At 41.2% G+C, this 72,089-nt stretch overlaps 1 protein-coding gene and 2 pseudogenes across 1 annotated transcript; 2 read left to right on the top strand and 1 right to left on the bottom strand.

Annotated features, from left to right (window-relative positions):
- Positions 1-25,993: 25,993 nt before the first annotated feature.
- LOC101405267 (transmembrane and coiled-coil domains protein 1 pseudogene) lies at positions 25,994-27,550 on the top strand (annotated as a pseudogene).
- An 11,226-nt stretch (positions 27,551-38,776) lies between these two features.
- PROKR1 (prokineticin receptor 1) lies at positions 38,777-52,294 on the top strand. Its single transcript, XM_004435599.3, has 3 exons — positions 38,777-39,022; positions 41,019-41,646; positions 48,979-52,294. Exons 2-3 carry the CDS (start codon positions 41,162-41,164, stop codon positions 49,673-49,675), a joined length of 1,182 nt encoding a protein of 393 aa, XP_004435656.1. The 5' UTR covers positions 38,777-39,022; positions 41,019-41,161; the 3' UTR covers positions 49,676-52,294.
- A 15,486-nt stretch (positions 52,295-67,780) lies between these two features.
- LOC147915933 (U2 spliceosomal RNA) lies at positions 67,781-67,861 on the bottom strand (annotated as a pseudogene).
- Positions 67,862-72,089: the final 4,228 nt, after the last annotated feature.

Here is a 72,089-nt window from a genome sequence, read left to right as displayed (position 1 = left end):
TTTCACTGTCTGGGATTCCGTTGTTGGTCTGTGACTGTTGCTTTTGTTGTATCTTGTCGGGGGAAGAGTTCACGGGAAAGCTCACTCCGCCATGATGCTGACGTCACTCGGCCCCTGGGGTTTTGCCAAAACATAATTAAAAATTGTTTAGCTGGTAGAAATTTAGGAGATTTTATGGATTCAAGGCATACCTCATGCCATGAGAGTTAAGCAATGAATGCCCTAGTCCAAATCTGATGGAGAGAGGCCTCAGAAAAATATTTAATAGCTGAACTTCCCACTATCCTCCACATTCCAGGCACTTAGCAATATAACCCTGTAAGGCAATGTCAGGTAGAGAGTTTGGGGAAGCTGGAGATGGAGGAACATTATAAAGTAAGACAGGATGAACCAGCTCAGTGCTGCATCTTCACCTTTCATCCCGGAGGGATCTTCTCACCTTCTCCTGGCCATCTCTTGGCATTCTATGGTGTTCAGCATCTGTCGTAAACACTGAATGATCTGGGTTCTCCTAGATATCTTGATGCTTGGATTCCTCCACTGTCAGCATCATTAGGTCAGCAGGTGAACCCCTGGGATCATTGACATTCTGTGTATTATGGCAGGGCAAAGTGAAAAGCCAAGTTTTCACCTAATGGTACTGCCCACTGGGTAAGGAAATGGAGGTAGAAGGTCATGAGCTAATTATGACTCCAAACAACCCTCACCTCACCCCATTGTTTAAGTGGGAGGTCCAGAATATTCCCTAATCGTGTTAATGCTAGCTAAATGGCAGTATAGCGTTGGAATTCATCCCCTTTGTTTCGAAAGAGAAAGATATTGTTCTAAAACTGAGATTAAGCAAACTGTGTGCCCAGCACTCTCACTCAGCAAAATGCTGGAGAACTTTACCTTCCTTTGACGGTGTTGATAACTAAGCGCTAATTGACAGGAGATAAAATCGAGATGCTTGGTGTGTCTAATTAATAGCCACAGATCAATCTGCCTGTTGTTTTCTTCTTGGATACAGCACTTGTTATTTCTGATTCATGGTTGACATCTCCAGATGGTGCTAAGCACCCACGCCTAAATATTAACCATGTCACCTGATAAAGAGATGAGCCTTTTATGACTTAGTGGGTTTACTGGCCTGTGAAATAAACAAGTGTGTGGAATTAGCAGTCTGGATATTTACGTAGACATTACCTAATCAAGAATATATGTCTGTTTCCCCCAAACTATTTTTTTCAAACTGGCACCCTATCTATAGTCCCCCTAAACCAGTAAAAATCATAAGTACATCATCTAAGACGTTTTGTTTTAACAAAACAGAAATGTCACTCCTATCAGAATGACAGTGTAAAGTCAGTACAATTCCCCCGCATCTCCACTTGACACACCGTCATGCCAATGACAGCTACCCTCAGTTCATTTTAAAGAACTTTTGAAGTTTCCTTAGTGGAGGCTGTCTCTGAGAACGTGCCCAGGAGTGGGCCACGGGGGCACTGTCCCGACTCCATGATCCCACCTCCGACCTCAGCCACTGATCCAGGGTGAGCCCAGCCCCCAGCCAGGACCTCAGGTGCTCCTTCCAGAGAATGTGCACTGGATAAGGACAGGGAGGAGGAGTCGGGGCCAGGGCACTTGCACTGCAGCGCTCCAGAGAGCAGGTCCCCAAACCTCCATTGCTGAGGCTTCCGAGGGGTCTTGGTTCCTTGACGAGTCAACCTTTCCTTTGATGGAACTACCCCAGGGTCTTTTTTTTTTTTTCCTTAAGCTGGGCAGAACTGACGTCTGCTGCATCCAGCAAAAAGAAAAAAAAAGCTTTTAATTATTACACTAAAGGGTAAATTATGATTAAGCTATGTAATCAACACTACAGTTTTCATTAAATTAAGGAAATTTTAGTCGTTAATTATGATCTTTCTTCTCTGTTTTCTCCAAAAGTCGGTAATTAAGGAAGCAGACTGAAGTAGAAATGTTGAAAAGTTAGTGTTTGTCTTTTAAAATATCTGACATAACGCTGTAACATGAACTTCTGGCATTTTGCCGAGTAGGGAACCTCAGGTTATTCTGTTGTACAGGTGCTATTTCAATGCTTCCTAAGCTCAAGTATGTGGAGGGACTTCTTAAAGGAAAAAGCTCTTGTGGATCTTTAGACCCCAGTGTATGGAGTGCTGCACCAGCATTTATTTAGCTTATTATTAGAGATTTAAGTACAGTAGTCCCACCTTATCTGCAGGGATACTATCCAGGATCCCCAGTGGATGCTTGAAACCAAGGATAGTGCCAAACCGTATATATACTACGGTATTTTTGTATACATACATATCTGAGGTGCAATAGCAAAACTAGCACAAATTTCTTTTTCCTTCTTACAATTTCACGGATAGAAAATCCATTCTTACCGTAGATCTTAGCAGCCTCAGCATACAATTCTTTTTCTTTCCTTATTAAGTTGAGAACGTGCACCTTTCACTTAAAGGAAGCACTTTACTGCTTCTCTGTGGCATATCCAAATTACCAGCATCACTACTCTTGGGCTTTGGGGCCATTTTTAAGTAAAACAATGGTCACTTCAACACAAGCACTGTGATACCGTGACAGTCATCTGATAACCGAGATGGCTACTAACTGACTAACGGACAGGTAGCGTATATAGCGTGGATACTGGCACAAAGGGGTGATTCATGTCCTGGGTAGGATGGAGCGGGAGGTCGAGAGATTTCATCACACTACTCAGAATGGTGTGCAATTTAAAACTTATAAATTATTTCTGGAACTTTCCATTTCATATTTTCAGACTGTAGTTGACCGCAGGTAACTGAAACCCTGGAAAGCAAAAGCCTGGATATGGGGGGACGACTGTATAGCTTTAAACTACTGCAGTTGGGAGTGAAAAAAAAAAACAACTAGTGGTTCTAATTCATTATAAAATGCTAAATAAATACAAATCTATGAGTACACCTAATACTTAGCCCCATACTGTATACAGAGCTGGTTTTCAGAAAATGTTTGTTCCTGTGAATTCAATTTAGATCTTGTGACTTTGAGAAAATGAATACTCTAAAATAGAAAGTGACTTACACTGTAGCCAACAGAATCCCAGTCCACATCAGCTGAGAGAAAGATAAATTCATAACACAAGAAACCTTATAAATACTTCTATCTTAACCATTAATAACACCCAAATTATTAAAAGCTAGAAAATGTCAAATGAAAATAATGAAGACCTTGTAAGCATATTAATGAAATATGTGTTATTATGTATGTGCTGATATGTGTATGAGATAATAACTTAAAAATAAGACCTTCTTTGGTGTTACACAGGCATTTGAACTTTGTTTCCCTTTTTACAGTTAAGTCATTTTTATCTAATTCAATCTAACTCAAAAAAGTCATTTATTCTCTGTGGCCATCATTATGCTGAAAAAAAAAATTAAAAGCTATTGAAAATGTGATTAATCATGCCCTTTAAGTAAAGTAGTTTTTCAAGTTCATGACAGGTTGGCTAATATTCCTAAACTTTCCTATATAACTTATTAACTTCCCATCAGACATTAACTTCAGAAAGCATTTCTGTTTCATCATGATGACTGGAAAATATGTATTGGATTAAAGTAGTGATAAATAAATGGCAAGCAGTAGGATATATTGGAGCATATGAGGAAGCCATGTGGGGTAAAACTAATTTGGCCTGTTTGTTTTTCCAAAAGGGCCTGTCGCCTTTAAACATGCATTGTGTGTCTGCTTTAACATGTCCCAAACAGAAGAGTAAATGCCTTTAAGATAAGGATGCAGGGCCAGCCCCATGGCTTAGCGGTTAAGTGCACGTGCTCCGCTGCTGGCGGCCCCGGGTTCGGATCCCTGGCGTGCACCGACGCACCGCTTCTCCGGCCATGCTGAGGCCGTGTCCCACATACAGCAACTAGAAGGATGTGCATCTATGACATGCAACTATCTACTGGGGCTTTGGGGGGGAAAAAAAATAAATAAATAAAATCTTTAAAAAAAAAAGATAAGGATGCAACTTCCCCCACATTGGCATTTCCTTAAGGATAAGCATTTCTTCCTAGGCTAGGATTTGATTGCTGTGCTCATCCTGTGACCACCCAGCTCAAGACAACAGATCTGACACCAGCCACGCCCATGGAGACTGCAGACCTGCTCCCGCTGTGTCCATCAATAGCTATTCTGACAGGGCAATCTGGCAGAGCGATCTTGTGGCTATTGTAAAAGGGACATTGCAATCATATGTGATACGTGCTCTTTGACAGTATATAACCGCTCTGTACATTCCACTTCTTTGGTGCCCTTCGTTCCTTAGGGAGGGAAGACCCTGGGCTATGGTCCTCAAAAGTTGGCTCATAATAAACTCACCCCAATTTTGATTTATAGATTGATTATAGATTATTTATGTTGGCATTTCTAAAGGTATCATTATCATTTAGTTTTATTGCTGGAAGAAGCTTTAGAATTTATTAAGAAGCAATGCGGGCTGTGGAAGAATGTTGACTGTAATTTGGGTCAATAATGATTGCTCCCTCTGTTATGACCCCATGTGTAAAGGACCACCAAAAAATACAGAAGAACATTCACCAATAGCTAGGCAATACCTTAATCTTAAGGAAATTTTGGTATATAAAGACCAAAGAATATTGAAATTTTATAACATACTTAAAATTTCATTTCCAAAATATCAGAGAAAACAGACAAACAGAAAGAGCATAAAAATCACCCATAACCGCCAGCACCTTCAGACCATCACTAGTAACCCCCTTTCTGAGCATCCTATTCCCATTTTCCAACTGGTAAATGAAAGATTAGAGAGTTTAAGTGAATTCTCCAAAGTTGCAGAGGAAAAATTAGTAGCAATGGCGGTTCTAAGAGGAGATGGCAGGTGATTTAGGCCTTCTCCTCGTACACTCTATGTGAATAGTTCGAGTACTCTCTTCCAACCTATCCCAAGTCCCTTCCACCTTTTGAAGCTGCCCCTAGGTAAGAGTGGTGGGTTCAGGGGTGGATCCGGTTCACCTGATGCTTGGACCAACTCTCTCACACCTAAACTTGTAAACAAACGAAGGCCAGGAGGTCTGATTTTTACCTCATGCTTTGATCTTGCTTCAGGGCACTGCTTTAGAGTGTAGACAATGAGAGACTAATACAATTATCAGCCCTACTGGAATCCATCGTCTCAGCGAACTAAAGTCCTGTTTGCTAGAGTTTCTATTTAAAAGAATGAGATAAATCAGTAACGGAATAAAGTAGATGCCCACCCGGCATCATTCTTTCAGTGATCAACAAAGTATTTCTGAAAGAGGGGTTCTTGATTCAAGACGCAAGGACCCTGTTATGCTAATTTCAGCCCATTTCCTGCCTCGAGATGACTTCCCGCTTCTGTCACTGCCAGTGACTGACAGCCGGCTTAATAATTAAATTCAAGCAATGTTTGCTTTTCTTGACCTTTACTGAGAAATGAATTTTCAAGCTCTGGACACGGATAGAGTGCCTTAATTTGGGGAGAACAATGTGTTTGCATCATTCCCAGCAACCCGTGGATCTGATTATCTGTGTTATTTCTACGTTCCACTTCACAGCAGACGTCTAGAGGACGGCTGGTCGTTGCAGCCGCTCTGTAATTAATTCCCAGCTTTGGCTTTCCGCACAGCGTCACCCAAAGAGAGCATGTTTATTTCTGGTTGAATGAAACTCTAGCTGACCACTGCTCTCAAGAGCCTCCAAAACCTTATTTTCATCCTTTAGATTTTTCATAGGTCTTTGTTCATGTTGGCTCATGGGAACAAATAGTTTTCTCCAGTTGTAGCTTCTTGTTCTCGCCTTGCTTCCACCCGCTCTTTCCTTCTTTCTTTGGTTCCTTGTTGCTCTCCATCCCCCTCTGCTGGGGAAGACTGGGTGGTGCAGCAACAAAGAGCCCTCACCTTGGTGAGCTTCAGGTTTTCATCTTTAAAATAGGAATAACAGTACCCATCTCATAGATGCATTGAAACAAGGCAAGACCATGTATGTAGGGTGCCCAGCAAATGCTTTGCACACGCCATGGTAGGCACTGGATCCACGTAACTGCTGTCGTTATTTTCAGATATATACAAGAAGTCTTCTTTATGATTCTTCTTTCCCCTGCTGTGCCGGCTTTGCAGATTGCCCTCTTTTTTTTTTTAATCTTAGCTTACTTTTCTCAAATCCTTCAAAGAAAATCAGTTTCTTGAGACAAAATTTTTCCTCTTTATCAGCATCAGTTTGGCTGCTCCAGATCATCCTGAGATTCTTTCTTTGTCTGGTTGGCACCTACCTTGGGATTTCTCCAGGCCTCTCCTGTCAGTGGAGGATGCCACCTCCAAGAACTCAGCTACCTCTAAGGAGGCAATCTTCTCTGTAAACAAAAGGTTAGACTCCATCTTTAAGAACTCTTCCAAACTGAGTCTAAGAACAAGTAAAGACAAGCCCATACGCCTCAGAGACCTGTGGTGGGGGCACAGAATGTTCAGACATATTATGCATAGCCAGGGTGACTGTATAGTTTATTGCCACAGTGGGATACTTCTGAAAGTGAAAGAGGACACTGAAATTGTTTTAGAATTAAGTGATTTTTAAAATATTTATTTATTAAGCAACAAATTGGTTTTATTGTATTGGCAGACCCACAAAAGAGTTTCATTCAAAACTATTTTTCAAAACTAAAAATCTTGTAAAAAACTTAAGTACATATATGTATACAATAAATCAAAATTTAAAATTCCACTATAGGTTTTTTAAATATTAAAAAATAGCATAAGGAGAATATTTGTTTTGTTATATATTTCTTCTCCTTTAATTAATTTCTTAGCCATATTACTATCTTATTCTGTGACACTAGTATTCTACTGAAGAATACATTTTTTTAGTATTGTCTTTTTAAAATTTTTTCATAAAATCATCTGCAATCTTCTTCAAAATTGGCATTATGGTTAACCAATTTGAAAATTTTCTATACCTTCATCTGTCTCTTCTCTGTAGAATATAATTTGTTAATGGAGAAAATATTCAATCTATAGATGCTGAGGTACCCAGTAAGCTTAAAGCCAATTCTGCTAAATGGAGGCTATTTCCAAATTTATTTTGTTTTGTATTGAAATGGAACAATATGTTAATCCAAATGTTTTCAGAGGTATTTTATCACTATTCAGAGTACTTTATCACTATTCAGAGTACCTTTCTTTAACAAACGTTTTTACAAGACAAACTCATCAAATATATTTTGTCTTTATTTATGAGTCTTTGGATGCTTTCAGCAAAGTGTCTCAGATTCTGTAAAAAATTGTAGGCTCACTCAATTTCATTCCATTCTGGTACAGGATATAAAGTTATTCAATTAGAAATAGGAGCCCCATCAAAAGATTCTACTTTGAGAAACCAAAGCTATAAGACTTACAGAAAACAACTAAAAAATGGCAATATTTGACTCCTTCCCTATCAATAATCATGTTAAATGTAAATGGGGTAAACTCCCTAATCAAAAGACATAAATTGGCTGAATGGATTAAAAAAAAACAAAAAACTGGATCCAACTATGCTGTCTACAAGATACTCATTTTAGATCTAAGGGTGTGCCTAGTATGAAAATGAAAGGATTGAAAAGATATTCCATTCAAATAATAACCAAAAGAGAGCAGGGGTGGCTATATTAATATCAGGCAAAATAGACTGTAAGTCAAAGACTGTTGCAAGAGACAAAGAAGGACCCTATATAATGATAAGACGGTCAATTCACCAAGAAGATGCAACAATTATAAACATATGAACACCAAATATCAGTGCACCTAAATATATGAAGCAAAACTGATAGATTTGAAGGGAGAAATAGACAAGTTCACAATAATAATAGGAGATTCAATATCACACTTTCAATAATAGATACAACAATTTTATGGAAGATCAACAAGGAAGCAAAGGGCCTGAACAACACTATAGACTGACTGGACCTAACAGACATATACGGAACACTCCACCCTGACAATAGTAGAATACCATTTCTCTCAGGTACGCATGGAACATTCTCCAGAATAGACTGTATGTTAGACCATAAAACAAGTCTTGATAAATTTAAAGAGATTGAAATCATACAAAGTATCTTTTCCAATCACAATGGAAGGAAACTAGAAATTAATAGCAGAAGGAAAACTGAGAAAAATCTACAAATATTTGGAAATTAAACAACACAGTTAAACAACCAATGGGTTAAAGAAGAAATCAAAAGGGAGATTAGAAAATATCTTGAGACAAATAAAAACAAAAACACAACATACTTATGGGATGCAGCAAAAGCAGGGCTAGGAGGGAAATTTATAGCTATTAATACTTACATCAAAAAAGCAGAAAGATCTCAAATCAACAAGCTAACTTTATACCTTAAAGAACTAGAAAAGAGGCATACACTGCACTCAAAGCTAGCAGAAGGAAAGAAATGATAAAATTAGAGCAGAGATATATGAAATAGAGAATAGAAAAGCAATAGAGAAGATCAATAAAACCAAAAATTCGTTTTTTGAAAAGATAACAAAACTGACAAACCTTTAGCTAGATTAATGAAAAAAATAAGAGAGAAAACTCCACTAAGAAAAAAACTAAGACTAACTAAAAAAAAAAAAAAAAAAAAAGAGATAAAGGGAAGATATTACCACTGATTTTACAGAAATAAAAAGGATTATAGGAGAGTACTATGAACAATTGTACACCAACAAACTGGATATCTAAATGAAATGGACAAATTCCTAGAAACACAAAATCTACCAAGAGTGAATCATGAAGAAATAGAAAATCTAAACAGAGCTATAACTAGCAAGGAGATTGAGTCAGTAACAAAAAGCCTCCCAAAAAAAAAAATCCCAGGGTCAGATGGCCTCACTGATAAATTCTACCAAAGAATTAAAGAAGAAAAAACACCAATCTTCCTCAAACTCTTTCAAAAAATTGAAAAGGAGGGAATATTCCCAAATTCATTCCATGAGGCCAGCATTACTCTGACACCAAAGCCAGACAAAGACACTACAAGCAAACAAAACTACAGACCAATATCCCTGATGAAAATTGATGGAGAAAAAACACTTGAAGAAATTCAATACTCTTTCATGAACGAAACACTCAACAAACTAGGAATAGAAGAAAACTATCTCAACATAGTAAAGGACAGATACAAAAAGACCACAGCTGACGTTACACTCAATGGTGAAAGTCTGAAAGCTTTTCCTTTAAGATCAAGAACAAGGCAAGGGTGCCTGCTTTTGCCACTTCTGTTCAACATAGTACTAGAAGTCCTAGACAGAGCAATCAGGAAAGAAAAAGAAATAAAAGAAAAGAAAGAAGTAAAACTTTCTGTTTGCAGATGACATGATCTTGTATGTAAAAAACCTTAAAGATTCACAAAAAACAACTTTTAGAACTAATAAATTAAACAAAGTTTCAGGATACAAAATTAACACACAAAACCCAATTGCATTTCTACATACTATTAATGAACAATCTGAAAAGGAAATTAAAAAACAATTCCATTTACAATACCATCAAAAAGAATAAAATACTTTGAAATAAACTTAACCAAGGAGGAGAAATATTTATACACTAAAAACCACAAAATGTTGCTGAAAGAAATTAAAGAAGACACAAATAAATGGAAAAAATCCCGGGTTCATGGGTTGAAAGATTTAATATTGTTAAGATGTCCATACTACCTAAAGTGATCTATAGATTTAATGCAATCCCTATCAAAATCCTAATGGCATATTTTGCAGCAATAGAAAATTCATATGGACTCTCAAGGAATCCTGACTAGCCAAAACAATCTTGAAAAAGAACAGAGTTGGAGGTCTCAAACTTCCTGATTTCAAAACTTATTACAAAGCTACAGTAATCAAAACAGTGGGGTACTGGCATAAAGACAGACATATAGACCAATGGAATATAATAGAGATCCCCGAAATAAACTCTCACATTTATAGTCAAATGATTTTCAGCAAAGGTGCCAAGAACATTCAATGGGGAAAGGATAGTCTTTTCAACAAATGCTATTGGGAAAACTGAATATCCACATGCAAAAGTATGAAATTGGATCCTTACCTTACATTATATATAAAAATTAATTCAAAATGGACCAAAAACCTAAACATAAGACCTACAACTACAAAACTCTGAGAAGAAAACAGAGGAAAGCATCATGACATTGGATTTGGCAGTGTTTTCTTGGATATGACACCAAAGAACAAGAAACAAAAGTAAAAATAGGTAAATTGGGCTACATTGAAATTAAAAACTTCTGTGCATCAAACAAAACAATCAACAGAGTGAAAAAGCAGCCTATAGAATGGGAGAAAATATTTGACAATCGTATATCTAATAAGGGGTTAATAACCAGAATATATAAAGAACCTCTACAATTCTATTAAAAAAACACAAATAACCCAGAGGCTGGCCCAGAGGCATAGTGGTTAAGTTTGCGCACTCCACTTCGGAGGCCTAGAATTTGCCACTTGGGATCCCAGGCATGAACCTATGCACCACTTATCAAGCCATGCTGTGGCGGCATCCCATATAAAGTAGAGGAAGATGGGCATGGATGTTAGCCCAGGGCCAACCTTCCTCAGCAAAAAGAGGAGGATTGGCAACAGATGTTAGCTCAGGGCTAATCTTCCTCACAAAACAAACAAACAACAACAAAAAAACAACCTGATTAAAAAATGTACAAAGGACTTGAATAGATGTTTCTCTAAAGGAGATGTACAAATGGCCAACAAGCATATGAAAAGATGCTCAACATCACTAATCATTAGGGAAATGCAAATCAAAACTACAATGAAATATCACTTCACACCTATTAGGATGGCTACTTTCAACAAACAAACAAACCACAACAACAAAAACCAGAATATAACAAGTGTTGATGAGGATATGGAGAAATTGGAACCCTTATGCGTTGTTGATGGGAATGTCAAATGATGCAACCACCGTGGAAAACAGTATGGTGGTTCCCCCCAAAATTAAAAATTAAATTACCATATGATCCAGCAATTCCACTTCTGGGTATATATCCAAAAGAATTGAAAGCAGGGTCTCAAAGAGATATTTGTATACCCATGTTCACAGCAGCATTATTCACAATAGCCAAAAGGTGGAAGCAACCCAGATGTCCATCAACAGATGAATGGAAAAACAAGATGTGGTACATACATACAATGGAATATTATTTAACCTTAAAACAGAAGGAAAGTCTCACACATGATACAACGTGGGTGAACCTTGAGGACATTATGCTAAGTGAAATCAACCATTCCCCAAAAAGACAAACACCGTGCAATTCCACTTATGTGAGGTAGCAGAGGAGTCAAATTCATAGAGACAGAAAGTAGAAGGCTGGTTGCCAGGGGCTGGGGAGAGGGGGGGAAGTGGGGAATTGTTGTTTTCTGGGTATAGAGTTTCAGTTTTGCAATATGAAAAGGTTCTGAAGATTGGCTGCAAAACAATGTGAATACACTTAAGATTTCTGAACTGTACACTTAAAAATGGTTAAGATGGCAAATATTATATGTATTTTACCACAATTAAAAAAAAATCTTCTTGGGGCCGGCCCGGTGGTGCAAGCGGTTAAGTGCCCGCACTCCGCTGTGGCAGCCCGGGGTTCGCTGGTTCGGATCCTGGGCGCGTGCCAACGCACCACTTGGCAAGCCATGCTGTGGCAGCATCCTGTATAAAGTGGAGGAAGATGGGCATGGATGTTAGTCCAGGGCCAGTCTTCCTCAGCAAAAAGAGGAGGATTGGCAGATGTTAGCTCAGGGCTGATCTTCCTCACAAAAAATAAAAAAATCTTCTCACAAGTAGAGATATTCCAGTGCACAATTAGAGATTCTCAGTTAAAACTCTCTCATTTAATTTTTTCAGATCCTCTAGCTTTTATAGGGATAAATTTCAATATTTCTTTTCAAGCTTTGTTTTCAATAATTGTAATTTTCTAAAAGCTTTAAAACTTAAGTTGTTTTGCTGTTGTAGGGGAGGAAGACAATTCCTCTACCCTCTATGTCTTTCTGGCTGGTCTAAGAATTAAATTGACATGAGACAGAATAACAGGAGAAAATCAAAGTTTAATAACATGTATACATGGTAGAAACCCAGGAAAACCCAGGAACTTGCCAGAATGGCCAAAGTAGCCATCTTAAATGCCATCTTCAGCTAAAGACAAAGGAGGATGTTGGGGGTGGTGGTTTGGGACTTCAAGGGGAAGGAAGGCAACTCACATGGAGATGGACAAGCAAATGTTTAGTAGACAGAACTTTGGGAAGAAGGTGCTTAGCAAGGACCCTCACAGTCTACCGGTACCCAGAGTTATCTATGGTGATGGCCTGTCCTGGGGACAGACTTTTTATCTTAAATTCTTTTAGTCAGTTAGGGAGAAGATCAAAGCTTCTTCCAGAGTCTCTTGTCCTTAAAAATAATCAAGCCAAAGAGACACATTTTGGTGTGTGCAATTCTGATCCCCTACACTGTTAAAGTCATTGAATACTTTAATTGAAGATTTTAAATTGTTCATGCTCAAAATGCAACCAAAATTTAGAGGACCTATTAAAAAATTTTAATGCAATCATAAGACACTTTAATTTACAAATTTGTTCTTCAAAGACACAATCATTTCCAAAATCTGATTGATAACAGAAGGTAAATAGAGATAACACGTTCTGGCAAGCTAAAGAATTTTTTTTTGTATTTAACCATATCTTAATTTTTAAAAAATGTTTAGTTGTTATTCTACATCTATTTATAATATTTGTAAATGTTGACAACTGCAGCTTCTGTTTGGTTTCATAGACTACTGAAAGCTTGAGTATACTTATGAATTATATCTACAACAAAACATTTTAGATAGGAGTCTGCTCCATAAGTTTCTTAATTTAATAAAAATATAGTTTTTACCACAATACTGTGCTTCCTTGAAATTCAGATTATCAACATACACACACACCAAATAATTTTATCTTCCATATTAAACTTATTACTTGAATTTATAATAGCATTTACTATAATATCAAATGTTTACCTTTGCCAGAATGAACGTCCAGAAGCTTTACTATGATGCTATGAGTGTTGAAAAAAAGTGATCAAACCATTATTGGAATCAGCTCAACTGACTTTCAATTAGAATCATTTGATGACACCAATATAAAATGTTCATGTAAAATTTTTTTATAAACAGAGCCAATACACTAAAAGCTATTGCGTCATTTGCACACACCAAGAAAACTTTGAATTAAAGCAGAGTTAAATGAACTGAGAAGAATGGTCATTTGATCTAAATGAAAAGTCATACTTCATGGAGTAATAAGTAAAAGCACCTTCTGCAGTTGGACATGGAAAATTAGACACAGTCTTCTTAGAATAACTTCTAACTCTTGTAGTAGATGCTGATACTTTTCCAGCAGATCTGTATCTTCTTGTTTTCCTACGGTCAGTGATATCACTACGGCCACTAGAGTGGACATTTATCACCTTCCCTAAAAAAATGAAAATTAGTACTTTCCTTTCCATAAGTTCATGGATATCAAGAGATTTTATTGCAAAAAAAACCAAAAAACCCTACCAAACTGTATTCCTGATGCCTCAGCATCCTCACACAGAGACCAGGTGCACCAGTGTGAGAGGGCTGGCGCCTGCCACAAATTCCCCTTCTTGCTCTCCCCCGACTGTGACCTAGTGGCATTCAATCACACCAGTGAAATTCCTCATAACTTTTGCTTGTGTCCTTCACCCTGACCCCCAATAAAGCCCCTTGCCCATGGGTCCTCACCCTTTCTTGGCTCCTCAGCTCCTTGGTTGAGTCCACTCCCTTGGTCCTCCACCAGCGGGGTCCCCTGTGTGGCATCCTGTGCCTCCCTCTTCTAGGACCTGTGAGTATAACACAACTCTCACTTTCACACACCTCTCCACGGTGTTATACTGGGTCCATGCCAGATTGATCATCAAAAAACCCCCATTTTAAGTAACATAATTATTCCTCACAACACACAAACATTAAAATAAATACATAGTCTTGATTTTTACCATACCAAAGATGATGAAGCCACTGTAGCACAATCATTCAGACCACTCTCTCTACTCTCTATGGCAGGACAGCTCAGCCTCTGTTCCCACACTCCTATCCTGTCATTTCCCATGTTTCCCGGGGACCCTGTCAGCTGGTGGCTGGCAAGCTTGGAGCATCTCGCAGGCCACAGCATATGGGCCATGGCACAACTGCTTGATTTACCAAGCAGCCAGCATGGACAGAAGCACTGAAGCCTTCTACCCCCACTGGAAGACCTGAAGGACTTAGACGACACTCACGTCTAGTTTTATCTGCCCCTTACAGCTTCACTGATTTACATTGCCTTCCACACAGACATTCAAGTTTGCAATCCCTGGTTCTAAAATGTTTTTGCCATCCAGCTTTGTGATGGTGTATTTGTGTTGATAATTCTTGGATTTCTCTAGATGATTTCAAATACCTCTACTATGCATCCACTTACTTTCTCAAGTACCTCTGAGGGAAAGAAAGCGCTGCTCCCCTTCCTGCAGTGGAAGTTGAAACTACGGATAACAAATGGCAGCACAGGAACTTGGACTTGAATTTGTCTGATTCCAAGGCTCATGTTCTGTCCAAGACTCCATGCTGCTCCTCTTGCCCCTAAGCACTGGTGAGGACACAGATGATGGATGAGTACAATAGCCGCCGTTTGCTGAGAGCTGCCAGATCCTATGGTAAGCATTTTAGGTTCTGAAGCACTTTAAAGTTTCAAAGTTGTTGCTTTAAGCTGCCAAGTTTGGGTCATTTTTATGTAGCAATCGATAATTAATTGAATTAATGTTTAATTTGACTCCTTTAACCAACTCCCTAACCTTATTCAGCTTCCATTGCTGACCAAGAAACTTACCCAGAGAGAACAGATGAGTCATGGGGATCTGCGTATTCAAGATCCCATGAGCGTTAGAGTTCTCTTCTCAAATTTGTAAATGGAAATGTGATTTTATTCTTCAGTCTCACATGCTTGACTAATGAGTCCACTCTAAAGAGATTGATCAGTCCTCATTTGGCACAAAAATCAGGTTGCTGAGCCATGAGGCTGAAGGCCACACCCCGGGTGGTTGTGAACACAGGAAGTTAATGATTGCCCTGTGAGGGTAAGACAGCCCTTAAGCCATTCCTTGGGTGAATATATCTGCTTTTCCACACAAAACTCCTCAATTTGGTTACCTGGGAGTAAGAGTAGGAGTCCTGAGGAGACTAACTCCAGTGGGACCTTGAATCCACAGACCCTCATGACTCATCTCTTCTCTGTTTTAAGTTTCAGTGGAAGTTGAATGAGGTTGAGATGGTGGTGGTTAGAGGAATTGAATGTTTATGGGTGTATTAATTATTGATTGCTGCATAAAAATTACACAAAACAACAAACACATTTCTCACTCAATGTCTATGGATCAGAAAACTGAGCATAGCTTAGCTGGGGCATCTGGGTTAGGATCTCTCATAAGACTGCAATCAAAGTGTCATATGGGGCTGTGGTTATCTCAGTGCTCAACTGGGGAGGATTCACTTCCAAGCTCACTCACATAGCTGGTGGCAGGCCTTACGCCCTCACTGGGTATTGGCCAGAGACATCAGTTCCTTGCCACATGAGCCTTCCCATAGGGCAGCACGTTGACTCTAGATCAAATGAGAGAGAAAGAGAGGGTGCCCAAGACAGAGCCACAGTCTTTTTCAACCTACTCTCAGAAGTGACAGATCGTCACTTTTGCCATATCCTATGTACCAGAAGTGAGACACGAGGACTAGCCAATGCTCGAGGGGAGGGGATTGTAAAGGGCATGAATACTAGGAGACAAGGATCATTGGGGGTCATCTTAGAAGCTGCCTACCACAACCTTCCTTGTTCTTTTTCAGAACTGTCATGGCTATTCTTGCAGAAGTCGAGAATCAGTTTGTCAAATTCAATAAGGAATTCTATTCAGATTTTAATTGGAATGCACTCAATTTATAATTTAATTTGGGGACTGCTAACATGTTTACAAAATTCAGGCTCATCCAGAAGCATACCAGCTCCTCCATCTACTTGTTTCTTCTTTTATGTCATTTAGTATTATGGTTTTCTTAATAAGGCCTTGCATATTTCTTGTCAGTTTTATTTTTAAGTACTTCATAATTATTGTTGCCTTTGTGAATGGAATATATTTTTTTCCTTTGCATTTTCTAATTGGTTATTGCTATTGCTGTGAATAAGAAAACAACTTAATTTTCCTGTGCTGATCTTTTATGGGACCAATTTAATGGACTGTCTTAAATTAGTTTTAGTATTTATTTCAATATATTTTAAGAGATTTTCTAGTTAAACAATGATATCATCTGCAAACTACGGCAGCTGTGTTTATTCTTTTCCAATATTTGCATTTCATTTATTTTTCTTCTTGCATTAAATTAGCTAGAACTCCCAGGACAGTGTTGAATGATGGAAGTGACAGCCAGTATCCTCATCTTGTTCCTGATTTTAATGGGGTTGCTTCTAATGTTTCACCATGAATTATGGGACTTGCTGTCATTATAGAAAAAAAAGCCCACAGAGTTAGCATTTTATAAACAAAACTTTTGTCCTTTATCTAAAGAGTTGTGTAGAGGAAGAAATGAAGGAGATAAACACAATAATTCAGTCCTATACACATTAAAATCACAGGGTCTTTTTCATAATGTAAGCATAAACTAAGAGCTCTTTAAGAATTGCTTTGTGGTAAGCAAGGAAGAAAGGGGTCTCATGATATCCAGTAGGGGACATAAGACCCATGGTCCTACAAGGGAAGATCAAAGCGGTGCTTGTGTCATAGTGTAGAAACTTTAAGGTCCATTTAAAAAGGGCGTTGATAACACATGTGATATTTATCCAGGACAGTATTTGAGAAGGCAACACAGCATCTTTTCCAGGGGAGTCAAATACTGAAGACCTATAAAGAGATCTCAAAGTTGGTCCAGAGGACTAAAATATTAAGTAATTCTTTGCTGAGATGCTAATATTTAGAATATATGACATGAAGTTTCATCGATTACTGTGTCTGCTTTCTTCTGTACAATAGATTTCTAGTTAAGTAAGTTTACTTTTATTCATAGCTTATAAAGAGTTAAAAAAAAGGATGGTTTTGAATTTATCAAATGTTTTAGCATCTAGTAAGTATACTTCTTCACCTTTTGTCTATTAGTGTAATGCATTACATAATTATTTCTAATGTTGAACCATGCTTGTATTCCTGGAATAAATCCTGGTCATGATTCTTCTGCTGTATCCAATTTTGCTAATATTTATTAAAGGTTTTTGATCTTTGCTCGTAAGGGTGATGGGAAAATATACGGTGAAATTTCCATCATCTGTTCCTCAACAGTTCAATAGACTTTTTGCGTAAATCTGGGTTTGGTACGTTTTATAGGAGGAGACGTTTAGCTACTTTTTCATTTGTCTGTAATTACTGTGATTTCTACCTCTTCTTGAGTCAATTTTTGTAATTTCCATAAAATGATACACTTTGTCAAGTTTATAAAGCTTTACTTTCATATTTTAAAAAATCTCCCGTACAACCATATTTATGTCCCCTTTTTGACTGCTAAAGCTATCCTCTACCACTGATCTGTTCATTTCTTTTAGAGATTTCATGCCCTTTGACACTTTGCCATGGTAATGATGGGTGAGGTTGATGGGTGATTTTGAATACAGATGATTGTTGTTTATTGTTTTCCTAGCACTAACTGGTTATTTACTTTATTCTGTTTGCTTTGGCTGCCTCCCTGAATCACTGACCATTAAAAAGGCAGAATGGAATAGGGGAAATGTTCTAATATCAAGATACCTGGATTCTCATCTTGATTCTGGAACTTACGAGGTTTGTAGGCTTAAGGCTCAAACACACAACCACACCATGGACAACCCTCTCCTCTCAAAGTGAGAATCAGTACAATAGGGGCCAGTGGCCCAAGGTGGGGAAGGTAAGCCATAATGATGTTTGGTTTCTGGGCTTCCCCTGGTACAAGGAGCACAAGTATAAAAAACACTGTTATGGATTGAACTGCATCCCCCCAAATTCATATGTTGAACTCCTAATTCCCAGTACCTCAGAATGTGCCTTTATTTGGAAATAGAGTCATTACAGATGTAATTAGCTTGGTAAGATGAAGTAATACTGGAGTAGAATGGGCCACTAATCCAATAAGACTGGTGTCCTTTTAAAAGATTTAATGCTTATTAAAAAATTTGGGTACAGACATGCACGCAAGGAGAAAGGCACGTGAAGATGAAGGGAGAAATTGGGATGATGCTTCTACAAGCCAAGGAATGTCAGAGATTGCCAGCACACCACCAGCTTTGGGAAGAGACATGGAACAGATTCTTCCTCACAGGTCTCAGCAGGAACCAACTCCAACTACACTTTGATCTTGGATTTCTAGCCTCCCAAACTGTAAGACAATAAATTTCTGTTTTTTAATCCACAGTTTGTGGTACTTTGTCATAGCAGCCCTGGCAAACTCATACCAGCGCTGAACTAGACAGTATCTCTAGGAGTATCTCTAGATACTCCAGCAGTTCATGATTCTAGTCTTTGTAAACCATTACAGGCTGTATTCGTCAGCCTTTGCTGCAATAATGGTGCATTACTAACAACCTCCAAACTCAGTAGCTGAAACCACCAACATTTACGTTTTCACTCATGGGTCTATGGCTGTGGCTTTGGTTAATGTTGCCGGGCTTTGCTGGACTTGACTCCATCATGTAGGAAAGATCCGGGTCTGCTCTCTCTGTCTACTCATTTTGGGAGCAAGACTAAAGGAGCAGCCACCTCTGGGACACATTCTCAAGTGGAAAGCAGGAGCTCAGAAGGTGGAGCCAAACCATGCAAGTGGTCATACAGAGTACATTCATTCACATTCCATTGGCCAAAGCAAGTCATCTGACCAAGCCCAAGTCAGCTGAGGAGGGGCAGGGCTAGTGGAGTTAGCGAAGCATACTCTACCTATGGACAAGTATGAACAAATAATTACTAACAAATAATGCAATCTACTGCACAGGCCCTGAGGCTTAAAATGAGCTTGGTTTTGGCTTTGTTTTTTCACTGTTAGATAAGCTATTTCCTTTTCCTGAAAAGCCCTCCCTTCCTTTCTCCCCTTTTCTCCTTTAAGACCTGTGTTGCCTGGCATGGGGCTTTGCATACATCAAGCAGTCAATAAATGTTTGTTAAATTTATTGTTGAATTTAACCTTTTCTTCTTGATGTGACTTTTAAAAAATGCAGCCTTTCAAATAGCAGGCATTCAAAAAAAATGAACTGAATTGAGGACAGGAAAAAGAACAGCTCTGAATTCAGCTGTTGATGGAGACCCAGACGACCTTGACTGATTCAAGGATTACAAACGAGAAAACAAAATGGCATCCTACTGAGATTTTCTGATGTCTTTAAGAGCCAATAACTTGGCCCCAAACTAATTAAGGTCTATCTTTTTAATTCAATACATTTCTTTTGAGCTTTATTAATTCTCTCACTATTTTTATTTGGTATCTTTTCTAGGAATTACAAGAAAATATTAACATATTTCATTTTCTTCCTAACCAGAATTTCCAGGGGGTGTATCCCAGGTATGTGTATAGTGAAAATGTTCCTCGGGTGAATCTGATGCACAGCTTATATTTAAAATCATGTTTATAGAGGTAAAAAAAAAAAAAAAAAAAAAAAGCCTCAGGAAGCCTCTTAATCCTCCCAAAGAAACCTTTGGGCTGGGAGCCCATATTCAGTCCTGCCTCTTGCCCTATTCTTCTCCAAATCAGTTTGCCTCACCAGAATGGAAAGGGCATAAATTTCAAGTTCTGGAAACATGAGTTGAATTCTGGCTCTGCTATTTACTACCTGGGTGACTTTAGGATATTACTTCTTTTTTTTTTTCCAGTGTAAAGTGGAACTAATGATAGGACCTACCTTATAAAGTTGTTGTGAGGATTAAATGAATAATGTATATACAGTGTTGACACATAGTAGGTACTCAACGAACATGTGCTCCCTTCTTGGCAAGGCATGGAGTCTGGCCCCAGAGAGTGACCGGGTCATGGAGGAAGAGAACTCTGTGGAAGGACCTGGATTCTCCCCTTGGGAGTTAGTCTCCTCCATTTCCAGAAATAACTTGTGCACCTCAGGCAAAGCCACGGTGTGCAGGTAAAATCTTGACTGTGAATGCTCCCAGCTCACTGAGAACCATTTAATGCTGGTTGTTGTTGTTTTTTTTTTTCTTTTAATCTGAAAAATCTATGGGGCAGGGGTGTGAAACTGAATGAATCAAAGATTACAGGGGATTTTTTAAAAATCTACTAACTACTTTGCTGAAGCTTTTTCCTGTTGATTGCTGACCTTTGAACTGGGTCTCAGTCCTTTCCACAAAGGTTCCACTGTGCAGGTCTTTGTGCCCCATGAAAACACTGGTTATGCCTTGTGACCAAACCCTCAGTCCAGGCTTAGGACAGGACTTGGCATTTGTGATAGAACCTAAGAGTTCATTTTCCTAGAAGTAAGGCTACAAGAAAAACAATAACAAATGGTTAAACAAGTTAATTTCTCCTTTAGCTAGGGAGAGAAGCACTTAAAAACACTTGAACTGAATTAAATGGAATTTGGCCCATAGCCAGAGGACCTTGGTACAATCATTTCCTGTCTTCTCTAAGGCAGTTACTAGAATGGAACATAGCTAAAGATGGAAACCTTTCTTTTTCACAGGAGAAACAAGAGTATGAAGACCCACGAAGATGGTAGGTATAGTGCTGGGGACAGCAACAATATAATGTCACGTAGTGTTGTGCAACCACCAGTTATATCAAGTTCCAAAACATTTTCATCATCTCAAAAGAAAACCTGATAACCATTAAGCAGTCACTCCCCATTTCCCCCCACCCCCAAACTCTGGCAACCACCACTCTGCTTTCTGTCTCTATGGATTTATCTATTTTGAATATTTCAAAAAAATGAAATCATACAATATGTGGCCTTTTGTGCTTGGCCTTTTGTGCCTTCTGTGTCACTTAGCATAATGTTTTCAAGGTTTATTCATGTTTTAGCGTGTTTTGCTCTTTCAGCAAGAGAAATTATTTCATTTCTTTTTTTGGCTGAATAATATTCCATTGTATGGATATACCACATTTTGTGTTATCCTTTCATTGGTTGATGGACCTTTGGATGTTTTTGGCTAGTATGAATAATGCTGTTATGTACATTCATGTACAGTTTTACGAGTGAACATGTATTTTCAGTTCTCTTGGGTACCCGCTGTGTTAGTCAGCCTTTGCTACAATAATGGTGCGTTACTAAAGGCAGTTGGAATTTGATAGGGGTTGCATTGAATCTGTAGACTACCTTGGGGAGTATTGCCATCTTAATAATATTGTCTTCTAATCTATTAACACGGGACATCTTTCCACTTATTTGAGTCTTCTTTAATTTCTTTCAACAGTATTTTGTAGTTTTCAGTGTACAAATATTACACTACCTTGATTAAATTTACTCCTAAGCATTTTATCTTTTTGATGCTATTGCAAATGGAGTTTTTTCTTAATTTTATTTTTGGATTTTTTTTTCTTTCCTAATTGGATTGGCTAAAATCTCCAGTAAAATATTGACTAGAAATATGAGAGTAGACATCTTTGTCTTGTTCCTGGTCTTAGGGTGAAAACTTTAGACTTTTACCTTAAGTGTGATGTTAGCTTTGGGTTTTTCATAGATGTCCTTTATAAAGTTGAGGAGGTTCCCTCTATTCCTAGTTTGTTGAGCATTTTTATTATGAAAGAGCATTGTATTTTTTCAGATTTTTTTCTGCATCGTTTGAGAGGATCATGTGGTTTTTGCCCTTTATTCTATTAATATGATATGTTTTATTTATTGATTTTTATAAATTGAGTTAGCATGTCAGGGGTAAATCCCACTGGGTCATGACATAATCCAAATGATATAATCCTTTGTATATGTTGCTGGATTTGGTTTGATTGCATTTTGCTGAGGATTTTGGCATCTATATTAATCAGGGATATTGGTTTATAGTTTCCTTTTCTTATGATATCTTTGGTTTTTGTATCAGGGCAATACTGGTCTCATAGAATGAGGTAGGATGTTTTCACTCCAATTCTATTTTTTTGAAAGAGTTTGAGAAGAATTCGTGTTCATTCTTCTTTAAACATTTGATATAGACTTCACCAGTGAAGCCAATCTGGTTCTAAGCTTTTCTTTGTTGGAAATTTTTTGATTACTGAATCAATCTTTATACTTGTTTTAAATCTATTCAGATTTTCTGTTTTTTCTTGGGTCAGTTTTGGTAATTGGTATTTTTCTAGGAAATTGTTCGTTTCATGTAGGTTATCTAATTTGTTGACATAAAATTGTACATAGTATTCCTTTACAATCATTTTTTTTTTTTTGTGAGGAAGATTCGCCCTGAGCTAATGTCTGTGCCAGTCTTCCCCTACTTTGTATGTGGGTCACCGCCACAGCATGGGTGGTGAGTGGTATAGGTCCATGCCTGGGATCCAAGCCCATGAACCCAGGCCGCCGAAGCAGAGTGCACCAAACTTAACCACTAGGCCACAGAGCCGTCCCCTACAATCCATTTTGTTTCTGTAAGGTCGGTAGTAATATACCCTCTTTCATTCCTGATTTTAGTAATTTTCATTCCTGACTTTACTAATTTTAGTAATTTCATGTCTGATTTTATTATTTATCTCTTTTTCTTTTCTTGGTCAGTCTAGCTAAAGGTTTATCAATTTTGTTGATCTTTTAAAATAACCAACTTTTCATTTCATTGATTCTCTGTATTGTTTTTCTATTCTCTATTTTGTTTATTTCTATTATAATATTTATTATTTCCTTTTTCTTGCTTTAAATTTAGTTTGTTCTTTTCTGGTTTCTTAAATTGAGAGGTTAGGCTATGGATTTGAAATCTTTATTACTTTTAATGTAGGTACTTACAGCCAAAAATTTCCCTCTAAGCACTACTTTCACTGCATCCCATAAGTTTGGGTATGTTGTGTTCATTTTTGTTCATGTTTTTTTTCTTTCATCACTTAGAATATGTCATCCCACTGCCTTCTGGCTTCCACAGCTTCTGTTGAGAAACCAGCTCTTAATCTTATTGAATATCCTTGTATGAGTTGCTTCTTGGCTGCTGCTTTCAAAATTCTCTCTTTGTCTTTGACTTTTAACAGTTTGATTATAAGGAATCTCCATGTGGATCTCTTTGAATCGATCCTACTTGGAGTTCATTGAGCTTCTTGGATGTGTAGATTAATGTTTTTATATTTTTTTAAATCAAATTTGGGAAGTTTTTGGCCATTGTTTCTTCAAATATTCTTTCTACCCCTTTCTTTCACTCCTCTCCTCTGGGACTTCCCTTATGCGTATGTTGATATGCTTGATGGTGTTCTCACAGGTCTCAGGCTCTGTTGATTTTTCCTTATTCCTTTATTTTTCTGTTCCGCAGACTGGACAACCTCAATAAACTTTTCTTTAAGCCCAATGATTCTTTTTGTGCCTGTTTGAATCTGCTGTTGAGCCAATCTACTGAATTTTTCATTTCAGTTATTGTACATTTCAACTCCAGAATATTCTCTATTTGATGAGATGTTGTTCTGATTTTCTTTAGTTCTTTCTCCATGGCTTCCTTTAGTTCTTTGAACATATTTTAAATAGCTGATTTAAAATCCTTGTCTAGTAAGTTCAACATCTGGACTTCCTCAGGTACTGTTTCAATTGATTGCTTTTGTATTTCCCAGTTTATTGTTTCTTTGTGTCCTTTGTAATTTTTTGTTGAAAACTGCACATTGAATATTAAGTGGGTGACTCTGGAAATCAGATTCTCCTCTCTCCCTAGGATTTATTGTTGTTGTTGCTTGCTGTAGTTTTGGTCTTTGTTTTTTAGTGACTTTTCTAAACTAGTTCTGTAAAGTTTGTATTCTTTGTTACATGTGGCAACTTAAGTTTCTGTTGTGTTAGTTTATTGGTCACCTAATGATTGGACAGAGATTTCTTTAAACACCTGGAACCAAAAATTCTTCTAGCCTTTGCCAATGGGTTCTGTGTGTGTGTTGAGGCATGCCTTCAATGCTTCTTGTGGAGGGGCATAATTTTGGAGTTCCTTACTCTGCCATTTTGCTGAAGTCTCACTTAACTTTGAATAACCATACCAATATTGGGCATTTGAAGATGTTATGCAGTATTTCAAGGAATTTCATATCCATTTTCTCATTTCATTATCATGACAAAATTTGGAGTTGAGAAGTAAATATCCCTTTTATAGATGAGGAATTTGGAATGTTCTGCAGGCAGTTACTCTATCTTCTGTGTCTCCCTAGCTCCTCTGTCACATCATCATAATTGTGATTAATCTGTTTCATAAGCAGACCATGAACTCCAAGACAGAATTGATAATGCTATTTGTGTCTTTGAATCCAGGCACACAGCATAAGTCTTAGAACAAAGTGCATGTTTTTTGGAATTAAAAAAATAAATAATGAATGAAGTTTTAACATGTAAGATCTCTTTCCTGATGAAAGGATTCATGGACTCCTACAGTGTTAGACCTGCAAGTGTCCTCAGGTGCTACACAGGAAGGGAAAAGATGGTGTAGGACTTAGCTTCCTACCCCAATGTTTCAACAAAACCAGCTCCACATTAGTTTAGTTTCCCTCATGTTCATTTAACAAATATTAAATGAGCTCCTACTCTGTGTCAGGCCTAGATAAGGACTTAGAAATTAATAAGACAAACTCCTTGCCATGGAATTTACATTCATGGGATAGAGAATAAGCATATGATTTCTAGAAGTAAATGCTAAAAAAAAAAATTAGAAAAGAAAAAGCAAGATAAGGTACGAGAGCACTGGGGGACACAGAATTATTTTGGGTGGAGTTACCAGAGGTATCTTTTCTGAGGTGACATTTGAGCAAAGATATGAATGAAATGAAGGAACAGGCCATCTGAGGATATGGAGACAGTGTTCCAAGAAGAGGGAGCAGCAAGGGCCAAGGTCCTAAGTTGGGAGTGAGGTTAGCATGATCCGGGAGGAATGAGAAGACCACAGTGGCAGGCACGGGATGATCAAGGGCAGAGCGCCATATGTGAGAAAGGTAGAGGCCACCCCAGTCAGTCATGTAGTGTTCTGCAGGTTATGGGCTGCCATGTTACATTTGCTTTGAATAGATAGAACTATGGCTAATGAAAATGTTTGAAAAATTTTCGTTTTTCTATTACAATTTGTGATTACATATTTACTTGTTTCTCTCATCCTCCCTTCCTTCCTTTTTTTTCCTTCCTTCCTTCCTTCCTTCCTTCCTTCCTTCCTTCCTTCCTTCCTTCCTTCCTTTCCTTTCCTTTCCTTTCCTTTCTTTATCTCTGTTTGTGTTCCTCACCAACAAAGGGGTCTGGACCATGTTTTCTTTACCTATGATTAGCACAGCATTTGCTGTTGGAGGGTACTCAAATGATATTTTTTGAATGAGCAAGGAAATTGACAACCAGAAAGGTAAAGTAGCATTTTCAAGGCCACTCAGCTAGTTAGTAACAAAGCCAGAGCCAAACCTATATTCAGTTCACTTTCCATTACTTTACCACATCAGTAGCATGGAATCAAAAACAGATCCAAAGAATTTTACAATTAGTGTGGCTTGTTGTTTCCTGTTACTGACTCCAAGTATAGTCTAGTCACACAATCACACAGATGAGACATTAGCAGAAGATTACTTGTTGTTTCATTGAGTCAGATCAAAGTTTTCATGGTGATAGTTAGCATCAAAGATACAATCATGTTGTAAAGAACCAAAGGGTGTGTTTGTGGGGGGTGGGGTGGAGGGGCTGGACCATTCGTCCCATGTCCCATGTCAGAGAAGGGTGGCTTAGTTGCAACCCTTCCTTAATGAGGGGAAGAGAGAGAAAGGAAAAATAGTGTCAAGAAAATGATAGTTGTCATTGCAGATGCAGAGGCCACAAATCAGACAGAATCAGAACACCCATTGTTAAAATGATCCATGATGCTTTGGAGAACATTACTGTGATTGGCCAAGGCTCGAAGCATCTCTTTTAGCACCAGCGCAAGAGGTCATCAGTATCTCCACACAATGTGCAGCAAATTCAGGCAGACCCAGAGCCTGAAGTGGATCCAGAAAACAAGAATTCATGTACTGAGATTGATGATGTCTTCACCCACCCCACAGCTCTGAATTGAGTCCTGCAGCAGATCCAACTGCCACCCAAGATGAAGAGAAGGATGAGCTTTAATAGTAGTGTTACCAAAATAAGTGGGCTTGCCTCCTGGTGAGTTAAATAAGACCAGTGGAAGTTGTCTCACAAAGTAAAGTGTATTTGCAGCAAATAGGAGGCCATGAGGAATCGTTTCCAAAGTTGTGGCATCCCTGCACAAAGGGAAGTAGAAACTTTTATTTCAGCTAGGGAATGAATATTCAAAAGGGAGAGGTGGGTATTCGCTTGCACAGGCTCAGTTGGAGAACATGCTTCCACATAATGAGGCCTAAGCTCCTGGAGAAATCTTTGCATTAAAAATAAGGCAAAGGTTGTGGGCATAGCTGTTGTGGTGAGGGTTGGTCAGTTTCAGGATGGCTGGTGGTTACATCTCCTTAACATACAAAAAGAAAAGAAACAACTTGGAAAAACAGTAAATTGCTTCCAAACCCACCTTTGAGTTTCTTGAGGCACCTAGTCGGTGACAGTGGGCGGGGCAAGCCAGAGACCCCAAAGGAAAGTCACCAAATCAAAAAGAAATCTGGCCAAAAGATGGCAGCTCTTATACAAGCAGGCCAGCCCAGGTCTTCCTCTCTGATTGATGCTTCTGCCGGCTCAGCAGTGACGGAAATAGCTTGTGTTGCTGCTCCACGTCAACCAGGAGTGGATGGAGTGGTTGGAAGTAAGCAGCATTGCCCAGACTTCCAGTGCAGTGGCCACTAGCACTGATGGCAGCATCCACACAGACTCCATGGATGGAACGCCAGATGCTCAGTGCACAAAGGCTGCTACTGCTCACCTGCACCAGAAGATCCTGAAGCTTACATAACAGATCAAGGCTGTACAAACAGCCCAGGGGACAACATTGACGAGTGGCTGAAGCTTGCCAACAGGGCAGACGAGCAGTAGGCCACTCACATCAAATAGGTCTTTGAGAAGAAGAACCAGAAATCTACCCAAATCATCTTCCAGCTGCAAAAAAAGTTGAGCACTACCACTGGAAGTTTTGGGAGCTGGAGCAGAATGGGATCCCTTGGCAACCACAGGATATCTTCAGGGACATACACCAGGGTCTGAAGGATGTGGGAGAAAAGGTGACTGGCTTCAGTGAGAGTATTGTTGACATTGTCCAAGGTGAGCTTTTCAGCTTCTCCCGCACCCATTCAATGGTGGGGGCCACGGTCTCAAAGCCCAGAGGGATCATCTCATTTGTTCAGAACAAATTTGACAGTGTAGACAATACCTCTAACTTGATGCCACAAGGAATCATGTAATTTTAGAGCTTGAAGGGACCTTAGAGATTATGACAAAGCTGAATCCCAGAGAAGGTAAGCAAGTTGTACATCATCACATAGGTAACAGCAAGGTAGCAATCTGAACCCAGAACTTTAGGCTTCCAGCATAGTGCTGGAGCCTTTTCACTCAACTGAATGTAGAATGCGAGAATACAAATAATCATCAACTAGCATGCTGAATTGATAAAACAGACGTTTAAGGACCAAGGATTGATCCAGCAGACAGAATCTGGGCCATTGCTAGTGTTTAGTATGTCTTTGTGCAAACTAGAAAAAAGCGCCCCTTCCTCTGGGTGGACTTAGGCCACAGGAGGATCATCAGCTTGGCACAAGGCACATGGGCAGGGCTTCAGCCTCCACGTGCCTTTTTTTCTGGGTGCTTTGTACAGGATATGCCCTTCACAGCCTCACCCAGCAGCCTGGCAGAATGGGGAGACGGTGCAGAGAAGCCCATGAGTTTAGAGGATAGTGCAGGGTGATTCGTACAGCAAGGAGCTGACTCATTTTCTAGTTTTTGGGGTTTGAGGAAGGGTCAGTCTGCACCCCACACACCTCTCCCACTCACTATCGAGTTACTAAGATTTGACTATAGAGGGTCAACCTCGAGGCTCATAGTTTTATCACCATAAGAAATTGAAAGCACTCTTTGTAAAACGACTGGTAATACCTAATGTTAGAGAAGGTGAGGTGTGGAGGCACAGTTTGTAATAGTGGAAAACTGGAAACAATATAAATATCTATTAGTAGGGGATTATATCAAGAAATTGTGGTATATCTGTACAATGGAAGACAGTACAGCAACTAAAAAGGATGAGGTAAATCTATCATATATGTAATGGCGTGGAAAGGATGTCGCATTGATAAGTGAGTAAAGCAAACTGCAGAACAGAACATAAGGTATATATACTTTTGTTTAATGAAAGTATATATGCATAATCTCCCTGATTTGTACAAAATGAGGTCACATTCCTTTTACTATTCAGAGTAAATGTCACTGAGCCTACATGTCAACCCCTTATGAGAATTTCCTTCATGTCTGTACATTACATTTCAGGAATAAATCCAGGAACCCCCAAGATACTTTTGTACCCAAAGCCCAGTTCAGTGTGCCCCTGTCTATCTAATGGAGTCAAAACTCAGATACACCCCCTTGAGGCTGGAAGACTCCCCACTGTTACGGGACCTGGTTCCTCCAGGATGTGTATCTAAGCTCTGTGGCTCTCACTGCTTAAACCATGAAACCCTGAGACTCCCACTAGAAGCCTCTCTTCTCTGCCGTTGCCTCCAATCCCAAAATGCATTTCTCCCCTATATTGGGTGCAAAGGGCCAGTTCTGGTTGCTTTCCTGGCTAGAGGTGGCTCTGAGGCCTGCTGCCTAGACTCTGGGGCTCCAACACACTGCCGAGGCTTTTCTCACAGCTGCCCCGGTCATCAGTCAGAAAAGTGGAGGAAGGATCTGGCCACACAATCGTCTTGCTTCTTTAAGACCAAGGCAGTTCATTTCCACCACTGGATCTTCCATATGGCCTCTCCATGCCTCCCTTCCACGTACCCCAAGAAGTGCCTTCCTCCGGCAGGCCCAAGGCCCACCCATTTCCTCCCTAAGTATGACTGAGATGCAGAATAACTGTGTTATTGTCTTGTCTTCATGGGTTCCAAGAGACAATCTCCTCAGGGAAAATAATCTGAGGTTGAAATTCTACCAAAGCATGAACTGTTTAGTCTTCTACTTAGTTTCTTTGATACATATACACAGAGAGTATTCTAACAAACAATGTACACAATTAGAATGTTAAATTGATGTTCTGGCAGTGAGGTAGGTATTTTGAACATCTGTGACTTTATAGTCTATCCTCTCTATTTGTTAAAAAAATACATTAACATATGCTAATATCACATTAATGAATTCTGTATAAGTTATTTTAAGATACTCTATATTTAGGAAAATATCTATACCAAACTGCTAATAATGGGATTAAGGATAAAGGTAAGTGTGAGAATTTTTGTTTTCTATACTTAATACGGCTTGAAATTTTTTTTTTTACAACACGTTACTTATAGAGACAAAACTTAAAGACCTTGAAACTATATACTTCATGTACTGTGCGTAATTAAACGTTATATGTATATATATCTCCTTGTTCTTGAGAACAGTATTTGATGCGGGGGGTGGGGTGAGAGAAAGAGAGAGAGCGAGCGAGCAAGCAGCTGCAAGTGAGCATGAGCTCTGGACACACACCTGAGCATGGATGAGGTGATATCATCTGGAAAAAGCTGAGGAGAAGACCAAGGAGTCAAAGAGAAGAAGGTGCCATACAACGTGGCATTTCTGCCTGAGCAACTTCAACTCTTCTCAAACCCTCTTACTGAGCGATGGCTTCTCGTCTTCTTCACCTACGTGTCCTTTGTCTCCATATTCCCACTCCTCTCATCCTCCTCCCCCACTTCCTCTTTGGGTTAATTAACATTGAAAGTGGTTTCATTAGGTCAGCTGTATCTCTACAGTCTGGCTTTTTGCCAGTGATTAAAGTGCTTCTGGGGCTTTGCCTTGTGTATCATGTCTCCTTGCACCCCCGTCCCCCCCCCCACAACTTGAAAACTATCTGAATATAAGGCAGTTTTGTAACTTACTCAGTAAACCATGCAAAAGATTAATTACACATTTTAAAGTGTAATATGAGTTTGAAACTGGGGGCCAACTTGCTTTAAGTATACTCAGTGAGTTGCCTGTGAAAGTAGATAACGTATTACTAAAGCCCACCCTACAGATAACATCTCTGACGCTTGGGTTACCATGGTAACGAGTGCTTAAGTTATTTTTCCGGAACTGAGAGATCACTCCTTGTCTCGTTCAGGCCAGTTAAGACCACCAACTCATCAACTGGGCCTGTATGAATGCCTGATAGGTGACCCTTTGACATTAGGGGGCCAAAAACTCCACCCTCACCTCATGCTAATACCACCATTTTGAGACCATATGTCCTATGAAGAGCATGAAGTTTGACTATGCTTGAGAAGATCATCTGTCACCCCACTTATCCTCACCTCCAATCATCTATCCCCACACTTTAGACTACCCTTTATCCTATAAATAACCCTAATTCCCATTTTCAGAGAAGTGGATTTGGGACTTGTTATCCTGTCTCCTTGCTTGGCTGCCTTGTGAATAAACCTTTTCTTTGCTGCAAACTTGTCCTCTCAGTGACCGGTATACTGTGCAGCAGGCAAAATGAGCCTGGTTGGTAACAAGTTCATCCTTCTCCTGTGCATTTCTCTACAAGTGCAGGTAGCACAGAACTCTCACACCTGACTTCCAATGATGTCATCTTCTTGGCCCTGTGCCTATGGCTGTTCTGGCTGAACCTCAAGCAAACGTCAGGCAGACCTAAAATCAGAAGAGGGAAAAATGGTTATGTAGAATCAACTGAAACAACCCATATTTATTACAAAGCACCTCTGGGTAGAATGTAGTAAAGGCTGAAGAATCTGAGAAAGCTGGAGATTCTTCCAAAGTTAGAGTGTTTCTTTGAATTTTTAAATTAAGCTACTGATCCAATTTCAATTTTTACAGTTTGTGATCTCGGCTAATTTGATAGGCAAAATAGTATCTCATTGTTTTTAGATGACATTTCTTTTTGTTAATTGCCTATTTGTGTATTTTGCCATTATTCCTTTGAAGTACTAGTTTTTTCCTTGGTGTGACAGTACTTCAGGCATTAAGGATCTTGACCTTTTGTTTGCAACATTTGTCATAAATATTTTCCTGGTTTGACATTTATCTCTTACTTTTGTTTATGATTTTCCTGACTTTCAGATGTTTTGAATTTTAATGTAGAAAAATCTGTCCATTTTCTCCTTTGGGATATCATCTATTTTTCTGTTGTTTGTTTGTTTGTTTTAAAGCCTTCAACACTCTGAAATCACATAAATTTCTACCAATATTTTCTTTCAGTTTTTAATTTTTTGAATTTAACTCTTTAATTCTTGCATATTGCATTTTAGAATATAGTGTGAGATAAAGATCTAAATTAATGATTTTCCCTAACAGTTGAATCTCCTATTCATCGTTATTAACTCACCCTTTTCTCATTGATGAAGTTTAAAATATTATACAAATAACATAGGTTCATTAAAAAAATCAGAAAATACAAATAATTGAAATGAAGGGAAAAACATTTGTATTTCTTTTCACTCTGAGTTGAGGATTAGCAATTTGCTTTGTCCCTTCAGGCATTTTCTTTTTTAGATATATGCACATGTTTCCCCTCCAAATGGAATCATATTGCAATGTGGTTTTGTAACCTGATGTTTTTCCATTCAGTAATATATCATGACTATCTTTCCATGTCAATCAATATACTTTTACAGCACTGTGTCCTAATTAACTTTCAATTGAAATAGACTATAGATTCAGAGAGGTGCACATTTCATAAGTGTTCAGGTGGATGAATCTTTACCAACTGAACACACCCATGTGACCAGCTACCAGATCAAGAAAAAGAATATTACTAGCACCCCAGAAACCCTCTAAATGGCTCTTTCCAGTGATCTCCCTTCCCCAAGGGTAAACATTGTCCTTCTATCCTGACTTCTAACAGCATAGATTCATTTCACAGCCCCATTTTTGATAATAACATAGTATTCCATCACACATAAATGTATTATAATATACTTTTTATGGGTTAAATTGTGTCCCCCCGAAAAAGATATGCTGAAATCCTAACCCCTGGTACCTGTGAATGTAACCTTATTTGGTAGTAGGGTCTTTGCAGATATAATCGAGTTAAGATGAGGTCATTAGGATGGGTCCTAATCCAATAAGACTAGTGTTCTTACAAGAGGAAAACACAATATGAAGACAGAGACACGAGGAGAACGCCATGTGATGAAAGAGGCGGAGATGAGAGTGGTGCAGCTGCAAGCCAAGGAGCACCAAGGATTGATAACTACCACCAGAAGCTAGGGAGAGGCAAGGAAGGATTCTACTCAGAGACGCAGAGGGAGCATGGCCCTGCTCACACTTTGATTTCAGACTTTAGCCTCCAGAACCGTAAGAGAATAAATTTCTATTGTTTAAAGCCACCTAGTTTGTAGTACTTTGTTATGGCAGCCCTAGGAAACTAATAGATACATAACCCAATTTTGATGGATTTGGGGTTTTTCTAACATTTTATTACTTTTTATAGTGCAATGAATATTTCTTTTTTTAAATTTTTTTCCTTAGAAGAAACTATAAAAGTGGACAATCTGTATCACAGAACACTAGAAGGACAATGGCTATGAATCACGAAATCCCTGTCTTTGAGCATTGAACTCGTGATATAGATGCTGCTTCCCTATGCCTATGGGTACAACAGGCTCACATAATGATATAATTGACTGCTGTCATCATCTGCATAATGCAGAAAACTCCAGCCCCTTCTTTGCGGGAGTCTCTAGGGGATTTATCATTCAGGTTCTTGAATAATCCTCTCTCATTCTTCCCCTTCTGCTCAACCCCTCAAAACATCCTCCCATAAAGGCTTTTGGGGCCCTGGTTATGCTACTTCCTCTGAGAGTGCACTGTGTCAGTGGAAAGGACCCATCTCATGGCTTCAGAAGCTGAGCCTGCAAGGTGCCAGGGCATTGTGACATTCCACGTGGCCCTCACTGTGTTAGAACCAGGTCACGTTTCTCAAACAAGGAGAAAAGGCCTTTCTGCCCCACTCTGTACCAGGAACACCCAAACAGCACTGCCTGTGTTCTCCCATTTTCCAGAGTCCCACTGCCTATAGCCCTGTCACCTGGGGCTTAGTCAGGAATACCAGAACCTGAGGCAGATACCATGCGTCAGCTCCATCTCTGTCCACCTCTCCCCTCCCTCACCCCCATGTAAACTAGTCCAGATTGGTGCTTCCACTGAGTTATCAGACTTCACGCTGAGATATATCCAGATCTCAACAGTGGGCACACTTTATGCTCAAACTCATTCCCTGCTGTCTTCTTAAACCTTCATAATATTTCCATATTAATAGGTCAAATTTCCTCTTATTACACTTCTTTTTCAACAAAATTCTTGTATTTTTCTATTACCTGTTTATTCTTTCAGATAAACATAGGAATAGTTTGGTCAACCATTAAGAATTTGTTAGGGATGGCATTAAATCAATCAAATTAATGCAAGAACTGACATCTTTGAAGTGTTTGGGCTTCCATGAGGAACGAGGGCATGTCTCTGTACCTGTCTGCATCTTCCTTCACATCTCCAGAGGGACTTGGGGAAGTCGAGAGAAATGGCAGAGAGCAGTCCAAATGACCTGCTGAATGGGCTTTGGGAAGCCGATCAAGCATTGCTGGCTTGAGTGCTGGAGAGGTAATTGGAAAAGGAGGCGGGATGGATTCTGAGCCAGCTCTGGGTACCCTCCAGGAATCCTTGATTTTTTTCATGGCACTGGATGAGAGTGTGTGCCAAGAGAACAAATCTGATGAAAGCAGAAAATAAGCTGATTTAGTAAATTTGCCAGACAGGAGGAACTGTGGCTGGGCCCTGGGGCCAAGGAGCACGGAAAGACGGGCACATTGAGAACAAGCAGTAATACGTGCTGTGGGTGTGGCCGGCCAGAGATGGAGGGCTGGGCTAAAAGTCAGGAGAGTTGGATTCCAATCTGGGCTCCGAAATCAGCTCGCTCTGTTCCCTTGGGTTAGTAGCCTTCTCTCTTGAGCATCTGTTCACTCCTTTCTCAACATAAGAGTGCTCACTGAATGATCTCTGAGACGCTTTGAGCTGTTTCTGTGTGGTGTTTGCTAGAGCATCACGGAAATTGCATGGCTGATAAAAGCTCCAAGAGGTTAAAAACTTCCATGTCTAAACCAAAGAACGTAATTATGGAATAAAATGACGAAGAAATGAGAATTCAAAGCGCCTTTGGGGTGATTTCTGCCAGTGGAGTAGGAAAGAAAATATATCTAAAATAGCCCAAGAACATTATTTAGGGGTGAGGGACACCGCCAAAAAAAGTGTTTTCCAACTGAGTTCTTTTGATTTTGTCTGGTGAGGGCTCCCTCGGGTGGCAAATTCTCCCAGATAGAGTGGCTTTCTTGTAGGCAGGATGAGGCAAGGCACCTCTGCCCCTCATGGCAGTAGACGTTAATCACAGAAAACATTTCTAGGCTGTTGATATCCTTGGGGCTACAAGTTTGAAAAAAAATACATCATTGGAGTTCCAGATTTTGTTTTCAATTTATTTCCTTTTTTTTTTTTTTTTAAATAAAACATCTTTTTTAGTTCCAGATTTTAACTCTGTTGCAGAGGTAGGCTATCAAAATTGGGCCCCAGATGCATGTCTGCTTCTCAGATGAAGGAGGGCTCTCCTGAAGCCTTTGGCAGAAACTGACATGAGGGACCAAGTCCTTCAAAGGAGTCCCTAACAGGATCTGCAGTACATAGAACCTGCAGGACTGCATCTATGTCCATTATTCCATTTCCCCCATGGAGGTCCCAGCCAATAGATCATCCCAATTATGGCCTCCTGACTCCAATGCCAGGAGTCATCCAGGACCTCCCTACTCTGAAGGTCAAAAACTTCTTCGTTGTGGCTAACCTCATCGTTAGCCTCAAGTACCATTCATTGCCAGGTCTTTGAAAGGGAAAAAGGAAAATTTTAAGTTCTGCATGGTAGCCAGCCTCCAAGATGGCCTCCAAATCAGTCCTCAATAATTCACACACTTGTGTGGTCCCCTCCCACATTGTACCAGGGTTGCTGCTGTTGTTGTTTTGTGATGAAGTCAGCTACCATGTTGTGAGGTCACTCGGGCAGCTTATAGCTAAGCCTATATGATGCGGAGCTAAAGTCTCCAGCAACAGCCAGTGAAAAGCTAAGACCTGACAACAACCTCGTGAGTGAGCGTGGAGGTAGATCTTCCCCCCAGTTGAGTCTTTAGATGAGACTGCAGCCCTGGCTTACAGCTGGACTCCAATCTCATGACAGACCCTGAACCTGGAACCGTCTAGTTAAGCCACTCCCAGATTCCTGACGCTCAGAAACTCTGTGAGATTATACGCATTTGTTGTTATAAGGTGCTAAGTTTTGGGGTAATTTGTCATGCAACAATAGATAACCAATGCACTCTGTGCTTTGTTTTTGATTTTTGAGTGGAGATAGAGTCAGGAAGACATTTGCTATGTCGAATGAGGACATATGCTATGTGGAATGACAAATCAACATTTGTCTATCTTGTGCCAGGCTCTGTTATAAGTCCCTAGATCCCTAAATTTATTTAATAATAAGAATCAACTGGGGTGCTGTTTAAACATACAGATTTCTAGGACCCTTCCCTGGGTTTAGGGTGGGACCAAGGAATCAGTATGTTTAACTAGCACCCCAGATAATTCTTATCATCAGGCAATTTTGAGAAACGTGCCAGAAAAGGATTCAAAAATGAATGTGACATAGCCCTTCCTCAGGCAACAGTGCAAGATGGGAAGCCGATCTATACACAAAGGTGCATTTAAAGAGAGGCACCAAGTGGTGAGGAAAGATGTGAAAAACATTGAGGGAATCAAGGAATACTTCCTGGAAGAAATGACACAGTAGCAAGCTCTCAAAGGTTAGTTGAAATCTCATGGAGCAAGATATGGAAACAATCACAGAGTGACAGTAACAGCTGGCATTTATCAGGTGCCTGCTAAGCACCAGACATTGTGCCAAGCACTTTATCTGCCTAACTTTATTTAATCCTCACAACAACTGTCTGCAGTAGGCACTATTGTCGTCTGTAATTTACAGATGGGAAAGCTAGGCTTTGGTTACCACACTGCCCAAGGTCACACAGCTAGAAAGGAGGCAGCTGATTTCATATGCCATGCTCCTAACCATTATCGTGTTCCACGTCCCAAAGGACTTGAGACTCAGAGATGTGAAAGGGCTGTGACATTTTTGCAAATGACAGGAGTTTTGTGCAAATGACAGGAGAAGGCGTCCAGGGAGGGATATGGGCCAGGGGAGGATATTGCATGAAGTGTTGGAACCTGGCAGTGACTTCCTAGTGCGAGCTGAACTCATTCATTTTGTAATGAGGAAAGGGAGCCCCAGAAGGGTTATGTGACTTGACTAGAGTCACACAGTTTGATAGTGGCAAAGCAGACTAACGGTCCAGATCCCGGGCAGCCCCTTTCCATTATGGACAGTTGGAGGCCAAACTGGGATTGGCCTCGAATGCCTTGCTAAGGAGGTCTGAACTATTCTACAGCTCATTGTAGCCATTTTAAGTGTACAATTCAGTGACATTAAGCACATTCACAACGTTATGCAACCATTATCACTATCCATGTCCAGAACTTTTTCATCGTTCCAAAGAGAAACTCTGCATCCATTAAACAATAACTCCCCATTCTCCGCACACCCCCCCCCCCCACGGTACACATCATTCTACTTTCTGACTCTATGAATTTGCCTATTCTAGGTACCACATATGTTTGGAATCATATAAATTTGTCCTTTTATGTCTGGCTTATTTCACTTAACATGAAATTTTCAAGATTCACCCATATTGTAGCATGTATAATATGCTGGAATGTATTACTTCATAAATACTTCATTCCTTTTTTCCCCTGTTTTTTATTGTGGCAAAATATAGATAATATTTACGATTTTAACCATTTTTAAGTGTACAGTTCAGTGATTAAGTACATTCATATTGTTGTGCAACCGTCACCACCATCCATCTCCGGGACTCTTTCCATTTTGCAAAACTGAAACTCTGTACCCATTAAACAGTAACTCCCCCTTCCCTTATCTTTCCAGCCCCTGGGGATCACTATTCTACTGTGGGTCTCTATGATTTTGACAACCTAGGTACATCATATAAGCGATATTATACAGTATGCGTCTTTTTTTGTGACTGGCTTATTTCACTTAGCACAATGTCCTCGAGGTTCATCCATATTGCAGAATATGTCAGAATTTCCTTCCTTTTTAAGGCTGAATAATATTCCTTTGTATGTATATACCACATTTTATTTATCCATTTATCTGCCAATGGACATTTGGGTTGCTTCCATCTTTTGGTTATTGTGAATAATGCTGCTATGCACATGGATGTACAAATATCTCTTTGAGACACTGCTTTCAATTATTTTGGGTATACACCCAGAAGTGAAATTCCTGGATCATATGGTAATTCTATTTTTTAATTTTTTGAGGAACTGCCATACTGTTTTCCACAGCGGCTGTATCATTTTGCGTTCCTACTGACAGTGCACGAGTTCCAGTTTCTCCACATCCTCACCAACACTTCTTATAGTTCATTCCTTTTTTTAAAGATAAGACATATTCTAATGTATGTAGGCAACACATTTTTAGAAATCCATCCATCAGTTGATGGACATTTGGGTTGTTTCTGCCTTTTGGCTATTGTGAATAATGCTGCTGTGAACGTTGGTGTACAAGTATCTGAGTACCTGCTTTCAATTTTTTTGAAGCGGAATTGCTGGATCGTAGGGTAATTCTATATTTAACTCCTTGAGAAATCTATGGACTTTTGAAGGACATCTGTGCTCCGTAAGCTGGCTCTGGTCATCCTAGCCTTCTTCTGAACAGATATCCGTGAGGCGGTGCACAGACTCCTTCCTCTCCCCTGCATGCACACTGCCCCCCTGCCCCGACTTCATTGCTTTCCGGAAGGTAGTTCTCTGAGCCTCTTTTACACTGAGGTCCAAGCAGCTGACAGCGAAGCTGGCCCTGGTGTCCAGTTGGGCTCGCCCGAGGGAACCAGGTTTGGGTTGGTCCCGGCGTGTCCTGCGAGGGCGGTGATGTGGGCAGGAGGGGAGGCTCCTCGCTGTTCTTTGAAATCTCACCAGCTAAGCGAGCTGTATCCGCCCACTCTGGCGGTGGCCCTGGGGCTGCCCAGGTGAGCCGGCAGATTAGTCCCGTGCCCTGGGGCGGGCACAGCCGGGCCTGGTGGGTCCCTCTAGCGCGGAGTCCTCACTGAGCTCCGCTCCCGGCGCGAGCGCCCTGCTTCCCGCCCGGGGCGGCCGTTCCGGAGCCTGGCCCGGCTCCCTCTCGGGTGTCCTCGCTGCGAGCTGCCGCCTCTGCGTCCCCGACACTCTGGACCGGGGGCGACTCCGGGTCCCCAACCGCGCCGCGTGCCCGGGAGACCCCGACGTGCCCCGACTTCGAGCCCGGACCCCGGCGCCTCTCCAAGCCAGCAGCCCGAGCCCTGCGCGCCTCGCGGCCCCGGGGGCGGGGACAGCGTGTGCGGGGCGGGCCCGGGCCGGGGGTGGCCTCGCCACGGAGCCGCCGTTCCTCGGATCTGCCGCGGCGGCGCGAGCGCAACTCCCGCCGGAGAGAGCCCCGAGCAGAGGAGAGAGGGGACCTGTCCTCTTCCTGCGGGCCTCTAGGAGAAGCGGCTCGTGTCCCCGGGCCCGGAATCAAGAAACCGGGAGCTGGTCCACTGGGCGCCGGCATTCCGCAGGTACTGAGCGCGCCCTCCCGGGGAGATGCTCCAGGGAACCCACGCGGCACCGGCGGCCGCCGAGGCGCCAGGGCTTTTGAGTGGGGACGGGGGCTTTTCCAGAGTCTCGCACTCGCGCTCGTTTCTTCAGGGGAGCCGGCTACCCCCTCCTTCTGTCCTGAGGCGTAGCCCCGGGGCTCCAAGGAGAAAGTTGGGAGCAAGACAGGGTTTATCAGCAGGGGCTGCAAAGAGATGCTTCTGGCGATCGGCAGGGTCTGGCCAGGGGGCGAGCGCTAAACGGCAGGGGCCCCAGAGGACACTGAGCGGGAATGGGGTTCCCCTTTGAGAGGTGAGAATAAAGTAGAGAAGCTCGCTGGAAAACTTCTCCCCGAATCTAAATCTTCTAATCTCTGCCCCCCAAGAAGTTTTTATTCTCTTTGTTTTTAAGACCTGACTTTGAGCCTTCCAGGTAGCATGCTTGTAGGGTGCCCCTGCAGAGGTGGCATGCCTCTGAGACACACAGGGCCTGCGAGGAGTGTGGACTGTCCCACCCGGACTGGACTGCAGCTATCCCTGCCTGGGTTCCAAGCCTGGCCCCCTCTGACCTTTCAGCTCTGGGCTCTGCTTCTCACACCTGACAGGGGGAAAGGGCAGGGCCTGAAGGGACTGAACTCACGGCTCAGAGGAAGGAAAAAATCAGAGAAAAAGGGTGTGAGGAATTGGGAGAGAGGCAGGAATGGGGCTGAGCCTCATTGGGGTGCAGAGGGACTTTAACCCTGGTCCCCCAAAGACGAGTTCCAGATGTGTCATGTTCTGAGGAACGTGGAAAGCAGGCTTTCCTAGGGGGTCTTACGTGTCTTCCTTGTGTCTCCCTTTCCCAGGAACCTCAGGTTTTCCATACTCCCCTACCCTTTCTGATTTTCCTGAAATTTATGATGCTCGCCAGACCCCAGCTCTCCTCTTACATCCCAGCAACCTGGTGTGATATTTTCAGGCTCTGGGAGGGACTGGTGGGGCAGGGACAGGGCAGGGGATGGGGGACTCTGGCTTCCTCTTGGTTTGTGGTCCTCAGCAGTGCAGCTGACACCCCTCCCCACCCCTCTCTGCAGCCCCATTATGTGATGTGGTGGAGTCATCTGGGTCAGGGTTTCCCTCTCCTTCCTTGTGGCTGACTGAGGAGGCCTGAGCACTCAACAGCAATTCCTTGCAGTTCTAGGGTGTAACACCCTCCCTCTCCAGGGAGCTCCATACTTTACAGACATTATTGATCTCCTGCCTGGGATGTCGAAACTCTGAGTGTTTAAGCTATTTACCTCAGGACACACAACCAGCCAAGGAAGGATTTTGCTCTGGAGCCCCCTTTCCAGGCCACTTAGTGATTGGGTTGTGACTTCAACCCTGCAGCCTCTGCCTGGGGACAGGCCTTGGTAATTACTGTGCCCGGCCTCTGAGGTCGCAGCAGACTTGGATGGGGGGACGGGAAGCCCAAGGAGGAGAGGGGAAGGCAGCTCTCTGTGATTGGCCCTGTGATTCTAGAGCAGTGTATTACCAAGAAGGAAGAAGCCCAGCTCATGGAGAGTAGTCAGGGTTGTCTCAGAGCTCTCCCTCTTTGATGGTATTCAGAATTATTTCTTTTAAGCCACAGAATGGGACAATTCCACAAGGACAAAATTCAGGCTGTTGGGGCAGCAAAGGGAGTTGGAGCAGGTCACTTTCATTCTCTTTGGCCTCCCCACATTCCCAACTTCGGCCCCTGAGAAAAAGTGCAACATTTCAGTCATCAGTGGACCGGAAATAAACTGAGGCTGATTGTCTCTATAGCAATCCAATCTTCCCTGAATGAGTGGGTATGTGGTTTTATTCATTTGTGTTCTCTCACTGGTGCCTTTATTTCCACTCCATCTCCCAATGTTCACTCTGAGCAGGTGGCTAATGGGTCTGCTTAGGTCACAGGATGGTTTTAAATTTGGCCAGGTTCACTCACCTATGTAGCCAACTATTTGTTTGTCTTTTTAAGGCAAGGGAGATCAGACCCTGTACCCTCCGGTTGCTGGCAGGGACTCTGACTCATTAAGGGAGAGCTGAGTGTCAGCAGAGTGGGGAGACATCAGCCTCCTGGAGGAATTCCCAGCAGTGCTGCTCATAGCACCACTTGGCCAGATGGAGATCAGCATGGGGGTCTTGGATGAGAATGCCACCAACACCTCCTCCAACTTCCTTTCCGTGCTCTCTCCCCGTGGAGTGCAAGCTGCTTCCTTCCCATTTAACTTCAGCTATGGCGACTATGATATGCCCTTGGATGAGGATGAGGATGTGACCAATTCCCGGACTTTCTTTGCGGCCAAGATCATCATTGGCATGGCCCTGGTGGGCATCATGCTTGTGTGTGGCATTGGCAACTTCATCTTCATTGCTGCCTTGGCCCGTTACAAGAAGCTGCGTAACCTCACCAACCTGCTCATTGCCAACCTGGCCATCTCTGACTTCCTGGTGGCTGTTGTCTGCTGCCCCTTTGAGATGGACTACTACGTGGTGCGCCAGCTCTCCTGGGAGCATGGTCATGTCCTGTGTGCCTCTGTCAACTACTTGCGTACTGTCTCTCTCTATGTCTCCACCAATGCCCTGTTGGCCATCGCCATCGATAGGTGAGTGAGGGGGCAGTGGGGACAACAAAGAAAGGGGCACTGGAATTGCCCCTTCTTTTACTGCAGGTGTGGATTGATGAGAAATATCCACATTCCTCATAGATGTGGATGCGTGGGGGCTCAAAAGTTGGCCCATTGACTGAACAGTAGGAAGAGTTCTAGGTTTCCAGCTGTGGGCAGGCAGAGGTAGCAGAGCTCCCTCGAGTTGGGCGTTGGGAAGGCTTTTGATCCCTCTGCTATGGACGTGCTCAAAGATGTTGTATCTGTTCAAGGTCTAGAGGTAGAAGGTAGGAGGAGGTGCAGAGGGACAAGTTTAAGTTCTAGGCAGGTACCTCCTGAGTCAACTTGGAAATCTTGGTGGAGGTTTCTATCTCAAGACTTCTTCTACTAAAACATGACCCCCCTAGCACCAGTTGATTTTAAAATAAAATTGAAGGATTTGTTTTGAAAAAAAAAAAGAAAGAAAAAAGAGAACATACACTTACTTAGACTTTTTTGTTGTTGCATTCATCAGTTTGCTCCTTTTCTTACACTTGCATGCAACAGTATAGAAGACCTGTTTTTAGTGATGGTAAATAAAACCAATAAGAGCAGCCTATGCAAATGTTTCTTATGTTATGTTTATTTTTTTTCATTTAGTATAATCACCTGTGCTAATGGGCCAGGGTGGTTTTTTTCCCCTCAGGACAATCTTTGCAAGATCCTCTGCCCAAAGTTGGACTCGTTACAAAGCACCATGTTAAGTCTAGAGACAGTTGCCTTGAGGGTCAAATCCGGCCACCACGTACTGTACTTGCATTGAACAGCCTGTCTCTCTTCCTTAACCCAGAGAGCCTGAAGGACAGATGCTCTCCCTGTTCCATGGCCTCAGGGCTGGGCTGGAGTTCAGCTGCCCCTCACAATCAGGACACCACCCGACAGTGTTCCAGCGGGGAGCACAGTGAATAGGGCCTGCTTTCTGAAGCCACAGGCAGGACAACTAGGGATAGGATAACCCCGAAACAGACCACTACAGAGTAAAGGGGGTTGAGAAGGAGCCTGGCTTTCAAACCACTGAGGGGTGGAAGCTCAGCTTCCTTTCTCCAGGGAAGGGTGTCAGGGAGTTAGCCACTTACACAGCCACCCGCGGAAAGTGCTCAGAGATGTCATCCCTGCAGAGGGCCTCTTCTCCTTGGCCAAGGTCGTTCGCAGGAGTCGTAAAGCCCCATGGCATTTTGTCCCCCCAGGAACAGACGCTGCGTGAATACAGAAGGAACAGGAGGGGACAGTCAAGCAGAGCATCCACCCCCTAAGTGCCCTTCAGAGCCGGCGAGGAAGAGCTGCAGGGACCTTGTCTCTGGCCTCTTCTGAAAGTAGAAGCTGCCTTCATCTCTCTTAGCACATAAACAGGACAAAGCATCTAGGGTCATTTCCTTAAGTTTCGCTTTAGCAAGACATCTTTTCACGGGGGTGCTCCCAGCCACTGAAAGTGGGGTAGGTAGGGGCCTGCTGTGGGGTGGGACTCAGGTCTGTTTTACCTTGTGGGAGTCCACTTGTTGAAAGGGGTAATACCTGCGGTAGGATGTGGCTTCAAGGAGGGTGGGAGCCAGGATAAATTAAGGGGCACTGGGTTAGTTTGAACACGTAAGAGGTAACATCTGTGTCAATTAATCCACCTCGATCTCCTGAACTCCTTCAGGCTCATGTCCTACTTTCATACCAAATTCAGGTTGTCTGAAATACCACAGGCATGTCTAGTGCAGTGTAAGTTTATATAATGCAATTTAAATACAGTAAGAAAGATTAATTGGGGAACATGCTTTGCTTCATGGGGCTGCTATTGTTTATAGTGGGGTTGTGGTTGGAAACTTGCACCCAGGCGCTGGAGGAAAGCACTGTTTCCTGCACAGGGCCGTCCAGTGGCTTGGCCAGCTAGCTGGCTGCTCCAGTGGGGTAAGTTCCGTTATTGATGTTTGTCATCTTTGCTTCAGATTTGTTTTATTTTTATGTGTTTTTACCATCTAATTTCAATTTTGTGGTCTAGGGCCTCATGGATTCTTGTCTGGCCTCGTGTCTTGTTCAGGATTTGATCAGTGATTTCAGACTTGATTTGGTTTGTTTTGGGCAACTAATTTTTATCTTGCTATAACAAATACACCCACAGTTATAAAAATAGCTTTATTTTTGTTTAATGGAATTTCTGTAGGAATAGTGTCAGTAGCTATTCTGCCTAGGTTTAACCTCCTGCTGCACCGATTAGCTGTAGGGCCTTATATTGGTTATTTGACCTCTCTCTGCCTCAGTTTTCTCATGTATAAAATGGGAATAATAAGAAAACCTAATGTATTGGGTTGCTTTGAGGATTAAATGAAATAATATATGTAATTGTTTAGAATAATGCTTAAAACAGAGTAAGCACTAAATAAAGTGTGGGTATTATAATTCTTGAATTAATCCTTACAGGAATAACAACAAAAAAACCCAGAAAAACGGATGAATATTTCTGGTTGACTAACCTCTTTGTTTTCATTGAAGTGATTGTTTTTATGATGTGATTAAAAAAAATAATACAAGGTCTCTGAGAAACACAGCCACCAAGATATGGCAGAACAGAACTATTTATCTTCTACCTGCCTCGACTTCTCTGTTTCCGTTATTGGTTCCATGGTTCTCCCAGGTATCTAAACTAGCAAGTCTCCTCCATCCTGGCCGCCCTCTCCCTTTCTCCAGCATTCATTCAATTTCCAGGTCCTGGCAATACTCCCCGCTATCGCTCACCTGTTCACTCAGGCCTGGACTGTCATAGTCTCCTCTTGGTCTTCTGCCTTCATTGTCTCTTGGTTCTGTCCCTCTGCCAACCCTACTCCCCCACAATCCATCCTAAACATTCATTCATTCAAACAATGCATTTTTATAGAGCAACTAGCACTGGGGATAATGGTGAGTAAGAAGAAAAAGCTCCTTGCCTTCATGGAGCTTATACCCACGGGGTGGAGAGAGCTAGCAGTCAGGCAAACAGACAAGGAGGGTAACTTCCGAGCATGAGAAATGCTCAGAACAAAAACAAACACATGGAAACCATGAGAGTGACAGAGTGGAAATTATTGGGTGTGTAGTCAGGAAAAGTGTCTCTGAGAAGACATTTGAACTGACCTCTGAATGACGTAAAAACATAAAATAAAAGCTGGCCCTGTGAAGATTGGGACAAAGCATTCCAGACAGAGGGAGTTATAAGTGCAAAGGCCCTGAGACAGGAACAAACCCGAAGTATTCTAGGAATAGAGAGAAGGCCCCTGTGACCTGAGGGAAGAAAGCAGGACTGCAACCAGTTTAATCTTCCGTCTTGTACATGTTCCTCTCTCTTTCTCATAAGACCTCTAATGACTCCATTGTCTACAAAATATGGCTCAACCCCCCTCATCTGCCCTTCCAACCTTTTATGATCGAGCCCCAGACTACCTCCCAGTCTCATGCTGGGTTGGGTAAACGCATTTATGTCCTGTTTTCCAAAAACGGTTACAATCTTTTTGAGAACTGTCACCATGGCTCATTACATTTCTATTCATTCAGTGCCAGGCACTTGCTGAGGGTGAAGTTCTACTAAAATCCTAGGTGCCCAGAATTCACAGACAGCAAAAGGTTATAAAAGAAATAAGACTTGATCCCTGCTCTTGGGGAGCTTACCGTCTAGACTGGGGTTGGGGGAGATGGGGAGAACTAACATTTATGGAACAGTTAAAAGATAAAGTAAAGGATAAATTTTAAAGGAAATTTAGAGAAGGGTGAGATCATCATGTACCTGAGAAATCAAAGGCGGTTTCATGGAGGAGGTGAACTTTTAACTGGCCTTCAACCAATGAGGATCAGCAAAAAAGAGGAAAGATTTTCCAAGAGGGCAGAACAGTGTTTGCAAAAGTCAAGAGGTGGGAATGCTTGTGCTATGAGGTCCTTTGCGGAGGTGTGTGGGACAGGGGCAAAGAACATAAGGAGAGTAGAGATCAGAAAGGATAGGGTCATATTCCAGAAGATCTCAAAATCCAGGCACAGGGAGTCAGACCTGATGGTAGCAAGGAACTGAGAAAGATCCTCAGAGGACTCTGTCCCCCAGCTCTGGGTTTTCTCTTTGATGTGGAGACACCTGCACTGTCCTCGAGGTGTATCCTGCAGATCCCAGAGCACGTGGGGCACTGGGGACTCCCCCTTCTTTTACCCAGAATCTAGGGGAAACTGGCCAGTCTGCCTGCCCATTGGCAGCTCTCTTCTGTCTGGATGAGGCCAGCTAAGGCACGAGTAACTGCGCTCAGCCTTAGGGAGCACCAGTGCTCTCCGGTGAGCTTATCGGGCAGCGGTTGTGCATTCCCTGTCCATCCCATGACCAGCCTAGGAGCTGCTCCCGCTGCTATTTCCATGGTTTATCTGAGGCTGGGTCCTGGGTACAGAGAGGGAGCCCAAAGGCTCTTTGCTTAACTACTCAGCCCACTATCATCACACAGTTATTGCCTGGACATTGTTTTGTCCAGCAGCCATTATTCTTCGTTCTCTGGGAAATGTTGGCTCTAAGTGGATCTGGATCTGAGCCACTGTGGTGGTAGACACACAGGGCAAGCCAAGGCCCACTCATCAGCAGAGAAAAGTAGCTGACAGTTGCCCGACTTCTTCTTCGAACATCAATAGGTAGAAACCAACTGTGATGCAGAGAAAAGAGGAGAGGGGTTGCCAGGATGTCAGGAGGGCAGAAGGAAGGGATATTGCTTGCTCTGGATGGGAAGGGAGGGGGCACATGGCGTACTAGAGAGGCCACTGGATTTGGAGCAAGATAGGGGTCCGTGTCATGGTTCTGTCAGTTTCTAGCTATGTGGCTTTTGGCAGGTTATTTAACTTCTCTGAACCTTAGTTTGCTCATCTTGTAAAATGGGCATCTTTGCTCTCTTCAATAGAGTTGGGGTTATCTAACAAGAAAGTGGATTTGAAAATGCTCTGTAAACTATAAGTTGCTTTACAAACATAAGTAAGTATTACTAACACTGGAGTTCTGGAATTCTGTTCCTATCATAGCTAAGGCTTGTGGCAATCCTTGAGGCGGTTTTCTGCAATTTGCCTACTGATAAATGTGTTTGGAAGGCACATTTCACAGCTCCTCATGCTAACCCTGGGGATGGAGTTGGGGTGATGTCGGAGAGACAGGAGGAAACAATTATCTGATGGGTAGCCACAAATTACCCTGAAGATTAGTTCTGATGTGAAGATAAATAGATCCAGCAAAATAGAAAGTAGTAAAGAACTTGCAAATGCAGAGTTTGCCAATAACAGGTAACAGAAAATTGCTGTGTTTACAGAATAGCTCTGAAAAAATACATTTTGGGATACTAACAGTTTCCTGCATATTACTAGCTTGTTGTTTATGTGCAGTGTCCCATTGGAACCTCAGTGTCGCTGTGAGGTTGGCAAGGCAGGTGATAGACCCGTGTCACAGAGGAGGAAGTGGAGCCCACAGGGCTAGGAAAAATGACCCAAAGTCATATAACAAGTTTGTGGCAAAGCTGGAATTAGAGTCTTGGTTTTCTGACTCCTAGATTAGCATTCTCTCCTAATTGTTCCTTGAAAAAACACTCTAAGTTTGAAACATCATGAAGACTTTGGAAGCTACTATTGGGAAAAGAAGGAACAGAATCATATGGTGAAAATTCATATAGTAAACAAGTATGAATATAGAAATATTCTTTGATAGAGTAATCTTCAGCACATTATGGGGTAGATAGAGAGGGAGAGAGCTGGTGAGAGCAAAAGCACTAAACTCTTAGTTTTTATATGAATCAGAGCAGGTTTGGGGCCCTCCTTACAGCAGGAGCACCATGGTCTTTATGAAGGGCCCATCCGTGTGCATTGACAAAAGCATTGCCAACACCCTGCAGACACTCCCATGCCACCCTTCAGCACTCGGGAGATTGGCAAGAGTGCCACGAATTGCTGCCGGTGGTGGAGGGTATCAAGCAGCCAGCCGGGTGTCCAGAGGGCGCACCCAGCCCACCCAACTTCATCTAACCTCTGGGAGCCAGAAAAGAGCGGGAGCCTCACTCCAGTGAACTCTCCAAATGACACTCAATGGAGTTGGCTGCCTGTGTTGTGGGAGGAGGAACAGAAACAGCCAGAACATGATCTGATCAGAAAAAAAATAAGAATGAACCTCCTCTTCCAATCAAAATCTCAAGAAAGATGACCTCAAAGGGATTGGTTTCAAAGGAAGCAGAAATGGTTTGGCTTTCCCTCAGGCCCCTGTCATGTTTGCCCTTGGCTCTACCTGGGATAAGCTGTGGACACGTGAGAATGTGTTTATTTCCAGTGCTGGTTAGTCATTCCCTCCCACTTCACTTCCCATCTTTCTCCTTCTCCAGCTTCTCCCCTCTCCCAGACACGGAAAGTCTTCCAGGAAACCAGAGCTCTCTGCATAAGTATGTACACTCTCTCTGGGAAGGAGGCTTTCATACCGCACAAATGACTCACATCCCCCAGAAAGTGCTCTCTCCTTGTTCCTGGACCACTGTGGTAACAGCAGTGTGGTTTTTTGGGAAAGAACAAAAGCAATATCTTATACTGTCTGGTGCTTTGTGGTTAAAAAAAAAATGTTCATGTATATTCTCAATTGATTTTTACATCAACCATGTGAGATAGGGTTAAATGTTTTCTATCAAAGGTATATGATATGACCTTGGATATGACCTTGAGAAAGTCACTCATCTCTCACCAGCCTCCATTTTTCTACCTGGAAAATAAGATAAATGATCTCATGCTTTTCCTCCACCTTTGCATGCAGAGCAATGTTTTCAAAAATGTGGAATGAAAACAAAACTTTGCCCACTACTTCCAGTGGGAAGGGTAAATTCTCCCAGCAACTTATCAGGCCCTTAGCTCTTAACTGTGGAGTAATGAGGATGAATGGCCCTGAAAACAGGAAGGAGCTGGGAATAGCGCCAGACTAGGAACCAATGGGAGGCATTATTAGTACATTTGATAATCATAGTCACCATGTATTGAGTATATACCATGTTTGAAACTGTGCCAGGAATTATGTATACATCAGCACATTTAATCCTTAAAAACAAACAAACAAAAACCTTTGCAGAGAAGAAAACTGAGATTCAGAGAGATCAAACAAAATTTGCCTGAGGTTGCGACAGCTAGTGAGGGGTGGAGCTGGGGTTTGCATTCAAGTCTGCCTTTCCCAGAAGCCTACATATCATTGCGTTTTTCTTCCACACATACCATTCGGTTGCACCTCCTAATGTTGCAGAAATAATATCGTTATGTAGAACTTTCTCATCACAGTGGTTGACCGTATTTGTGTTCTTGTCCCAGATATCTGGCCATTGTCCACCCGCTGAGACCCCGGATGAAGTATCAAACAGCCACTGGCTTGATTGTCTTGGTGTGGACGGTGTCCATCCTCATCGCCATCCCTTCAGCCTACTTCACAACTGAAACTGTCCTCATTATTGTCAAGAGCCAGGAGAAGATCTTCTGTGGCCAGATCTGGCCTGTGGACCAGCAGATCTACTACAAGTCCTACTTCCTCTTCATCTTTGGCATTGAGTTCGTGGGCCCCGTGGTCACCATGACTCTGTGCTATGCCAGGATCTCCCGGGAGCTCTGGTTCAAGGCGGTCCCTGGTTTCCAGACAGAGCAGATCCGGAAGCGGCTACGCTGCCGCCGGAAGACGGTGCTGGTGCTCATGTGCATCCTCACCGCCTATGTGCTGTGCTGGGCGCCCTTCTACGGCTTCACCATTGTGCGTGACTTCTTCCCCATGGTGTTCGTGAAGGAGAAGCACTACCTCACGGCGTTCTATGTCGTTGAGTGCATTGCCATGAGCAATAGCATGATCAACACCGTGTGCTTCGTGACCGTCAAGAACAACACCATCAAGTACTTCAAGAAGATCATGCTGCTCCACTGGAAGCCTTCTTACAATGGAAGTAAGTCCAGTGCAGACCTTGATCTCAAAACCATCGGGGTGCCTGCCACCGAAGAGGTGGATTGCATCAGACTGAAATAACTCAATGGCCCTTTCAAAGTTTAAACACAGACAGGACCTTTGGGACCCTAACCAGTGTGTTTAGATTCACACTATCAATTAAGAACTCTTGGTTTGCTGCAGAGGGCAGAGAAAATGGACAACTATATGAACACTGTGTTCAAGGAGCTCAGAATTTCTAAAACTGATGTGACTAGATACCATCACCAGTGGCCAACATTCATTGAATGTCTAATTTGTGCAGAGTAGGCACAGATGAAACTTATATATGTCGACTATGTTTAAATGGCAAAAAGAAATAGAGATTAAACCAAGAAAAATGTTGGAGCACAGACAGTCTGGAATAAGGGAGTTTCCAGAAGAGAATGCGAGTTGGCATCTAGGACTGTGGTACATGTGTTTGTAGAATGATGATCTCTCTGGACCCTTTCAGCTATTCATCAGACACTGATGTAGCCCATCTTTAGGATTATTCTTAGGCTTGAGTTGGCTCCTAACATTTGCAGAGTTGAAGCAAGAGAACAAAACAGGTTCCTGGTTCTTTCTGTATCCTTCTCTTCTTATCCCTTGTCCTGACTCTCACTGTGAGAAGCCTTACATGCATGCACATGGACACCTCAGTATGCATGGCCAAGTTCTGTCCAAACCCTCTTCCTGTACCTTGCCCCATGACCACCCCTCGGACCTAGGGCTGTGCCCATACATGGTGAGACCCATCATCAGGAGGATAGACCTGGGGAAGAAATCACACAGACCTTGGAAGCCATTTGCGCATGGAATTATGGGGTTCTGGGTACTCGGAGCAAGTCAAGAGGGCAAAGCCTGGGCTCAGGATGGTTATGTCTTCTTGGCTCCATGGACTTCTTGCCCCAGAGCACAGGTGGACGACCTCTGAAAGTGTGTGGGGCTCAGGGCAGGGGCTCAGGTTCTCTGGGTCTAAAGGGTGATACTGCTTCCACCTCTCAGTTATTCTAGCTTAGACCAATCAGGCTTTCTCTTAAGTCCTTCTCTTCCCTCTAATGTTTCCATGCTTGTGACGCATGGAATTTTTGAAAGTTGACAAAACACGTCATGGATGTGGCTATCAGCCATTTTTCCATTCCCACCAGCTCTCACTCTCGTTCAAATGATTTAAGGGCAAAATGTCTTTGTCACTGGTGCCTGAATCCTATCATAGTCATTATTCCTCTGGATTAAGATTTGATTCTCTTTTAAAATGGAGGTATTCTTGGGAGGGGTAACCCATCACATTTCTACTTCTCAGTGTCAATGAATTTATGCAATCCAGTGGCAAGTGATGAATTTCAGTGGTAGAGCCCTGGGCACCCAGAAAAGAAAAGAACATACAAACTGGGGTGGGGGGCAACAATGAGATTGTGTGACTCTACAGGCTTATTGAGAGCTCATCCCACTTTCTAATCTACCTGCTTTGTTTGGTGTTTTGAATTTTGGAATTTGGAATTTTGGAACCAGAAGATCTGATCCAGTTTTGGCTGTGTCACCTGTGTGGCCCAGGGTAAAGCCTTTGAGAAGGGTCAAAGACAGTATCTGTGTTAGCTACTGATGAGGTGGTTGTGAAGAGCCAGTGAGATAATATGTGGGAAAATTCTTTCAACCACACAAGTAATCAGAAGAATGGACTAATAACTGTGAATAGTGTGCCTGGACAAGGAAAAACTTGTTACTCTGGCGTATGTATCTAGAAGCCTCACCCTCTCCCCCTTTCATTATTCTTTGTGTGAATCATTCCCTTACCCCTCTGAGCAATGCTGTATGCATTATGTTCCTAATAACATGTTGGTACAACAAGGTAGTGACAGTTTGTGGCAGAAGTGTAAAAGGAAATGGTAGATTGGTCCCCAGTCAGAAGATGAGCTCCAGGTTTTCGAAACTTCAGAATCGGAGCATCTTTGTGATCATGGAAGTATTCACCATCTTCCTATGCCTGTTCCCAGCCAGCATGAATCTGGGCAATGCGATATCTGTTTCTCAGTCTATTTTTATTCTCATGAATGTGTACAGCTATAGAGTGGACTTGTCCTTTTTTCTTAAATAAGTCTAGAGCAGCACATTTATAATGCTGTTTAAGTGATGTTTGTATGGACTTTTCCCCCTCCAAATACAGTCAACTCTTTATTTTTGGCAGCAAAGTTTATTTTTTTTATAGTTACTTTATTTCTCTAGAAGATGCATTTCATCTTCTATTTATTTCTTTCCATTAATCATCCAGCAGACTTACCCTACAGTTTAATCAGAATACTCTCAGAGAATAAAAACTAATTAAATTATTAGCCTAAAGCCAACATGCCTTGGAAGGCAATTCTTATTTTTTATAAAATCATATATTGCATTTTAAAATCAGAAAAGTTAGTTTTTGGACTAAAAAATAATAAAATTATATAATTTGTTGTCATTATGTTCATCTTTTCCATTAGGAATGCTAACCAAGAGTTGACTATTAAATAGGAGCTTTTTGTATGTGACAACCAAACCTCTTTCTGCTTTTTAGCCTAGAATGTGTCAATTTTTCATTCGTTTGATTGTCTGTACTGTTTCTAGATATTGTGTCTGCTTGTGATTTTATAGTGAATGAAAGTGTTGTGTTGTTATCAAGTGAAATAAAAAAAATATATATATATAATCATCAACCATGATGTTCCTGTAATTTCTCCCCACATCCTTTTCTTAGTTATAATGTGATGGTTTTTTGATTGAGCACTGAATACATGCTGATTCCGTGATCAGATGAATTGTGAGAACAGTGCTAATTCATACTCTTATTGCCTACAAATTTCTCCTCTCCATCCTAAAGAGGTTTAACTGATATATTTCTTCTTCCTATAAGTCTGTTCTGGTAAAACCATTAATACTTTTTGGCATCTGAGTGCCAAGACTGGAAATCTGAGGACCTGTTTATGCCTGTTACATAAGCTAAGGCTAAACCTTTGAACAGGCTTAGTGTCTGCACACACAGAGTGAACCAGATGAACCTACGATGCCACGCCATGTTCAGATTAGTGGTTAATTCACTGAACTGAGTGGTAGCCTCGCCAGCTGATGGCTTCTCCAAAAACTGCTGGTAAGCCCAACAAGGTGACACCTGTGGTTATGTGTTTCTTTTCTATTCTCTACATACTTTTTATATGCACATTGTCATCTACAAAAAGGTAAAGAAGTGATTTTTATGAAATCAAGCCATTTCCTTAACTAAAGTAAAAAAGAAGGGCATATTTACAGCAAAGCTTTTGGAGATTTTGCCTAATGAGTACACATTTAAAAAATAATTTCTTTAAAGACACTAAAACATGGCAATGTGGCAGTCACCACAGCTAGCCCTTAAGCGTGAAACAATTTCCATTCACCTTGTGGAAAAGAATGCTAAAGAATTCATGAGATGGCCAGAAAACTATAAATATGAGTCCTGTTTCTTGAAAAATATGATAAATTTTGGAATGTATCCACAAAGAATGACTCCAGTTCTCCTTCCTAGAGTGTAAGTGAGAATACTGAATTCAAATCATTCATTTTACGGTTGATGAAACTGAAGCCCAGAGTGGGGAAGAGGTGTTCAAGATCTCACAGGTGGTCGCTGGGAGAGCCAGAGTTAGACCCGTGGGCTCCCAACGCTCAGTCCAGGGCTCTTCTACCACAGCATTTGTGGATGCAGGGAGCATCAATCTTGGAAAGGGAAGGATCGTTCCCAAGAATCCTTAGGGTAACTATTCACCTCCAGTCTGGCCTTCTCTGGAGACCCCTAAGGAGTTTAGCAGAGACATTCCTGGTTCCTTTGCAAGCCAAGTTTAGCTCATCTTACCCCCTGGGAACTCACAGCGCAGACATGGAGACCAGGAGGTTTGGGGGAAGAACTGCTAAAAAATGTTTACGGCTGCTCTTTCTTTACCTTGTGTAGTTGGGGGGTCCCTAAGAATGTAAAAGGAAAAATACCAAGCCCCTGTCCATGAAGACAGCTGCCCAGCCCAAGGAAAGCAGGAGAGGGAGATAAAGAAGCCAAGCTTGGCTGACCGTCGAGACTGGAGGGCAGTCCTATGTGTTCAGAGTTCAGTGGTGTCAGAGGGCTACGTCCTGCCGCTGCCGGCGAGAATGAGAAGGGTAGGGAAGGATTTTTGAATGAGGTGGGACGTGAACTGGACAGTGGGGTGTAGAGAGCAAGAGGGCAAACAGTCCACATGGGAAGAGAAACATTTCTTTTATCTGCTCCTGGAAACGGAAATCGATTTTTCCTGGGGGAAAAGACTTCTCACGCAACGATGGGATTGTCATAGCTGGAAGAGGTGGCCAAAACCTGAAAAACACACGGGGACATAAATAATATTAGAGCTTCATCTGAGAGTGGGTTTCCATAAGAGGCGGAGGAAGAGAGGAGAGACAGAATCTAGCCTTGTGATGCAGGTCTGTACGATGGGGTGAGGGAGGCGTCTCATGAGAAGGGAAATAAATAAGAGAAAGGATTTGGAGGAGGAAGTTGCTGAAAACAAATTTGGCTGACTTGAATACAGCGAGGAGCATCTACCACGTGGCAGGGGCTGAGCTGAGCACATCACAGGAACTGTCTTGCTCAGTCCTCACAACAGCCCTCCAAGGCATGGGCGAGTATCACTCTCATTTTACAGAGGAGGAAATCGAGTCTCAACTCGCAGAGGTTGCTCAGGGTCACACAAGGACTGAACAGTGCGCTGAGATTTGAACTTAAGCAGTTTGACTCCAGACCTCATGCTTTTGATCACACTGTGCTGCAGCCTTTATATGATTTTCCTAGACCTTCCTTGTGCTTTCTAATAAATGCCTCTCTCCTTAAGTCCAAACATTGAGTGCTAAATCGTCTCCTAAGTTAAGTAGATTTTTCTCAAAAACTGAGAATAGTGCAACTCTCACCTTTATTTTTCCTTCTATGAGAAGTTTTGTTCACCCTCAACAGCTGACCCCAATGCAGAGGTCCTTAACCTTTGAGTGTCATGGGCTCTTTTGGCATCTAGCGAAGTTTATAGGCCCTTCTCGAATGAATGTTTTCAAATTTATTAATTAAAATACATAGAAATGCCAAAGAAATCAATTATATTGAAATGCAGTTATCAAAATATTTTAAAAGTTTATGGTATAATTGTATAAATCTTTATATAAATTTATTTATATTAAATCTTTATTTAATGCCTTAGATAAGATTTAGCGTCAGGGCTAATTGCTACCATAATTTTAAAGTAGTGATAAATATGAATGAAGTTTTGAGATCTCTCTCCAAACTGCAATGTGTAAAATATCTGTGATTTCTCTTGGGGACAAGTTCAGGGACTGCTAAGACTAGAGTGGTTTGTTGCCTACATCATAATGGAGGGAAATGCTAAAATTTACTTACAGGTTAGTGAGAAAAACAGTGAATTTTTTTCCATCCATGTTTATGGCCCCTGAACTGGTTAAGAAGACCTGCCTGAGAGGGAGGCCCAGGTAAGCACACCCCAGAGTGGGCACTGGTAGAAATGGAGATGGAAGGAAGGAAGGGCCACATGCATTTAAATGGAATTAAATCAATAGATTGTCATCAGGCACTCTTCTTGAGAAGACACCTCAGTAGACCTCGTGGTTCACCAATTCTCTGCCTTGTGCCTTCTCAGTGGCCCAGTTCTCATCCATGTGGCAAAGATTCACCTGAGAAGCCAGAGAAGGTCTCCATTGATAACCTGGAGATTCAGGACTCTTTCACACAATTATTTAACAAACATGTATTGTCCTAAGCTGTGATGTTACACAAATTTACAAATTAAAATTGAACAAGACACAATTCCAGCTCTTGTCCGTTAATTGGTTTTAAGGAGACAGGGCATTTTGGTTGCCCGGGAAGCACAAGGAAGAATCCTACAAAAGCAGCATTGCAGACTTATCAAGTTGACTGCTTTGCTCTCTTTTGGTTTGTTACTTTCTGTTGTTATATTAATTATTTTGTTTCTGCTTTCTTCATTTTAATTTTGTTGGCCTTTTCATATTTTCTTGAGTTGAATATACACTTCTTTTATTTTTATTCTTTCTTGTGTCCTGTAAGTGATTAAGGGACTGAGTTTCCTTTGAGTAGAGCTTTACTCTTGGTTGGATGTGTAGAATATCTTTAGCTCTGAAATATCTCTTTTCGTTTCATTCTCTTTGATGTATGTATCTCTTGGTTCGCAGTTTCCATATTCTCTTTATGTATTTAAGATTTCCAGTATTTGTTATATTTATTTCCTTTTGTTTCCTGTGATATTTATTTCTTCCGGAGTCAACTATTCATTTTTCTTTTGCAGGCTCTATTCTTTTCTTTTTCCTTCTCCTCCTCTTACTTCCCTCCCTCCCTCCCTCCCTCCCTCCTTCCTTCCTTCCTTCCTTCCTTCTTTCCTTCCCTTTCCTTTCCTTTCCTTTTTGCATAATTGCTAATAGTTTTCTTGTTGCTTCTTTTCATTTTACTCACCTTGAACAACACACTGGGTATTATAGCTGGCTCTGTCCAAGGTGAGTATCTATATAGATATCTATCTATATATACCTTACTGTTGTTTATTTCATTAGATTTTATGATCCTATGTCTCCTTCACCACATTTCCCCAGAAGTCCATTGTGTTTGTATAGAAGAGTGCTACAGGAAGATTAATATGTTGGATGGGTCAGTGACCAGAAGGCCTGGAATCAGAAAGACCAATTAGGAGGGAGTAAAAACACAAAGGAAGAGACGGATGGAGCGAAGGTTTTAGAGCGTTACTAGAGATAAGGAAGGAGACATGGGAAGGGACGCTGCTGCTGTTTGTGGTCGGGTGAATGGAAACTCAGGAGCAGGAACTGATTGAGGGGGCAGATAAGAAGTTTACTACTAGATATGTTGATTTTGAGGTACAGACAAAATGTTTAGGTATATCCAGCAAATAGAAATATCAGTGAAGGATTTAGAAGAAGATTGGAAGTTAGAGAGATGTGGCTACCACCCACGCTGAACTATCACAAAGGATCAGATTAGCAAATTAGACTCACAGTCTAGAGCTCTTATTCAGTATCAAGCATTACTAATAACCTCAAGTTTCAAGCAATCAAGAGGCTCAGGTGAGGCAGGGGTTGGCTAGGACACTCAGTGGCTACGCAGGTCCTTCCTTCCAATGTCGGACATAGTCTTGGCCCTAGAATAAAAGATGAGTCTCTAAATGAGGTTTGCAGATAACCACACTGTGTGGAGAACATTTACGTTATGAAACATCTCCATTTTTTTGTTTTTACACAGATCATCACAGGGATTTTGTAACATTTTTTAGAGGTCATGACTCATAAATCCACAGATTCTAGTTTTATTTAACATAATTAATCCTGAAACAGGAATATGCTGCTACGAGGATTTTATAGATAAAGACTCTTTTCATATAAAATCATTAGTTGATTCCAGGAGATCCAGTGATCAACAGATTTACAAGGAGATTAGACTGGGCCCCCTGCCTTCTCACCTTGGAAGCATCCCTCTGGTATCGGGAGAGAAATAAACCACAGACCAGCTGGATTAACCCCTTCTTCCCCTCACAAAAACTCAGCAATTGAGGTCTTGGGAATGGATGAAAAATTGAAAGGATAGACTCTGTAGAGAAAAGTAGAGTGCTCATTGAGAAACAGGAGAAGGAGGAACCAGGAATGGAAAGTGAGAGAGAGAGATGGAGAATACTCAGAGAAGAAGGATGAATTTAGTGTGGCTAGGAAGTTTAGCTTCCTTCCACTTTCCAGGACCCTCTTTTTTCTTAGTCAGAGAAGCAAATTATTATTTCAAAGTAAAGACTATAGTTTACAGGCTCCCTTGCTGCTAAGAATGATCATGTGACCAAGTACCTACCAGTAAAACCTAAGAGGAAACTTATGAAAGTATAGAACTTACTTTCCTAGAAAGGGGGGAAGTGCCTTTCTCTTTCTAATTCAAAATCCTGTTGTTTAGAATGCAGATGTAGTGGTTCCAACACCCATCTTGGACAATGAAAATAAGGCTTGCACCGTAGGGATGGTGGACCAGATAGCTGGAAGGATCACGGGCTCATGATAACTCTGGGGTGTCCGTACCAACACTGGATTGACTATCTCTACACTTCTCTTAAGAAAGATAAAAATAAACTTCTATCTGATTTAAATCACTGTTGAAGTTCTTTCTCTACCTAACTGGGCATCCAGAATGGCTCAGTATCAGTTAGCTCTGACTACATTTTGTCTTCCACATAATCCCCATCTTTTCAACAATTCTGAGCAATTCTAGTTTAATCTGTACCATATCTATGAGGATTTTTCTTTTTTACCTGACCTCAAAGTACATTGTCTTTATCATAGGCAAGTTCTTCTTTTTATGGATAAGAATTGCTTAAATGTTCTTTTTGGGTATTGTGACATGGAATATAATAATAATATACTACACTATTAATTCTAGTTAGTCAAGTGTCTCTGTGTGCTGTATTAAGCAGTTTACAAGCATGATTTTATTTAATCCTCATAACCCTATGAGATGGGTGGTAGTATTGTTCCTGAGTGTCTCTTGTCTAGTAAGTAGTCAACCTACTATTCAAAACCAGGCTGGTTTGATTTCTGAGCATGAGGTCACCAAGCTACACTATTTTGCAAGCTTCTGGGGTCTCTTTTACCTTTGTATTTAAAGGTACCTCTGGATGATATTGAGATGGAACTTCCCTATCTGGTCTTTCCTTTATCCTCTCTACGTGTACTAATGTACAAAGCGTGTTTGAGGACAACGACTCCACCTTCTAGATCTATTGTAATGAGAATTCTATCTAAGCCCACAAAGTTTCTGGATTTTTGCCCTTGTCCCTAAAGCTAAAAGGCAACAGGTAGGGCAGATGGATCAAATGGAGCTGTCAGCTTCCACACACCACTAACTAGAAAAGACCCCAAACTGGCCACCAAGATGAGAGTTCTGAGGCTGTGGATAGTAGAGAAGTGAGTACCCTTGGTTCTGTTTCAAAAATGGGCTGTCCCAAATGTTTACACCAGAAAGCTAAAATTAATTGATGGTTTGTTGGGAGTAAGCTTGCAGAAACCCAGGGTTAGAACAGTTCTCAGTATGAAGTATTAAAATGTTTTCCTATAGCTCTTTGACCTTTTTATTTAGGAAGTGGGCCAACCAAAGTCTTCCATGAATTTCAAGGAAGAAGAGAGTGGGCATCAGTAAATAGTAAACAACTTAATGAGTACATTTTGCTTTTTAATAGCTTTGAAAAAATATGGTACAAAGAAGATCATCTTCATCTGGACATGAATAGAAACTTATAGAATCCTTGAATCAGAATAGGCATTTGAATTTTAGTGTCATTATTTTTGGAATATACAAAGAAAAAGTGTTTAAAGACTCTTAAAACGGCAGTTTGCAAAACAAACCATACCTCATTCTAGATATACCCCCAGGCATTTGAAAAAACTTTTTGACCCCTGGGGGAGGTCAGGTCTTCAAATAAAATATCCTCAGAGGTCAATCAGTGTATCCATGGCAACATATTGCCAAACCAAGTAAGAATATCCCCCCTCTCCCATAGTTAGAGTGCAGCAACATTACTTTTGCTTAATGTAATTCTCATTTCATTGTCACCTGCCCATAACTTAGCAGGAAGTCTCCGCACATGATCCTCTTTCCAAGTACTATTGAGGCTCCTTGAGGAAGGTCTAAGTTTCACAAATTTCTTCTTGGCTTTTGCTCATCCCTTTAGCCAGGCCTCTCACTCCTATAGGCTGCATCAACTATTGCCCTTCCACAAGGGGACTCCAGCCAGCCTGCATGTTGTAGGGGTTTGTCTACCTCTCCCAAAGTCCCTCAACATAAGACAGAGAGGAAAATTCTCCCGTTTTCGATTTAGGACCAGGCTACATGCATTTCCTCTGCAGAATTCCCTCATCTCTCACCCATTCATAGTAGTTTACTAATATTTCTCAAAGTCTGAGTTTTTTCAGTCTTTAATAGGTGGGGCACCAGTAGCCCACTTCAGATAGACTTGTGCCCAGGAAGCCTAATTCCTTCTTTCATCCACTGAGAGGTAAGGAGCAGTTGGCCTTAACGTATGTGCTCTTGAAAATGTGATCTTCAGTCAGTAAATCTCGGGCAGAAATATACACACATATCTACTAAAAACAAACGCCTATTTTTAGGGATTGTTCATAATCAACACTTTGGGTGTATCTGTTGTAGAGGGAGAGGATTCCTTCTGGCTGCAAGGACATGGTCTCACCAAAGATATATCAAATTCCATTATGAAAACCAAATTAATCTCAGTCAGGTAATGGTGTCTTCTCCACGCACAATGAACAATGAGTGGATATTATATATACTATATATATATATATATACATATGTATGTATATTATATACATATATACACATACATATAATTTATATATTATATATAATTTACATACATACACATATATATAATATACATATATGTTATCATATATATTATATACATATACATAATTTACTTTATATACTGTGCTAGGCTGAACAATGGCTCCAAAGATATCCAGGTCCAAATCCCTGGAACCTGTGAATACTACCTTATATAGTAAAAGGCACTTTGCAGATGTGATTAAGTCAAGGATCTTGAGAGGAGGAGATGATCTTGGGTTATCCACGCGGCCCTAAATGTAATCACAAGTGACCTTGCAAGTGAGAAGCAGAGAGAGAGAAGGTGGTGATGTGACCATCGAAGCCAAGATTGTAGTGATGCACTCTGAAGATGGAGAAAGGGTCACAAACCAAGGTCACTAGAAGATGAAAAAGGCAGGACCCTCAGAGCCTCCTGAGGGAACCAGTCCTGTCGACATTTTGACTTTAGTCCAGTGAGACTGATTTTTGGACTTCTGACCTCCATAGTTATAAGAAGACACCAAACTCTCCTTAGGATTGCTGCCTTGGGTCCACCCTGGAGACTTTACATTTCTGCCCACCCTGCCCTCCCCACACCTCCCCCCGCCCCCACCCCGCCTCAGATCTTCTTCTAGAATCAGCTTGTGGGAGCTCCAGGGTAGGTCTTGCTGCCTTCTCAGATCCAGGCCCTCGACTCTGGACTTTCTTTGGAATTGCAGGCTCCAGTTGCCAACCCTGCACTGTCATGCTGAAGGTGACTGCCAAGTCCTTCCTTGGGGAACACAGCATTTTTGGGGAGTGAGATTATTTGTGGTAAAATGAGATATTTGGATTACCACTGGATTTCTCTTCATTGTTTTCTCTACATCCGTTATTACAATGGAGATGTTGCATAGGAGTTGACAGTCTAAATGCTCTTCTCAGAAAAGTTTCCTTCATGGTCTAAAGAAAGTCCACCCTCCGCATTGTCCTCATGGCTTGGAGCTGAGAGAAACCTGCCCCGCTATGAAAAGGGCGATTGACACTGCTGACCGCTTCTTCTTCCAAAGAATTCTCTCTGAGCCATGGGTCAAGAATCACTTTTCAGGAGAATTTAGCTCCTTTGGAACTGAGAACACTTCTCCCTTGGCATGTCCTAGTGGAGGCATTTTATTCATGTAGATAATAAGCAGAAGCAGCCGCTGGCTGGCGTGTTTACATACTTAGCTAATAGAAGTGCTATGTTGCTCCCCTTCAGTGCCTGAGGCTCTGCCAGAAGGGAGACACCTCTGGGGCTCACAGAAGAAATGTCAGAGCACGCTGTTCAGCCCAGATATTATGTTTGCAGCTACCCCCTCCAGGGCTTATGAGCGTTAACAAAAATGAAACCAATTTCCTTTGCTTTGTACAGACTTTTACTTTATTATTTTGCAGATTGAAAATCCAGGGATTCTATAAAATAGTCATTGCAGGTGGTGTCATTGTTTTTACCATCTAACACTATTGATTTAACAAATATCTATTTAATGCTTAACATGTACAGTGCCATGTAGGTGCTGGGGATTCAGCAGTGACCGCGACAAAGCTCCAGCCCCCGGAGTTTACAGTCTAGATCAACCAATCAAAGAAAGAAATGAGAGCACATGCATAAACATTTTCTGACAGTGATAAGTGCTATGAAACAAGTAGAGCAGGGTAAAGGGCCAGCAAGTGACAACTCATGGAATGAGGCAGAAAGGAATTGGAGGTGGTTTAGGTTGGGAAGTCAGGGACACCTTGGCTTCTTGGAGACTTGGAATGAAGAAGCCAGCTCTAGAAAGATCTGGGGCAAGAGCTTTACAAGCAGAGGTACCAGCCAGTGCAAAGGCCCTGAGGTGGGAGCAAGCTTGGTGAGAAGAGGAACAGCAAGAGGCGAGGTGGCTGGAATGAGTAAGGAGGAAATGGCCAGAGTTGACATTGGTGGGGAGGCCATACACCAGATCATGCAGGACCTCACAGGCTATAGTAAGTGTATGAATTTTATCCTAAATGTGAGGGGAGTTTGCTAGAGAGTTTTAAGCAAAGAATTAATGTGGTTCTAAATTAGGGTTTAAAATTAAGCACTTTGCCTGTTGCACTGAGAATAATCTGTGGTAGGGGGAGGGTGGACCAGGTTTGGAAGCCGGGTGACCAGCTACAAAGACTTGCTCTACTTTCTGGAAGACCTCCATTCCATTGAGTTTTTCACTAATGTTTCCATATTTTTGTGTGTGTGTGTGAGGAAGACTGGCCCTGAGCTAACCTCTGTCAATCTTCCTCTTTTTGCTGAGGAAGATTAGCCATGAGCTAACATCTGTGCCCAGTCTTCCTCCATTTTGTATATGGGATGCCGCCACAGCAGGGCCTGATGAGCGGTGTGCCAGTCTGCGCCCAGGATCTGAACTCACAAACCGCAGGCCGCCAAAGCGGAGCGTGTGAACTTAACCACTGTGCAACCGGGCCAACCTCTGTTTCCATATTTTTAATTGCTAAAAAGACTCTTTTGGTTCTCTTAATATTTTGTTTTTACAGCATTCTTATCTTATTTCTTAGATGAAATTTCTTCTTTTGTATTTCAGAGGATATTACTGATACTTTCTGAAGTTCCATTATCTTTGAATTGTCTCTATTACTATTAAGTGTGTTTTATTTTATTTATTTATTAATATTATTTTGGCTTAGTGGTTACAGCATAGATTCAGCCAGACTGCCTGGTTAAAATAACAGCTTCCCCACTTACTAGCTGTGTGACCTTGGGCAAGTTTACTTAATGTCTTTATGCCTCAGTCTCTTCATCTATTCAGTAGAGATAATAACAGTGTTAACTCAAATGGCGATTGTGAGGATTAAATGAGTAAATACATGTAAGTACTCAGAACAGTGCCTAGCTTATATATGTGCTCAGTAAGGGTCAGCTCTTATTTTTTCTGTTTGCGTTGGTCTATCTGTTATATTAGATGCTTTCCTCAAATGTCTGGGGATTCTTGACTCCCTGTTCAAACTTAAGAATGGGGCACTAATAGGCTGTCTTGGCTCTGGGCATAAGGGGAAGGCTTGTCTACTATGGGCATGACTCTAGGGTCCCTGGCTAGGCTCTATCCTTTGGGAACAAAACCTAACTTCTGTTCTTTTCTCTTGGACTGGTCAGATTCCCAGAGAAGGATCTCCCATTATCCTGCCTGGAGATTACCAGCTCGGCTGTACCACCTCATGAAAAAGGGCAGGAGTTCTCAACATGCAGGGTATAAACTTTCATGTAATCCCTGTTTTGCAGTGGTGCCCCATGAGTGTTATTCATTCATCCACCAACTGTGCTTTATGCCACAAATCCAGAGACCCTCTGTTTAATCGTCTCCAAAGAGCAGCCTTCCAGTCCTCTCCTGGGTGAGTTGGGACAGACATTCCACTCTGTAATGTTGAGAGAAGATCCAGAGTCCAATTTTTAGTTCAACAGACTTTCCATCCCCTTGTTTTCAGTCTCATCATCTTTCCTTTCACTTCCAAAGATGCCAAGTCCTACTAACTCCTGAGCCTTTTGGAGGTTCAGTGGTGCAAGCATGCCTATTTCTCAGCTGTCCTCACAGATCTGGGGGATTTTGATTTCTTAGAAAGCTAAGTCCATCTGCTCTCTACCTTAAAAATTCTATTGCCATTTCTCTCTGCTGTTTTCTTTTTTTTGTTAAAAATCCCTTTATAGTTGTTTTCATGGACACTAGGAAGGATCAAGAGATACATGTGAGTAGCTAATCTGTCATTGGTTACTAGAGAATTCAGCCCCTTAGTTTAGAGATTTGAAGCCTGAGGTCCAGGGAGGCTGCACAGCTGGTTGGAAACAACATGGAGATAGGATTGGGTTCTTTGATTGTGGCCAAATATTCTTCCCACTTGTTTTAGTCTGTTCGGGCTGTTATAACAGAATACCGTAGACTGGGTGGCTTATAAATAACAGAAATTTATTTCTCACGGCTCTGGAGGCTGGGAAGTCTAAGATCAAGGTGCTGGCAGATTCAATGTCTGGTGAGAGCCTGATTCCTGGTTCATAGACAGCATCTTCTCGCTGTGTCCTCACCTGGCAGAGGAGGTAGGGGATATCGCTGGGATCTCTTATAAGAGCACTAATCCCAACATGAGGGCTCCTGTCTCATGTCCTAAGCACCTCCCAAAGGCCCCACCTCCTAATACCATTACATTGGGCACTAGGTTTCAACATATGAATTGGGGGTGGGGTGGGGGGATACAAACATTCAGAATATAGAACCACTTTTTCACCCTGACTCTGAGCAGCCTCAGGAGACCTGATTTCATAAAATTGGGCAGATTTTCTTTGTGATCTCAATGGCCAAGAGCAAAGAGCCCACTCTGGCCTCCACTTGTCATTAAAGTCTGAGAGAGCTTGGAAAGTTGTAATTCTTCATCTTCCCCATCTTCTTACCCATGAAGCTGTCATCTGTACTTTGAAGAGCGACTAGAGTTTCTTATTTTCCCTCACAGTAGGCTAATACCTGAGGGAGGCCCCTTGCTCTAATAAATTAGTTTTCATAAAGAGGGTAAAATTATCCTGAATTTTGGAGCATCATGATAGATATTTACTCTCAGGAAAAAAGACAACCAGGCTACGAGACTATGTGTATAAGACAAAGCAACGTGATGAAACACAGAGGATGAGCTGGGGGAAATGGCGTCAGTGGTAACCCAATCAGGGCCGAGATCAAATAAAGCAAATTAAGAGGAGAAGATGAGTGTTAGAAGGAGGTGCCAGGGGTGGGGTGGAGGGGGAGAAATAGTTTGGAAAGCTTTATCTGCTGAAGATTTTATAGTTTGGGGTTGTGAATATCCTAACTACGAAAGAGAAGACCTTGCAATATTATGTATCAGAAGGCTTAACTCTTGATTCTTCTGTAATTCAGAACAATAGACAGCTACAAAGCTTGGCGTCTTATCAGTGTCTACCTGCCGGCCCAAGAACACCTGGGCATGGCCCTGGCCAGGACCACTCCTGGGTCATGATGAACTGCAAGACACTAGCTCTCCAATGGACCTGGGCCTCATTTCAGCGGTCATCGCTGAGTCTCCCCAAACCTGGGTTCCACTCTTGCTACCCTTGCTATGGCCGCTCCCATTTAAAAACACCTCAACTGGGGGGCCGGGCCTGATGGCGCAAGAGGTTAAGTGCGTGCGCTCTGCTGCGGCGGCCCAGGGTTCACTGGTTCACATCCCCGGTGCGAACCAATGCACTGCTTGTCGAACCATGCTGTGGGGGCGTCCCATATAAAGTGGAGAAAGATGGGCATGGATGTTAGCTCAGGGCCAGTCTTCCTCAGCAAAAAAAGACGAGGATTGGCAGATGTTAGCACAGGGCTGATCTTCCTCGCAAAAACAAAACAAAACAAAACACCTCAACTGAAGAGAGTCTTTACAGAATTTTTGAGGCTTATAATCAAACCATATTTCAACTAGAAGAGACCGTAGCAGTTACTTAATCTGAACTTTATGTTTTATAGAAAAGTAAATTTTGTCATAGGAATTTGCTTAAGGTTGTATAACTAACTGGTAGTAAACTTTTAGAAAAATTGTATTCTGCTTCAGACAGGGTTGCAGTGGAGGTTAAAAGTCGTTAATTCAGTCAACAAATATTCATTACAGGCCTACTGTATGGTGGGCAGTGCTCTAGACATTAGGGATCCAGAGGTGAACAATCGGACAAAGCTTCAACTTCATGGAGCTCATATTCTGATGGGGATTGACACGGAATAAACAAGGAAACAAATGAATATGTGATGTAGAACATGAAAAAGGTAAGAAAGGCTGACTGAGCAGGGGTAATGGCTGTTTTGGATCCATGATCAAGGATGTTTTCTTTGAGGAGGTGGCACATGACCAGGCGTCTCAATCAAGTGAAAGGAACAAGCTGTGGGAATATCCGGGACATAACAGTCCAGGTTGAAGGAACAGCAAGTGCAAAAGCCCTGAAATGGGAAAAAGACTGGAGTGTTTAAGGAACAGCAAGAAGGCCAGGGTGGGTGGTACAGAGTGAACAGAATGGGGAAAACAGGTGATAGGAACTGGGGAACCAGAGACCAAATTACACAGGACCGTGGAAGGACTTTGGATTTTATTCTAAGTGTGTGGGAAGCCATTGGGGAGTTTTGAGCAAGAGAGTAACTAACATGAATTGCTTTTTAAAATGATCACTCCCGCTGCTCTGTGTAGCCTAGACTATGGTAGAGAGAGGTGGGAGCAGGGGGCCCAGTTGGGAAGCAATAGTCCAGGTGAGGTACAAATGTGTCATAGGTAATAGTGGTAATAGTGGAGATGGGGAGAAGTGGATGGACTCATATTACATTTCGAATAAAAAGCTGATAGAACTTTATCAGCATTGGATGTGGTATAGAAGGAGGTAGGAGTCAAGGATGCCTCCAGGGGTTTTCCTGAAAAACTGGGCAAACCATGACATTTCATGTGATGGAATCACTGGGGATGATCAGGTTTTGAGAGAGTAGTAAATTAAGTATCTGGTAATATTAAGTTTAAGTGTTAAGTTAGAATGAAGAAGTTGAGAATTTATTTGGATATACAACTCGTGACCACAAGAAAGTCTAGGGCTGGAGATATAAATATTTGAGTCATCAACGTCTAGACAATATTTAAGGCAACTGGATTGCATGAGATTGCCTAGAAGGTAAGTGTAGGAAGCACAGAGGTCCAATGATTAAGGTCTGAAACACTCTAGCAAAGACAGACTGAGTGAAAGAAGAGGATCCACTAAACGTTACTGATAGGGAGGAAGTAGGAATTAAACAGGTGGGTCTGGTGTACTAACATACACCAGCTTGTTCAGTTACGCTGGAAGCTGTACACGTTCATTCATTCATTTATTCAAATATTTATTTAGAGAGATAAGTTCCCCTCCCTTCCCATATAGGACTTAGGTTATTATGGGGGAAAGCAGGGAATAACCTAGCAAATCAAAATTAAGATAATCAGAAACTACTAACATGGAAAACAACAACAATGAAATGTAGATGATCAATAAAACCAATAAAGTCTGCTCTTTAAAAAGACTAGTAAGAGAGACCAATCTCTGGCAAAATTGATAAAGGACACAAGAAGACATGATGTAATCTATGCAGAAATAGAAGTATAATGATGTACAACTGAAATTTATACAATGTTATAAACCAATGTTACTGCAATAAACAAAAAATTAAAAAAAAAAGACAAGGTGGAAATAAATAATATTAAGAAAATAGGATCTAACTACAAATAGAGTAGATATTTTAACAGTCATAAGAGATTATTATGAATAACTTTATGGCAATGCATTTTAAAAACTTAAATGCCTACCAACTGCAAAATACACATTCAGGTAATTCACCAAGATAGACTAGATGTTTGGCTGTAAAACAAGCCTCAATACATTTCAAAGTATTGACGTTATACAGAGTATGTTCTCTGACAATGTTATTAAATTCTAAATCAGTATCAATAATACAGCTAAAAACATCCGTCCAAATTTGGAAATTAAGCAGCACATTCTAAATGACCCAATGATTCAAAGAATAAACTATTAGAGAAATTCAAAAATATTTCAAACTGAATGATAATGAAGCAGAGCAGATCAGTGTTTGTGGAATGCAGCTAAAGAGTTCTTAGGGGGAAATTTATAGCTTTAAAAGCTTATATTTGAAAATAAAAAGGTTTAAAGTTAATGACCTCAGCTTACACATGAAGTTATTAGAAATAAAAGAGTAAATTAAACCCAAAAGAAGTAGAACAAAGGAAATAATAAAGATAAGAACAGAAATTTACTACACTTGATCTTAGCCAAAAGGCCGAGAAGCGATGAGAACAGAAATTTAAAAATAGAAAATAGACAAAAATTTGAGAAAAATTGATAAATTAAATTTTTTTCCTTGGAAAGGTTAATAAAATTGATATATCCCTGCTAAGACCAATCAAGCCAAAAAAAGGAGGAAAAACACAAGTTACCAATATCAGAATTGAAATATGGGACATCAGTAAAGATTCTACATCTATTAAAAAGATAATGAGAGAATAATATAAAAAATTTTATGGTACTAAAATTTGAAATTCAGATAGAGTGGACAAATATCTAGAAAGACAACTTAGCAAGACTGACACAAAAGAAATGGAAAATCTTATCTTTATATCTATTTTAAAAATTGAATTTGCAATACCCAACGCCCCGGCCCAACAACAGCCACAGTTACAGCAGCAACAAGACCTCTGGGCCCAGATGGCTGCAGTGTGAATTCTTTCAGACATTTAAGGTAGAAATAGTACCAATCTAACACAAACTCAGAAAATAGAGGAGGGAACATGTTCTAGTTTTATAAGGCTGGCATAACATTGCACTAAAATCTAACAAAGATATTACAATAAAAGAAAATTACAACCCCAAATCTCCATTAATTTAGATGAAAAATTCCTTAATAAAACATAAGAAAATTGAATATAAGAAAATATAAGAAATTCACTTTATAGGTACTAATAGATATAATACATCACTACAATGAAGTTTCTCCCAGGAGTGCAAGGTTGGCAAAACACTTGAAAACCAACCAATGTAATTCACCACATTAACAGAATAAATAATAAAAGTCATCTCAATAGATGCAGGTAAAACATTTAACAAAATCCAACATCAATACTTGATAAAAAATTTTCAACCAACTATTGATAGAAGGGAGCGTCTGTAACCTGATAAACGGTATCTATGAAAAAACTGCAGCTAATTATACTTGACAAGAAAATATTAAATGTTTTTCTCTTAAAATCTGAATCATGACACCACTGTCTGCTCTTATCACTTCTGTTCAACATTGTGCTGGAAGTCCTGCTAATTTAATAAGGCAGGAGCAATTGTAAAAAGTGGCATAAAGATTGGAAAAGAAATAAACCATCATCTTTTTGTGAAGACATGATTTTGTTTCTAGAAAACCCCAATCAATCTACAATCTATTAAAACTAATAAGTCAATTTAGCAAGTTTGCAAGATAAGAGTCGATATACAAAAATCAATTACATTTTTACATAACAGCAACAAGCAATAGGAAAATAAAATTGTAAAACAATGCTATTTGCAATAGCATGAAAACCCATCAGATACCTAGGAAGGAAAGAGGTGAAAGACCTCTATACCTGAAGCTACAAAACTCTGTTGAGAGAAATTAAAGACCATCCAATCATCCTTCCAATGTTCACAGTTTAGAAGACTCAATTTTGTTAAGATATATATTCTTCCCAAATTTTTCTGTAGATTCAGTGAAATCCCAGCAGGTTCAGGTTCAGTGGAAACTGACAATTGATTCCAAGATTTATATGAAACATGAAGGATCTAGAAATTTTAAAAAAGAAAAATAATGTTGGAGGACATATACAATTGATTTCAAAACATACTATAAAGCTGTAGTAATCAAGGTGGTGTGGTATTGACATAAGAACAGATAAATTGATCAAGGGAATAGAAGAGTAGGTACAGAAACAGACCCACACATGACATGTTATGTGTCAACTGATTTTTGACAACGGCACCAAGACAATTCAATGCAGCAAAAAAAATTTTTTTGAGCAAATGGTGCTTGGAACAACAGAATACCTGAGTGGCAAAAAATGAACCTCAACTCTTACCTCTCTCTATACACCAAAATTAATTTCAGATGGATCAAAGACTTAAAAATATAAGCAAGAACCATAGGGCCTCTAGAAGAAAACATAGGAGAATATCCTCAAAATCTTGGGGCAGAAACAGATTTATTAGGACATGAAAAGCATAACATAAAATAAAATCTTGATAAATTGAATTCATCAAAATAAAACATTTCTGTGCATTTGAAAGGACAATTAAGGAAATAGACAAGCCACAGAATGGGAGAAAATATTTGTAGTACATATATCTGACAAGGACTTGAATTATGAAATATGTAAAGAACTCCTAAAAGTTAACAATAAAATGACAAACAATCCAATACAAAGTGGCAAGACTTGAACAGATACTTGACAAAAGAAAATACATGAATGGCTAATAAGCACATGAAAATCACATGTAAAATATCACTAGATATTATGGAAATGCAAAATAAAACCACAAGATGCCAATTCCCACCAACTGGAATGGCTAAAATAAAAATATTGGCAATACTCTACACTAGCAAGAATGTGGAGAGGTTGAAACTCTCATACATTGCTAGTGGGAATGCAAAATGATACAACCCCTCCCACAAGATGCTGACTTCTGTGGTCCTTCTCTATAGGTTCCCATAAAATGACCCCCCCAAATATATCCAATGTCCCATTCGGGGCCGCCAAGCATGTATAGGTACATGGCTGTGCATGGGTCCCCCACCCATACCCCACCGCACACACAGGAAAGAATGTCTCAGTTACTGTGTATTTGCTAGAAAAATGTGAAATTTCAGTTAAAACATAACCAAATTTATGGCAGCAATTTAAAGTAAAGCTGACTATGACTGCATTGCCTTTCACCATTTAATCTATGTTCTCCCTTTTCAAACTAGATTGTGATCTCTTCATTTCTGAATCTCCAGAACCTAGTATAGTTCCTGGACTATAATGAGGCACAATAACTATGAGTTCGGTCACTTTCGTGTGGAACCCACATAAATGGTAGGAAATAAATCGATTAGAAAATGTCACCTGTTCATATTATTCATTTATTCAAAAATATTTATTGACCTATTATTTTCTGCTTATTAATTTAATAAAACCTCGAGGTGTTGGAACAAAAACCACATATCCATTATCTCTTAGCTACCAGGCAGAGCAGAAATCAGTAAATCGAAGAAATGTGTTTTAAGTGAAATTTTATACTCAAATCAACATTGTAACTGTAGCTGAAATTGGCATCATATTCTAAATAAGGGACTAAGTAATTTTTGTATGAAATGTAAGTCTGGTATGAAAATTAAATGCTTATCAATAACACTTCTAGGAAGCCATTTCCTTCCAAGGGGCCACTTGGCTTGCATCCTGGGTCACTGCTGAGTTCAAAGCTTGAGAACTTTAGATCATGAAAATTCCTTTATTCCATGTGACTTGTATTACTTCAAGTTTCAGAGTTGCAAGGGACCTCAGAGACCACCTGGTCCAATCCCCTCATTTCTCAACTGAGGAAATACTCCATGGAGGTCAATAACTTAGGCAAAGATCACACAGCTAGTTGAGACTTGGGATAAGAATCGGGTCTTGCAACTCTTTGTTCATTGTTCTTTCTTTTACTGCAAGCAGGTAAGAAGAGAAATCCTGGGGACCCCTTATTTTCAGGGCCCTGGGGAGACAGAGTGTCAGCTGTGGGGAGAGTAGGTTTATTACGAAGGTTTCCAGAAGCCTTGTTCCTCAGAAGCCGAACCATGTGTCTTCTTTCCGCCTGCCACCAATCACAGTCTCCTGTGCAGGTTCAGGTCAGGCAGGTGGGAAGGGGGACTGGGTACTAAGGGGTCTGGAGAAAATGAAGTTCAGCAGCTCATTTCACAGAAGAGGAACTGAAACTAGAGAGGTTAAGCAACCTTCTTCACCCTCCTCTTCGTGAGAGCTTAGTTCTGTTGAGCTGATTTTGAACATTGCATTGAATCATAATTTCTGGGCTATAGGCCTTATTGTCTTGAGGTTCTCATTTTACTGATTGATAAAGCAGAAAAGCAGAGAAGTGGTGTGCTATGATGAGAAAATTCCGGCAGGAAATGAGATGACCGTTACCACCCGTGGCTCTCCTGTTGCTCCCAGCAAGGCTCCTTTTGAAATCTTCCTGCATTGCCTTCCCCTTGAGTAATGTAGCAAGTCTTCATTTAAATTGTGCTCATTTGCATTAAGTCTCATAATGAAGAAGTGTATTCCCAACTGGACTGGAACAAAGCCTGTGGTTACTTTGTGTCTTCTGCGCGGTGTCCATTCCCTGGGGGCCTGAACCCAACCTCAGTATTGAGAGTCAGAGCGGGAGCAGGAGGAGGTGATTGGCAGGATCAGGCCATGGATTGAATGGAATCACGTGACGTGTGCCTGACACACAGTACGTAGTCAATGTTTGTCAGCTTG

The sequence above is a fragment of the Ceratotherium simum genome, chromosome 11 (assembly GCF_057802395.1).
Source record: "Ceratotherium simum simum isolate JZ-2026a chromosome 11, ASM5780239v1, whole genome shotgun sequence".
NCBI classification, from domain to species: Eukaryota; Metazoa; Chordata; class Mammalia; order Perissodactyla; family Rhinocerotidae; genus Ceratotherium; species Ceratotherium simum.
The sequence above is the reverse complement of the archived record's forward strand: the minus strand, read 5'-3'. Positions and strand labels throughout refer to the sequence as shown.

Coding starts and splice junctions, on each gene's coding strand:
- PROKR1 (XM_004435599.3), top strand. CDS start 41,162: ATGGAGATCAGCATGGGGGTCTTGGATGAGAATGCCACCAACACCTCC. Junction 41,647..48,978: donor TTGGCCATCGCCATCGATAG/GTGAGTGAGGGG, acceptor TTCTTGTCCCAG/ATATCTGGCCATTGTCCACC.